This window comes from Nicotiana attenuata, unplaced genomic scaffold (genome assembly GCF_001879085.1).
Source record: "Nicotiana attenuata strain UT unplaced genomic scaffold, NIATTr2, whole genome shotgun sequence".
Taxonomy (NCBI): domain Eukaryota; kingdom Viridiplantae; phylum Streptophyta; class Magnoliopsida; order Solanales; family Solanaceae; genus Nicotiana; species Nicotiana attenuata.
Window position 1 is genome coordinate 37,101 of NW_017671373.1, and position 71,201 is coordinate 108,301.

General features: G+C 40.1%; 4 protein-coding genes and 1 long non-coding RNA gene across 8 annotated transcripts; 2 read left to right on the forward strand and 3 right to left on the reverse strand.

Annotated features, from left to right (window-relative positions):
- Positions 1–9,845: 9,845 nt before the first annotated feature.
- LOC109207873 lies at positions 9,846–11,926 on the reverse strand. Its single transcript, XR_002065070.1, has 2 exons — positions 11,848–11,926; positions 9,846–10,290 (listed from the first exon to the last, which is right to left on the reverse strand). It is a non-coding gene; the product is annotated as an uncharacterized LOC109207873 (long non-coding RNA).
- On the forward strand, positions 10,186–15,454 carry LOC109207872 (protein LONGIFOLIA 1-like). The gene is made up of 6 exons (XM_019370874.1): positions 10,186–10,277; positions 10,425–10,640; positions 11,738–11,784; positions 11,870–13,627; positions 13,708–13,858; positions 14,567–15,454. The coding sequence occupies exons 2-6, from the start codon at positions 10,484–10,486 to the stop codon at positions 15,337–15,339; spliced, it is 2,886 nt and encodes a 961-aa protein (XP_019226419.1). The 5' UTR covers positions 10,186–10,277; positions 10,425–10,483; the 3' UTR covers positions 15,340–15,454.
- A 20,838-nt stretch (positions 15,455–36,292) lies between these two features.
- Positions 36,293–41,439, reverse strand: LOC109207874 (O-glucosyltransferase rumi homolog). Its single transcript, XM_019370876.1, has 7 exons — positions 40,832–41,439; positions 40,476–40,745; positions 38,396–39,063; positions 38,112–38,304; positions 37,655–37,719; positions 37,318–37,528; positions 36,293–36,831 (listed from the first exon to the last, which is right to left on the reverse strand). The coding sequence occupies exons 2-7, from the start codon at positions 40,581–40,583 to the stop codon at positions 36,469–36,471; spliced, it is 1,608 nt and encodes a 535-aa protein (XP_019226421.1). The 5' UTR covers positions 40,584–40,745; positions 40,832–41,439; the 3' UTR covers positions 36,293–36,468.
- A 2,948-nt stretch (positions 41,440–44,387) lies between these two features.
- LOC109207875 (O-glucosyltransferase rumi-like) lies at positions 44,388–48,055 on the reverse strand. Of its 2 annotated transcripts, none has more exons than XM_019370877.1 (7): positions 47,836–48,055; positions 47,202–47,410; positions 46,049–46,569; positions 45,752–45,944; positions 45,459–45,523; positions 45,072–45,282; positions 44,388–44,990 (listed from the first exon to the last, which is right to left on the reverse strand). In XM_019370877.1, exons 2-7 carry the CDS (start codon positions 47,367–47,369, stop codon positions 44,637–44,639), a joined length of 1,512 nt encoding a protein of 503 aa, XP_019226422.1. In that variant the 5' UTR covers positions 47,370–47,410; positions 47,836–48,055; the 3' UTR covers positions 44,388–44,636. The 2 variants fall into 2 exon arrangements, with proteins under 2 accessions (XP_019226422.1, XP_019226423.1); XM_019370878.1 differs by lacking the exon at positions 47,836–48,055 and adding an exon at positions 47,504–47,788.
- A 2,709-nt stretch (positions 48,056–50,764) lies between these two features.
- Positions 50,765–52,909, forward strand: LOC109207867 (heavy metal-associated isoprenylated plant protein 31). Of its 3 annotated transcripts, none has more exons than XM_019370870.1 (3): positions 50,765–51,037; positions 51,137–51,215; positions 52,434–52,909. In XM_019370870.1, exons 2-3 carry the CDS (start codon positions 51,137–51,139, stop codon positions 52,763–52,765), a joined length of 411 nt encoding a protein of 136 aa, XP_019226415.1. In that variant the 5' UTR covers positions 50,765–51,037; the 3' UTR covers positions 52,766–52,909. The 3 variants fall into 3 exon arrangements, with proteins under 3 accessions (XP_019226415.1, XP_019226414.1, XP_019226413.1); XM_019370869.1 differs by having other exon boundaries at positions 50,769–51,041; XM_019370868.1 differs by lacking the exon at positions 50,765–51,037 and having other exon boundaries at positions 51,128–51,215.
- The last annotated feature ends 18,292 nt before the right edge of the window (positions 52,910–71,201 follow it).

The following is a 71,201-nucleotide window of genomic DNA, read 5'->3' on the forward strand; positions in this document are numbered from 1 at the left end:
TAGATCAATATTGGAAGGTATACAATGTAATTTCAAGAAGGGAAGAGTATCACAAGAAAAATATACATACAACTGATTGGTGAGAAAGCAAGAGTCCCATGAAAACACATGATTTTTGAAAATTCAGCTCGACCTAAAGCAAGATTTATACTATGGCTGCAACTACAGGGCAGGTTGCTTACTACTGACAGGATAGCCAAATAGGGAATTGAAATAAATACTCAGTGTGTAATGTGTTAAAGTGATGATAGACTATAATTACGTATTTTAATCGATTATTATACTCTAATTTATTGCACTTTAGTTGAGTTTGCGCTTTAATCGCTAGTGTTTTACACTAAGTGTGTATTTTATGCCTTGTATGAGTGATTCCGAGCTATGTAGATGTTATAGAATGAATTCAAGTGATTTGGAGCTTTGAAGTCTGAGTAAAATCCCAAGGAATTAATCCGGGATCGTATTCCGGGATCAACGGGTGATAGAGCAACGAAATGAAGAATCGAGTAGGCATATTACACACCGTCTAGTAAAATACACATAACTTTTTGCTAAGAACTCCATTTGGGCTCCACTATATGTGGTTGAAAAGCTAACTCAAAGGTCTACAACTTTCATGTTTTATGTTTGTCCAAATTGCAAACGGAACAGGGTGAAAAAGGCTCGAAATAGTAGACTTGCCAAATACCGTGCCCGGACCGCGACCGCGGACGTCCAGGCCTGGAAACTTGTCCTTTTTCGCGTAGGAGAAGGTATAATTGTTTTGGCCCGACCCTAATTGGTATATATACATCGAAAAATAGTATTTTGAGGAGGTTGGACATACTTTTAACACATATTCGACCTAAGGAGGCAGAGACACAATAGGAGCAAGGCGGGGAATCCTTCTACGAGTTTTTCCTTCCTCTTCCTATTTTTTTTCATTGTTGGTTATGACTTTTAGTATTGTAGTTTTACATACTATTATGAATATCGAATTTGTTATCTAGGGTTTTGATGGAACCTTTTGTAGGATAAATCTTGTTATATTTTTATATAATTGAGCCGTTGGATTTCTCTACTTGTTCAACTACGTGTTTATTGTTGTTGATTGAATGGACATCGATTGACTGTGCCTATTTATTATATGTTGCTCGAGAGAGTACATATTTAGGTAGTTGTTGAACAACGTCACTCCTAACGTATGTGAGAAATCAATACATTGGGTTTAAAGGTAGGTTTAGAAATAACAAAGCCTTGACGTGGTCATAGTGAGCGGTTAGATGAAGCCAACCAGCGTAGTTCGAGAGAATATGTCTAGTAAATTGTTGTAGTTGCTCGAGAGAGAATTACGACACCTAAAGTGCTCGCGATCAGTAGAGAATACATTGGCAAAATTTTAGGGAACATAGCTAGAAGGATTCCGACAATTGGGGAAATCATAACTCTAGACCACCTTAATTTTAGTCTCCAACCCTTTGTCTCGTTAGTTGATAATTTTAGTGCTTTGTAGTATTTGCTAGTTAATTAGTTAGAAATATAAATCTCAATCTTTATAATTTAGAAAATTGTTCGAACTTGACTTCTTAGTGATATTAAACAGATATAGCTAAGCCTTAGTTCTCTGTAGGATTCGACTCCGGACTTTTAGACCGTATTATATTTGCAGTGACCGCTTATCCTTTTTAGGACTAGAGTTGGGTGTGATCCAATTTTGACGCCGTTGCCGGGGATTTGAGAAACAATGACATCTTAGAATTAAGGGAATTTAGACGTAGATAGTTCTACTATTGATCCTCATACATATTGTGAAGGAAACCACCCGTATAAAAATTATCAAAATATTTCCGAGAGCGAGTTATGTGCACCAACTCAATCTTATTTGTGGAATGTGTGTAATGTTTGTGGTGGTAAAAATTATCACTTTCATGGTTGTGCTTATATTTCTTATCTTTTCCCCAACCCCTTACTATAATGGTTCTACCTTTTCTTATGAAGTTAATAGGAATAAAGAACCTGGGGATGCGGACCTGAAGCAGATCAAGGATATGCTAAAGTGCCTTCTGGAACAAAATAATGAGAAACGATTGCAGATAAAAAGGCAAGAGGCAACTATTCGCAACTTGGAGGCTCAAGTGAGTCAAGTGGTTGAAGCTTTTAATGCTCAGCAAGCCAATTTTGGGGATAGGAGCCAAGAAGAGCGTGAATTTGAGGTGCTACTTGAGGAGTTCAGAGTAGAACATCAACAACCTAACCAACTACAATTTGAGGATGTCGATGTTGAAGATGTGAGACTAGAGTCAGCCAAGGACATTGGGGATATAAATTTTGTTGACTCTAGTATCATTGATGTTGAGGATGCTGAAAGTCCTGAAATTCATGTGTGTGAGCGCATTGGTCCTCACTCCAAACATTTTTCTACATTGTTCTTGGATGACGATATGAAAATAAAGTCATCCGAGCCGATTGAGAAATCAAGGAATGAGGAACAAGGTGCCTACATTCTGGAATATTTCTTGCCAGAAAGACAGGACTACATACTTCATCGAAAAGCCAAGAAGTGTAGAATAGTACAATGGTTGCTTGGGCCAATTAGATTTGTTCCTCCACCCCTGGAGCATAGTCGAAAACTTGATTCCAAATTGGGGGTTCAATTCATAAGCTCAAGGTGGAGGCAGAAAGTGATTCACGTCGTGCCGCAACGTTAAATCAAGTGCTTGTTGGGAGGCAACCCAGCTTTACTGCTTTCTATTATTTTTTAATTATATTATTTTTGTAGTGTCAATTTTTAATTTTTCAGGAGCATGAAAAGCAAAGCTATTGGATGGATGCAACAGCAAATCAGATGGTTAGAACTAAGTGTGTGGTACCCGCACGGAGGACCAAGCATGGGAGAAGTCTGAGTACCCCATGAGCTGCTAGTGCTTCGGCCTTTGGCCTACCAGAGAGTCTCTTTCACCCTTTTATTAGTTATGGGGTGCATTGAGGACAATGCACAATTTTAAGTGTGGGGTGAGGAGATTGTCTGGGTGACTTTCTATGCTATTTTAGTTGTGTTAGTTTAATTGAATATTTTTTTAAAAAAAAAACGAAAAAGAAAGTTTGGACTTTTCCCGACGATGGATCTATTAGACAATTTTCTTAAGGGATTTAAGTCTAAAGAAAAAGACAAAAAAATTTCTATTGTTAGGTAGTGTAGCAATTACCCCTTGATTTTTCTTTGTGTCGCGGTTCTTTTCCAAGGATTTTATTTGAACCGGGTGTAGTTAGTTTTTTTAGGAGTAGGAGCTAGTGTGAGATGAATTGAATTGCAGCGATATCTCTTAACTTTGTTATGCCTTGAGAATAGCAAGTACTCGGGTTGTGACGCTTAGGCTCAGTTTTTGACTCTTGTATAAGTACATTAAATTGTATGATCTTAACTTTGCTTAACTGCTTTGATTAGAGTGTCTTGACGAAACCAATCATGAGTGAGTTATGTGCCATGTGTATGTGACGTTTGGGTGTTATTCTGTGCATTGCATTTGATGCCTAGAACTTGCCCCGTGTGCTTGCAAAGCGAAATAGTAGTTTTGTTCAGTCTTGAAAGTGATATAACCGTTTCTTTGTTGAGCCAGATATGTATATTTTACCCGTCTAATTGTTATGTATCGTAGTTAACCCCTTTGAGCCTGTAATCATGTTTCTTTGGCAACCACATTATAAGCCTTACCCATTTGTTTGAATTAACCATCTATTTGAACCATTGTAACCTCTCATGAGCACTTGAATTATTTATGAACTATGTAAAAGTTAAAGTGTGGGGTGGCTGGTTTGGCTTTTGAGTGGAACTAATGAAATATGAGAAAGGTGCACTATTTTGAACAAGTAAGAGCCACTTGAATTGGAGAAAAAAAATAGTTGTATTACTGTGGAAAAAAAAGTATTCCTTGATAAGTGGTGACTCTTGATGTAATTGTGCTTAAAGAAGTATGAAGTAATACATTGAGGTGAAGGTGAAGTTTGGTTTGACATAAGTATGGGGTTCGAATGTTAAAGTATATGTATTAAAGTGCTTAGGGAGGTGTAGTCACTCTTATATCTAAATATATCCTACTCGTCCCGCAGCCTACATTACAAACAAATAAAGTCCTATTTGATCCTAAACTGAATGAGCTCGATTAGTAGAGTAGTACAATACGGGCAAGCCTATGGTGCGTCTTTTGTGGCATATGAATGTTATTTCTGAGAGCGAGTGAATTCTTTCTATCTTGAGTTCCCAAGTGTTCTTTAATTTTATTGTGTGGAACTACTCTCGTTTGTTGTGTAAGGGCACTTGATTCATGAAGGAAAGGTAATATCAGTGACCTCTATGTTAGAGTAAGTGAGTGAGTTGTGAATAATGTGTGGTACTTGTAAGTCGAATCTTGAGGTGAAGATGTTACGCTTTTGTGCTTAGTCTATTTTAAATATTCTTGGTGTGATGAGTTAGGAGAATTGTTTAAAAAGGTCGTGTCTATATAAAGTGTAGTTTGATTGCTCGAGGACGAGCAATGGTTTAAGTGTGGGGTGTTGATTATAGACTATACTTACGTATTTTAGTCAATTATTACACTCTAATTTACTGCACTTTAATTGAGTTTGCGCTTTAATCGCTAGTGTTTTGCACTAAGTGTGTGTTTTATGCCTTGTAGGAGTGATTCCGAGATATGTAGATATTATGGAATGAATTCAAGTGCTTTGAAACTTTGAAGTCTGAATAAAATCCCAAGGAATTAAAGCGGGATCATATTCGGGGATCAACGGATGATAGAGCAACGAAACGAAGAATCGAGTAGGCATATTGCGCACTGTCTAGTAACATGCACATAACTTTTCGCTCATAACTCCATTTGGGCTCCACAATATATGGTTGGAAAGCTAACTCAAAGGGCTAAAACTTTCCTGTTTTACGTTTTCTCAAATTCCAAACGGAACAGGGTGAAAAATGCGTGAAACAGTAGAATTGCCAAATACCGCGCCCGGACCGCGACCGTGGACGTCCAGGCCTGGAAACTTGTCCTTTTTCGCGTAGGAGAAAGTATAATTGTTTGGGACCGAACCTACTTGGTATATACACATGGAAAAATGGTATTTTGAGGAGGTTGGACATACTTTTGACATAGATTCGACTTAAGGAGGCAAAGACACAATAGGAGCAAGGCAGGAAATTCTTCTATGAGTTTTTTCTTCCTCTTCCTATTTTTTTTCATTGTTGGTTATGACTTTTAGTATTGTAGTTTTACATACTATTATGAATAGCTAATTTGTTATCTAGGGTTTTGATGGAACCTTTTGTAGGATAAATTCTTGTTATGTTTTTATATAATTGAGCCATTGAATTTCTCTACTTGTTCAACTACGTATTTATTGTTGTTGATTGAATGGCCATCGATTGACTGTGCCCATTTATTATGTGTTGCTCGAGAGAGAGTACATATTTAGGTAGTTGTTGAACAACGTCACTCCTAATGTATGTGAGAAATTAATACATTGGGTTTAAAGGTAGGTTTAGAAATAACAAAGCCTTGACGTGGTCATAGTGAGCGGTTAGATGAAGCCAACTAGCGTAGTTCGAGAGAATATGTCTAGTAAATTATTGTAGTTTCTCGAGAGAGAATTAAGACAGCTAAAGTGCTCGCGATCAGTAGAGAATACATTGACAAAATTGTAGGGAACATAGCTAGAAGGATTCCGATAATTTGGAAAATCATAACTCTAGACCTCCTTAATTTTAGTCACCAACTCTTTCTCTTGTTAGTTGATAATTTTACCGCTTTGTAGTATTTGCTAGTTAATTAGTTAGAAATATAGATCTCAATCTTTATAATTTAGAAAATTGTTCAAACTTGTCTTCTTAGTGATATTAAACAGATATAGCTAAGCCTTAGTTCTCTGTGGGATTCGACTCCGGACTTTTAGACCGGATTATATTTGCAGCGACTGCTTATCCTTTTTAGGATTAGAGTTGGGTGTGATCACAAAGCTTAGAGGAATCACATGAACATCTCTTTCTAGACTGTGAATTTGCCAAAGAAGTATGGCACAAATTGAATCAATGGGCACAAGGAAGACCAATGAACGCAAGGGGATGGCAGCAACATCAATTGGAGATTATTAGTAGAGCAAATGAGAGAACTCAAGCTGCACAGATCTTCAAGATGATATACACAGAATTTGTTCATAGTATTTGGATAGAAAGAAATATGAGAATATTTGAAAAAATGTATAAAAACAGTGAATCATTAGCTAGAGATATTGCTTGTGTTTGTAGTGTGAGAGCTCCAACAAAAATTAGGGAAATAGTTCATGCATTTCGATTCTAGAAAGCAATAGTAGTAGAACTATTACATGGATAGCTAACTATGCTAGTTAGCTACGGTTTTGTAAAGTTTCTTGGTACTGAATAAAATATTTAGTTACCAAAAAAAAAAAATTAACTCCAGATCTAAGTGTAATGAATAAAAGAATGTGACATAGCAAAGCTTGTAGCTCGATTCAAGATTATTAAAAGACATCAAGCATGATAATAAACTTACATCTTTAGAGTATCGTCCCGAAATGTACGAGCAAAGAAGGAAAAGGAGGAATGCCATTGATGACTATGAGATCTAAATTTATTGATTTGACAATCATAATTACAGAGGTTTATCTTCCCTATCTAAACCTTTTCATGGTTTTCTTCTGTTGTTCTCCTTCTGGGAGAGAAAAAGCCCCCCTCTCTTGTCTTCTCCTCTCCTATATATATATATTGTCAGTATTTTCCTTTTGTCCATTGGTCCTTAACCAGAGGGCCTTCATTCCTTTGACTGTACTTCACGTCGTCTCCCTCGACTACCATGACATTTTCTTCGCCATACAGGTTTCTTGAAGGCACGATCTCGGCGGTGACCGAGGTATTCGTCGTTATTACATCTAGTAGGTACGACCACGGCTTAGTTAACCTCTTACCATTCCTGTTAACACTAATCCACGTGTGGTCAGATTTTGACCCATACACGGTGGAGGATCCACACGGGCACGTGTGGGTGTTTAAACACCCATTAACTTTGATCATATTTGGTAAATTTGCATTGATAATTATAAAAATATTTTGATAAATATAGAGTGAGCACCCACAACGAAACTTATTTTTTTTCTTCTATTTTTTCAACGAGCATCCATAACTTTAAAATCTTGAATTTGTCACTACTGTCTTAGGAAGAGAACAGCGGTGACAAAGGCACAGAAGCATTTAAATATTGAAGTACGAAAGAGGGAAGCAAAACTCGACAAGGATTAAATGTGTTGGAAAGGCATATGACAATTCTACAAATTTGCAGTACAGACACCAGCTAGCCAAGTAAAGATTAGAGAAAATAGTAGCTATGGAATTGAAACCTTGTAGTACGTAGCCGACTACTGACTAGTATAGTATATATGACTATAGTACCAGACCCATCTAACCTTTTGGATTTTTCTGTAACGCGTTTATAACAGGTAATAAATACTTACTACTAACAGTACATTAAATTAGATACCAAGTTAGTAAATTCTGGTGTAAGTTTAACGCTCTTGTCTGTCTTTGAAATTTCAATAAGAACAAGATCACTAACTGCAACTCTAGTTTTAGTGGTCAAAGCAAAAAGAGCAATCCCAAGACCCAGCTGTTTGGACAAGCAGTACATAGAAAATTGAAATTTGGTGTTTTTTATGTGTTATAACGTTGAATGAGAACAGCTTCAAGAGCTGGAGAGAATAGCTGCAACTCTAATTATGGCGGTCAATGTACTAAAAAGAGTGATTTAAAACAGTACCAATTTGACAAGTAGTACTGTTTGGACACTGTGCCTTACTTGAACAAACGCACATGTGCATAGGATAAACTCACAAAGATAAAAAATTTAATTAGACATCATAATGAGAAAAGATTAAAAAATGTCAAAATTTAGGTATACCGAGGTAAATTACTTTTTTCATTTGGAATTTATGTTAGAATTTTGCCCTGAATTTCTAATTTATTAGGACTCTCTTTCTTGAAAGAATGAAAAAGACTCCTAAAAGGATTAAATCTCCTAATATGTCTTTCCTTTTCTTGGAAGACAAGTTTTGCACATCCATAAATTAAGGATCTCTGCTTCTCACAAAAGCACAAAAAAAATCCACAATGTAGTCATTAAAGAGTTTTGTTTAAACGGAGATTTTTCTCTCGACAGTTTTTCTTTTTCTATATTAGTTTATCATATGTAGATCAATTGACCAAACTATTATAAACTATTATGCTTAGTTTAGTATATTTTTCTTTTGTCTTCTGATTTATCGTCCACCAAGCTTTGTATTGTTAGTTTCCGCATGCACCATGTTATTTCGATCCCAACAATTTACTACTAGAAAAAAATGCATAGCTAAAATTTATGGGGTTAATTCGATTTCTTTCTTCATTTCATCGAGTTGAAAATACAATCAATGTTTTTTATCGAATAATAAACTTATGTCTATAGTCAAGAACAAGAAAAGGACTATGAAAAGAAAATAAACCAAGCATTGACTGCACTCAATAGTCAATATTCCGCTTTGATCCGTTCCCTCCCCCACCATATGCCAAAGCAAAATATTAATTGGTCTTTGTTGGGTTCTTTATAATAGGCGCCAATTTACTAAAGCAAAAAGAAAAAAAGAAGCGCCATTTACAGTTTTGAATTGAGATCGTAAAAGCTGGTGGGCTGCGTATAAACTGGTTATCAGCATAATACAATAGCTTTAGAAATTTTTAATGATGATACGTCATTCGATCATTTAAAAGTTACTGTACGTAATTTTTAAATTCCAGTGTGGATGAGTAACTCCGAAAAGATGATAAATAACCTACAATAACCAGTTAAACTATACTAAACGTGTGAAGCTTATTTCAGCAGGCCTAAAAGTTGTTAATCTTCAAAATTAATTTGACATGAAAACTTTTACATCGGTAAAATTTACCTCAGCAATAGGAAGTAGAAACCACTGACACATGAGCTTAGATATAGTAGTTCTGGTAAATGGGGTAAAAGAAAATTGAAGAGAAATGCATACTATGAAAAGGAACAAGGAAACCATTATTGCGAAACTTCGTACAAAGATGAACATCCATATCAAAGCCCTTTGTCCATTAATTTGCCACTCGATTGAATGTCTGGAAACAATGCACCCTTTTCCTCTTGTTCTTTTATTTTTTATTTTTTTAATTATTTTTAACAACGGATATTGAATTTAGTTCGTATGCTCCTCGACTATTTTTACGGTCACTTAATAGCAGGAATATCTTGAGACAAACAAGTGAGTGCCAAATAAAAACATGACAAACATATTTAGGCAGAGCCAGCCTGTGAAAACTCAAGCCACAATTTGAACAACAAATATATTTAAGACTATTAAATGAAAAACCCAACAAAAATTTGAAAGCATTATCTGCCAATGCCATATGGCAGCATCATGATTATGATCATGTTCCTAGAGTTGGAGGGCAATAAGGTCAAATTGAGTAAGATTGAACAGAAGGACTTTAACTTCAGGGAGGCATTGCCAGTACATAAATCCACTTCCTTTGCATTTTATCTGACAAACTCCACATGCCCATGTATGTATTACAATTTACAACTGGTAGTGACTTGAAAAAGATAGATTCAGTCTACTTAACCACCCCCCACCCCACCCCCAAATCCTCCATCAGAGTCCCACCTCTCTACTCATTATTTTGTCCACATGAAAGTGTGTAGAAAATGACCCACCTCTCCCCACACAAAGACCAACCAACCCGCCCCCTTCATATCCACATAACCCCTTTCTCTCTATATATTTATGTGCGATTTGTATTTATATCGAATCAATAAATATAAAATATATATTCTCACTTTAATTTGTGAAGTAATATGATTTGATGTAAACACAGAGTGTGATTTAGTAGTTATCTCTTTTCTCCCACTTTGCCCGCCATCTTCTCTGTCATTCAAAGCCAGCTACGAGCTGCCTCTATAGTTTATATATATACTGCACATGCCACATTCTTTACTAACATTTTTACAACTTTCACACACTCCTCTTTCTATATGAGCAGGACATAGTCTTTCTTAGGCAAGAAACATTCTACCATTTTGTTCTGTGCAAAAACATCTCTTCTTGGGTCTGGAGATTTCTCCAGTTAACTGCTACTCTGCAGCTGCATTTATTCTCAATTTAAACTCTTACATTTTTTCTGTCTACACTGCTCCAAGTTCTCATTGTGCCTGAAAAAGCTTCCTTTTTCACCCAAGTTTACTGCAGCACTGGTGAGTCTTTCACCTGTAAAATGTAATGAATGAATGCATGCAAGAAAATGACTTATCATTATCTTAACTACCACAAACAACATTTTTTGTTAATTTGCTGAATTATGGAAGTTTTTTTTTTTAACATCCTCTGCTTCTTGTTTATAGGAAGTGCACAAGGCCTTATGATTTGTCCCATTTTTGGGCTTTGAGAAAGCAACAAAAAAATGTCAGCAAGAATGCTATCTTCTATAACAGAGGACCACCAAAAGGATCTACAGAAGCAAATTGGATGCATGAATGGTTTATTTCAGCTGTTCGATCGACACCATTTTCTCACTGGCAGACGTCTCCATGGTCAAAATCACAAAAGGCTACTCACAGGTACTTTTCCCTCACTAATCTGCAATCTTGCAAGTGAATAAATCAATACCTGAAAGCTTCTGAATTATGTCAATTTTGTTCGGTTCTCCTTCTAAGCTCCTTGTGCTGTTGTGCAGAACTGTCTTTGTCAAATTATATTTCATGTGACTAAGATTATTTCCTGAATATTCCTAGTTACAAAGAATTGTGATCTGTAGTAGTTGTGAAATTTCTGATTCTGTAAATTTATTTTCTAACAAATGAATAATTTGTCCAATCCTATCATTTTTCATGGGTCGAGGGAATAATATCTTAGGAAAAAATGTAAATATGTAAACAGGGTAAAATTTGAGGACCTGGCTCCGAGAAGAGATGTAAGGCAATAGCAATCCACTAATTATGGATAACTAGGAATAATAGAGGGAAAAACAAAGTAAATTTCCATTTCCAAGATAGTATATTTCATTGGTTTGAAAAGGCTGCAAGTATAAGAAGTTACTCAAGGAATCAATAAAGTAATACAAGGTGTTCCTTTGAAGTTTCAAAAAACAAAAGTTTTGTGAACTCAGTTTTGCAAAGAAAATGCTTGTACACTTTCTTTTTGCAAAATAAAGTAGATAAAATAAATTAATTCAAGATTTCCAGATTCAGTTTTTCAAGTCTTCAGAAAACAACTCAAACAAATACTTCTTTCAAAAACTAAAAAACTAAATTTGCAAATTTCAAGTTTTGGAAAACTTCAAATAAACGTCACCTTAACGTTCAGAATCGACTGCTTAACCTAAGCAATTACCTTATTGCTTACAACAAGTACCAGCATTCTGGTTCTTTTGGCCCTCTTGTATACTTTTATAGACTTAAAATAATCTCTTGTTTACTAATCCGCATACAGATATACTACACTTCAGTCAAATAGTCGAGCATACAAAAACTTGGATTTTCTTCTGCTGAAGCATAATACTATACTTGTGCGCTTTCACTAGCTTAAATCTCCTGAATCACCAAAAATCTTTCCCGCATACACTGTTAATCTTGATAAAACTCTCATAAATCATACATTTAGACCCTTTAGTTAAACTAAATTAGAAAATCTCACTGTTGGTTGATGTGTCCTGAAGGTGCCACGGATAGGATGGAGCCCAAATGTACAATGCAACCACCTAAGGTAAGATTTTGAACTAAGTATTTCTTCAAGACATCACAAAACTAACACACAAAACAAACTTACCCAGTGTGATTGGTAACTGCAGGAAAAGACTCAAAGGGAGGTGGCCAGCAGGAGCAAAGTTGCGCTCTCAAGTGAGTCTTCCAAAGCCTCCTCAAAACTAGAACAAAGTAAAAGTTCACAACAAGAGCAACCTTCTTGCAGTCAAAGTAAAATGCCAGAAACTCCTTCAAAAATCCAGCCATACGAACAGCCAAGTTCTTCATCTCATTCTGGCCGACAATCTCCTGATTTCCGGGATGTTGTTAAGGACTCCATGCACAGGGAAGCCCGTAGTTTATCTGTAAAAACCATCACCAAAGTGGAAGGTAGAGTCCATGTGATGAAGCACATAGATTCTCCGAGGCCATTTCAGCAGTCAAACTGTGTGAAGCCATCTGATGGAACAAGGCAAGTAACTGCTAAGTTTCGTGAAGCACCTTGCAACTCAAAAGAAGATAAAGTTGGTCTCCTAAGGCATGGACCAAAAGATCATCCGCGTTTCTCTTACGATGAAAGAGAATCAAGAGAAGCTATGCATCCTTCGATAAGGCTAAAGGATCTTCCCAGACTGTCACTGGACAGTAGAGAACAGTCCTTCAGGAGCTCTGCCTCTGAATCCAGATCAAATTTTCTTTTAGGAGATCATAAAAGATCTTCCAGTGTTGTAGCAAAGCTGATGGGATTGGAAGCTTTTCCAAATTCCATTCCCTCAAATGAAACCGAGACAGTGATGCCTAAGTCTTTCCCTGCCAATGATTCTGTTTCCGTATCAACGAAAACAGCTGAAAAGAGCAAGAATAATCAAGTCACACGGTCACCACAGATTAATGATAAGGATTGCAGCTCCCCACGAATGAAATCTACCAATTCAATCATGAGAGCCGCGTCAACTTCAAGGCTTCCACTAGAACCTGCTCCCTGGAGGCAACAAGAGGCCAACAGAACCTTCCACAAGTCATCTGCAATAAACACAGATGTGGAACTTTCGGTCAAGACTCCAAAGTTATCTTCCTCTGTCTATGGCGAAATGGAGAAAAGGATAACTGAACTTGAGTTTAGAAAATCTGGAAAGGATCTCAGAGCTCTGAAACAGATTCTTGAAGCAATGCAGAAGACAAAAGCAAGGTTAGAGGTCCAAACAGAAGAGCAGGCGGACTCTGACGCGAACTTGGAAATTGTGCAGAAAAGGCAGCAATGCGACCTGCTATCTCCAACCATAAAGGGAACTCGCCCACCAAAAAGGTCAGAATCTTTAAATATGACTCTGAAACAATCCAGGGAGGATACAGCTGACAAGAAAACTTGGAAAGACGTGACACCTAGAGCGGACAATGTCAGAGATTCTGGTTGGCGGCTTCCTTCCTTGGACAAGAAGACAAAAGAAGGAAGATCAAGGGCAGTGCAAAACCCAACATTACGACAACAAAAAGAAGGAAGCTATCCTGCATTAGGAAGGAATTCTGGAACTGTAAGTCCAAGACCACAACAGAAGAAGAAGCAATCTTGTCCAACCACTACATCACAAGAATTCAGCAGGGTCAGAAGGCAATCGATTAAGCAAACCACAGAACCAGGCTCTTCAAAAAGGAGACTGCAAGCAAAACCCAACAATCTGCTCCGAGTTGATGAGGAATTGAGTGAAATCAGCAGTGGCACAAGAAATTTCAGCGAGCAAGGTGATGCAACTTCTGTGCAATCAGAAAGCAACAACAGTTTGAGCTCACATGCAGAGGGAGAAGTCACAAGCAGAAATCTTTCCTTTAAGGTTAATGCTAAAAGATTAGAGGATGCCAAAGACAAAGTAAGTGACTTATTTACATGTATATATCTATTTATCCAACGCATGTCCAATTACTGACTTTCACTTTTTCTTGGATGCAGAGTGACATGGTGAGGTTCAATGAAGACAGATCAATGGCTGAACTTGCAATTGCTACAATTGAACAACCAAGTCCTGTCTCCGTGCTTGATGCCACATTCTATGAAGAAGATTCACCGTCTCCTGTGAAGAAGAAAACAACTGCATTTAGAGGTATGGGCACCATTAGTTCTGTAAAACATCTGCCTTCGATGCCAATTACAAAGAATCATGACTGTCCAGAAATAAACACTAAGAGGAGAACAAAAAGCATGGTCCCCAAGAGTAATACAACACACTCGGAACAAAAGGGAAAAAGGGAAATCTAACAAAGTGCTTTGTTGAAAAATGAAAATGTGAATGCTCAAAACAAATAACTTCATTAGCTAGTCTGAAATGTTTCTTTCTCTAACATGCAACCAATAATTAGTTCACAAAAAGCATGTTAATAGCTCTGATTTACTTCCATAATTTGGCTAAGGTTTCTAACACCCCTAAGAATTTCTAGGCTTTTCCTAAATTCAAAATGAAAAAGGTACACCTAAAAGAGTTATCTAGGTGTTCAAATGCTTACACAGAGTAAATATCTCATGAAATAGAAAAGGAATGTGAGATTCAAATCAGAAGAGGATAATTACATGATGCACACAACTCAAGTTACAATAAGATCCTACGACGAGGGTAATCTACATGTTTATCTGCATTTTCACTATGTTAAAGAATAAAAGAAGCTGGACCAAATAGACATATACTGATATACATATAAAATTGTTGTACCTAAAGCATGGAAGAGATGGGCCAACCACAGAATTATGTTACAATTATTGGTGTACAAGCAGGATTTGACTAAATAATCATTTTTTGTCCTTTCCACTTGAACAGTTGAGGATGCTGCAGATGATTTATGGTACCTAGATTACCAGGATCATTCACTGTACGGCACGAGGATAGATCATGGCACCAAGACCAACCACAAGAGATTCGACCGTATTAAGGACCTGGTTAACCAGCTCAGGCTACTGGATTCCGACCACGAAGCAAATATGGACCGACTTGAATCCTTGAGCCAGAATCATAATCCTGATCACAGATACATCACTAAGATACTACTGGCATCTGGCCTTCTAAAGGACGTGGACTCTGTATCCACGGCCATTCAGCTTCAATCCGGCCATCTGATCGATCCGAAGCTGTTTCATATCCTGGAACAGACTGAGGAACACAACATGCCAGAATATGGACACAGTAAAAAGAGTGCTCGGATAAAGTTCAATCAGAAAATGCACAGAAAGAATGTCTTTGACACAGTCGATGAGATCCTTGTCCGCAAACTAGCTTCAGAAAGCTGTTTATTGCAGAGACGAGATCGTTTAAGTGGACAGCAGCTTCTGAAGGAATTGACGTCAGACATAGACCACCTCAATGCTAAGAAGATTAGCATGGACTCTGAAGATGATGAATTGATAAGTATTCTAAACGCAGATATGAGGCATCAGTCAGAAGATTGGACAAATTGTCAAAGTGAGATTCCAGCATTGATTTTGGATGTCGAGCGCTTAATATATAAAGACCTTATTACAGAAATAATTAGTGATGAAGCCAGAGAGCAGCAGATAAGACCAAGAAGGCATTGTAGACAGCTATTTACTAAGTAAATTTTCAAGCATGTACATTTTTCTTTCTTCATAATGTAGAAGTATGTACATTTTTCTCCTCTGTTTCATGTACAAAATGCAATATTTGAATTATGAGATGCTAGCTTAAATTACTTATCAGCTTCTCAATTCAAAATTGAATAAAGGCAAAGGGAAGCAGAAATATTTGCTGTTTTATTTGCAGAAAGTGATTCTTCAAGTTTGCTTGGGTTCCTATTTTTTCTAATAGGTTGCTTCGGTTCTTAATGGACCAAATATATATGCAATTTGACCTTGAATATGTAATCTATACTTTCAAACCGAAAAGCCCAAATAAAGAATAAGAAAGAATGAGCACTTACGAGTACTTTCCAGTTTTTTTCTACTTCTATTTGCTTATATAAGCTGTGTAATAATCCCTTCGGGATGACCCGGTTGGTTTGGAGGGCAATCATTAGTACAGATGACCTGGAATCGATCCACCTTATGGGTCGAGCCGTCACACAGGGCTTGGCTAGTGCAGTTTACATCCAGGATGGTTTGCCCCCTATTACACAGCGGGGGTTTATTCAATGCCCACATAGTGCTAACCAAAGAGTGCCTCAGCGGAAGGGCAGAGGCTGTAGCGGGCGGGTTTACCTGGAAGTTTCCAAAAAAAAATATCTGTGTACTTGCGTTAACTTTGATCTACTACTCCACTTACTTTCTAATTTTATACACAGTAAAACCTCATCTGCATTGTAACTGCATAAATTCAGACGTCTAAGTTTGAAATTTCGAGGGAAATAGGAATCCTTTAATCCCTGCCCAGAAGTTTAGCTCTTCCTCTCTGCAGATTATGGCATTGAAACTTCGAATTCGCCCCTCTTTTCTGGGTAATGATCACTGAATCGATCATATGTTAAATCATAGTTGGACAATTTTCATGAATATATAGAGCGATTTAATGCAACTTCAAATTAAATTTAAAGGACAATTTAGGCTTTACATCTCGTTTTTTTTTTGGGCCTCACGGTTGAAACCACTATATTTTGTAAAAATTGGACGGTCGCCCCATTTAACCTATACCCATTTTTTTTAAACTTTTAACTTGTACCGACTTTTTAAACAACTTCAGCTCCATTTCTCCTCCCCTTCTCCTCCTTCATTTTCTTTTTTCTTCTTCTACAATCTGATTCCATCGAATCCATACCTATAACGGTGGGTCCGCCCTTAGTTTTTACTTCTTAAACTCATCAAAGCCTCTGTTATTTTATGACCACTTGAATTTACGTGTTGTTAGAATTGGGTACCAAACAACGTAATTCCACATGCTTCAACTATCAAATTGACGTAGATTTCAGCAGGTAATGAAGTCGTACCAGGACCATTAGCAAACTTCGTATTAGGAGCGTTGCAAAATCTCGACTATGCACTGAAAGCCAACAACAACAGCAGGAAATCTGATTGCATCTTGATAGTGGGATTCCCCAGTTACAAAGACAAGAACTTCAGCTCTAGAGCTGAAGTTTTTGTGTTGTAACTTGGAAACTTTAGCTCTAGAGCTGAAGTTTTTGTGTTGTAACTGGGAAACTTCAGCTCTAGAGCTAAACTTCAGGCCCGGCTACTAGAATGCTGAAGTTTTGCGTGATTGCCTTTGCTACTTCGGCCCCGTGTGCTGAAGTTATGTGAAAAAAGCGGGTACGCTTGCAATTTTTTTTGCAAAGCGGACACAAGTTAAAATGTGGCACAAAAAGCGGGTATAGATGCAAATGCCCCCTATATTTTGTAAATATTGCACAGGGCGCCCTATTTGGTCGCCCCAATTTAACCTATACCCATTTTTTTAAAGCTTTTAACTTGTACCCACTTTTTAAACAACTTCAGCCCCTTTTCTCCTCCTCCTTCTCCCAGTAATCTCCATATCACTGGTTTTCACGAATTGAACCTCAGTGGTTTTCATTACTTGAGCATTCTATATAAACATTTGTTCATAATGAACGTACTTTGTTACTGAAAAGTACTGTTATTATTAAATACAAAAGTTGTTCTTTTTTTATTTTTCCTTTTGGTGATGGTTTAATGACTGAATGATGTGATGCTAACAAGCATTCATCTTTATATTTTGGAATACCAAATAAATGGATTGTCAGATACGAAACAAAATAGAGCAAATTCAAGCAGAACCATAGTGCGTCTCCATCGTCGAGATGCTATGGTCAAGCAGAACCATGGTGCGTTCCTCGACGTTTCGATCCAGAATAAATCAATGAAGCCATATCCATACTTAGAATATGGAATTTGAAAGGTCAATCTTCCTCCCCCAAAAATGGAAACTTCAGCAGTACATACTAAAGGGTTTTATAAACTTCAGCTCTAGAGCTGAAGTTCGCCAGTTACAAACAAAAACTTCAGCTCTAGAGCTGAAGTTCGACAGTTACAAAACAAAAACTTCGCCAGTTACAAAACAAAAACTTCAGCTCTAGAGCTGAAGTTCGCCAGTTACAAATAAAAACTTCAGCTCTAGAGCTGAAGTTCGCCACTTACAAAACAAAACTTCAGCTCTAGAGCTGAAGTTCGCCAGTTACAAACAAAAACTTCAGCTCTAGAGCTGAAATTCGCTAGTTACAAAACAAAAACTTCAGCTCTAGAGCTGAAGTTCGCCAGTTACAAAATAAAAACTTCAGCTCTAGAGCTGAACTTCAGGGCCAGCTACTAGAATGCTGAAGTTTTGCGTGATTGCCTTTGCTACTTCAGCCCCGTATGCTGAAGTTATGCGAAAAAGCGGGTACGCTTGTAATTTTTTTTGCAAAGCGGGCACAAGTTAAAACGTGATACAAAAAGCGGGTATAGATGCAAATGCTCCCTATATTTTAGTGGTTATTAGCTAGTTGTAGCTATCATTTACTATATTACTTCCTATAGCTATGTTTTCAGATTTTTTAGAGTGTATTCGATGTATTTAAGCTACTATATTCATGAATACAATAGCATTTCTAGGCGTGAAACAGGGGATTACAGCTAGACAGATATTTGTATTCGAGTGTATTCGACTGTATTCATGACGCGAAATATGGGATTACAGCTGGACAGATTATTGTATTCGACGGTATTCACAGCGTGAAACAGGGGAGTACACTATTTTAAACGGAAAGTGAATCAATTAACATAATAGACTCCTAATATAACTCAACAAACTCAATTATAACACACAAATTTTGTATTTCCAGTTATAAAAAAGATTCTCAATCGAAAAATACCCTAAAGATATAGCAATCTTTAGAGAAATTATATAATACATAAATTATATTAATAAAAAAAATATATGAATACATTCATTGAATATAGTGAGACAATGAATACAATGAAATACATAGAATACAGCGGGATACATTGAAATACAATGAAAAAAAAGATAATGAATACAATGAAATACATAGAATACAGCGAGATACATTGAAATACAATGAAAAAAGGCAATGAATACAATGAAATACAGCGAGATACATTGAAATACATTGAAATATATTAACAGAAAATTCAAATTGCTCAGCCCCAAACTCCGTCGTCTTTGTTCAAGAACAACCCTAATGTCGTCTCGTTGAAGCAGCATCAGTATCCAGTTCTCGCTTGCCGTCACCGTTGCCTCCGGTTGCCGACGATTAGCACGTAATTACCGGATTGAAGACTAAGCATGTGATGAAGGGGAGAAGAAGAAACTTAGAAGCCGCTCTAATAGACTGTCTCTATCGACGCCACTGTTCCTGTTACCATAATACCCTCACGTGCGCTTCAAAAAGCCTATTCTTTACAATTGAATTTGAAAGGCGCTTGTGGATTGGGACGAAAAACCCCAGATTGGGCAGGACCCTAGAACGAAGAAGAGAAGAGGACACAACAAAGCACATTGAGTTAATTCAACTTAATAGGCTGTAATTAATCATAAATTACAAATTAAATCATCACACCTGTGCCATATTCAACGTCCACATGAGTATGTTTAGGGTTGTAAGGGTATTTTGGTGGCCTTTTTGGGTTCTTGGCCGTATCAGATATTGAAGCTTTTTGATTTTTGTTCATAGTTGTTGACTTCACTTCTCTCTCCATTCCATTCTTGCTAAAAAAATTCCAAATTGAGAGTCAAAGCTGCCCGTTTCGGTCTGTATTTGGGAGAATTGTGGTTGTATTCATGGAGAAAGATTGGAGTTGAAAGAGAGGGGGTGGAGAAAAATCTGAAAGAATGAGAGAGAGAAATAATACAAGACGTATTTTATGGCTTAAGAATAGGAGGTGACCATAAATAGATATTTAGCTATAAAAATTAAAAGGTAGCTATTGAATATAATTTTTTAAAAAGGCATTTATTTAAAATAAATAAGGTATGAACCTTTGATATAGGAGGTAACTATTCCATGAAATTTTTACCTCCTATAGCAAAGGCTAACACCTTATTTATTTTAAATATACCCTTTTAAAAAATTATCTCCTATAGCTACCTTTTAATTTTTATAGCAAAATATCTATTTATGGCCACTTCCTACCTTTAAGCCATTAAATACGCTGTGTATTATTTTTTTCTCTCCCTCTCTCTTCCCTCTCTCCTCCTTTCTCTTTCCTCTTTCATTTACACATCTTCACCGCCTCCTTCGAAACTACCTAATATTTTGCACTTTAATTTACTCTGATCTGCTTATCGCTGTAAGGAGAAAATAAGTCAATCTCATATTTCTTCCTTCTTTCTTCTTCCCAGAAAGCTAACCTAAGCACAATTTCAAGAATTTCTCCAAAAACTCATTTGAATGGAATTAAGTTTGATAATAGTTTCAAAAGGAAAGTTTTCTAGAGGTTTCTGAAGACATGTTTTATTAAATAATGTTGGTTCTGAGACCAACTCTGAGTTGTTTTCAAACTTATCTGCAAATAGCTCTACCTGGAAGCCCCGATATCTCCATCTATCTGCTCTCCCTCATCAAGCTCATCGCCGGCAATATAGATCCAGTGTGATTGTGTGATTCTGTGATTGTGCTCTTTGGACGCTCTAGACGAGACGACATTAGGGTTATTCTTGAACAAAGACGACGGGAGTTTGGGGCTGAGCAACTTGAAGAGTCTGTTGTATTTCAATGTATCTCGCTTTATTCTATGTATTTCATTGTATTCATTGTTTTTCTTTTTTTCATTGTAATTTCAATGTATCTCGCTGTATTCTATGTATTTCATTGTATTCATTGTCTTTTTTTTTTATTGTATTTCAATGTATCCCGCTGTATTTTATGTATTTCATTGTATTCACTGTCTCGCTATATTCCATGAACGTATTCATATATTTTTTTTAATTACTATAATTTATGTATTAAGAAGTATTATATAATTTCTCTGAAGATTGCTATGTTTTTGGGGTGTTTTTTGGTTGAGAATCTTTTTTATAAATAGAAATATAAAATTTGTGTGTTATAATTGAGTTTGTTGAGTTATATTAGGAGTCTATTATGTTAATTTATTCACTTTCCGTTTCAAAATAGTGTAATCCCCTATTTCACGCTGTGAATACAGTCGAATAAAATAATCTGTCAAGCTATAATCCCATGTTTCACGCCATGAATACAGTCGAATACACTCGAATACAAAAATCTGTCTAGCTGTAATCCCCTGTTTCACGCCTAGAAATGTTACTGTATTCATGAATACAGTAGCTTAAATACATTAAATACCCTCTAAAAAATCTGAAACATAGCTATAGGAAGTAATATAGTAAATGGTAGCTACTACTAGCTAATAACCACTAAAACATAATGGTTTCTGAAAGTTTCTCTTGTCAAATATCTATGATGGAGCTAAGACTAAGGTTAGGACTTAGAGGCGGCTAAATGCCCAAGCGAGTGAAGCAAGGGCTTTAGGCCCCTTAAGTCTGGAGACCCTACCTTTTAGTAATTTAGGTTTATGTAATTTTTTTTTAGAAAATATTGAGTTATAAATTATAATATAAAAAGTACAATATTTTTATGGAAAAGGAAAAAGAACTTTACTTTATTACTTATGTTGAACCGTTAGCATACTTAGGGGATAAAAGTCCTTTTTCACCTCGGAAGTCTGGAACGTTATTTGGGGCGGACTTAAAAAGCCACCAACAGATGCTCGAGTCAATTACTCATATGGTCACTCAACTATCTCAAATTATCTTCTAAAGTCACTTTTCTTTTGTTTGTAACAACAAAGTCACTGAACTATGCCTATTGCACTCAGAAGGTCACTCAACTATATTTTCCAAATTTTAAATTGCCAAATACCTATTTTACCCTCTAAATCATATCTTATTTTATTTATTTTTTTAAACTTTTTAATATTATAATTTTTCCTTTTTAATTTATATTATGGACTTACCTATAGAATAAATAAATATTATTTATAAATTAAAAAAATTAAAAGTATTTAAGCATCTATAATGCTGGAATAACAAAATAATGAGCATAATAAGAAAATTATTAGAATAACTTGTTTGTGACAATAATTTTAGTATTAACAATAAAAATTCAAAAATTTGTTTACACAATTCAGAATGAAAGAAAATAAAGGTTGTAAAATATATATTCCATGCACGTAATATAAAAATATTTTTATAATATACATTATATATTCTTGAAAATTATACTCAATTATATTATATATATTCCATGCACAACTTAACATAGCATATTTTACGCTATACAGATAGTTCTCCTCCTTTCCGGTGACATAACTTTGTGTCGTCGAAAAGTTGGTAGAAACATAATGATATAATTGAGCATAACTTTCAAGAATATATAATGTATATTATAAAAATACCTTTATTTAAATAATTATTTTTATATTACGTGCATGGAATATATATTTTACAACCTTTATTTTTTTTATTCTGAATTGTGTAAATAAATTTTTGAATTTTTATTGTTAATACTAAAATTATTATTACTAACAAATTATTCTAATTAATACTTTTTTACTATGCTCATTATTTTGTTATTCCGGCATTATATATGCTTAAATACTTTTTATTTTTTTATTTATAAATAATATTTATTTATTCTATAGGTAAGTCCATAATATAAATTAAAAAGGGAAAATCATAATATTAAAAAGTTTAAAAATATAAAAAGAAGATGAATGTTTATAATTTAGAGGGTAAAAAAGGTTTTTGGCAATCCAAATTTTAGAAAATCTAGTTGAGTGACCTTCTGAGTGCAATAGGCATAGTTCAGTGATATTGTTGTTACAAACGAAAATACAGTGACTTTAGGAGATAATTCGGGATAGTTGAGTGACCATTTGAGTAATGGACTCCAGATGCTCCTCAGAATCGTCTGATTCAGATACCTGAAAAAATGAACAGATAAAAGGTCGGAAAAGTCGGGATGACCTTTTTCGAGATCAGATGATCCATTATGTGAATCAGTCCCTTTCCTTGTCTTCAAGAGTTCGATTAGTTGATTGAGAAAGCGGATAACCAGAGTCATGCTTTGATAAATGATCGCTATGAGTCAGACTTAATAGAATTTGATCAATCCTATTTTCTGTCGTTAAGGTGGAGAGCCTTCCATGGACGTACTAAAAAAGTATTTGTACCTCTTCCAATGCAAAAAGACTTGTTGGAAATTGCTGCTTGGGTTGGTCCGACCAAGGAAGGCACGAGAATTTTGGGCATTGCAAAGGTGAACTTTTTTGGGATTGATTTTTTTTCATATTTATATTCTTACGACTATAACTACATTCTCACATTATTTTATCTTTTTTACCTTCTTCGTCAAGTTCTAAGAAGTGTTTATGATAAATTTCTTACTCCCTTCTGTCAAAAGCACACGAGTACTCTTGTCATTTTTCGTCGTGGAACAAAATTCGAAGGCAGTAAGATTAGAATTGTTCCACTTTTCTCTGCATATAATGAATATAGAAATTCGTGATTTTTTTTGTTTTTCTTCAAATTTTAAGCATAGAAATCGCGAAGAGTTATTGCGGTATTAACTTATCAATTGAATTAGTCAGTTAGGCTCTATTGTCCTAACCTTTTACTCTTTTTTATATTTAAAATTTGTTATTTTTGATATTTCGGCAACGTCTCAAGAGAGATTCAATGGATTCGTTATTTTAACAATTGAAAAGGAATTGTTATAAGAAATAAATTATAAGAAAATTAAAAAATTTGCAACTTACAAAGCTAGAAAAATAAACTTCAAATAAAAATAATGACACAAGAGTACTTTTTCTTCTAAAGAACATTTAAGGCCTCACATTGTAGTTTAGCTTAAGGCTCCGAATTGGGTTGAGCCACCTCTGGTCTTATACATGTTTGACCCAAAAGTAAGTTAATACTTTTATAGCAAATCAATCAATATAGATGAAGGGGTAAATCGTAGTTGAAGATAATGAACCCTAGGATGATCTTGAATATAGAATCAGATGACAATAGTGTAAACAAGGTTAATGAGAGAAAATGATAAACTCTGAAAGATAAGAGAGAGACAATGTTAGAGAGAGAGAAAAGAGAGAGATTGTATTTCCAGTAGTCCAAAAAAATCCTCCCTCTTTACAAGGCTTGGATCCTCTTTATATAATAGAGGATCCTTGCTCGAATATTAAAAGGCAGAAAACAAAGTACATGTTATGGAGTGGCCGACGTGATCGTGAAGTCGTCCCTCTTGTTGCTCATAGGTCGCCCTTCTAGCCGGACTTCCGTACACTCGGTCGGTCGTGCTGGCATGAAGAACGTGGTTGGTCAAATTCGACCCCATACAGTTAGTCCCTCCGCTCGTCGGGGTCGCAGCGAATGCGTCCTCGATGGGCGGAATCGACACCTCCGTTCCGGGAGAGTTTGACTTTGTCAATGACTTGTGACGTGACAAGCAGGGGACAGTAATCATGATTGTCATATCGTTGAAGCGAAACGCTTTTCCTCGTGTGACGTCAGCGTTCATATGCGTCATCATTGCGCGTATTCTCGAGGCAAGGGGATCAGAAGCTTTTGGCGCCTGGTTTCCCGTGCCGATTCGGCGTATGCTTCTTTGATTCTGGCGCCAACCAGCCCTATAAATAGGAGAAGGGTTTAATTTGATTCAAACTTTGGTCATTCGCAAGAGAATTCCAGACCTTCAATACATATTTTCCCATTCCGGTGCGTTTCCCCTTGATCGAAACCCTTTCTCTTTTTATTCTTTTGTTAGGTTGCGCTTAACTCTTTCCTTCACTGAAAACCATGCATAAACCTTGCCGATCTGACGAGAGGGTCTCGGCGGCTGCCCCTGCGAATGTGCCGCCATCTTCTGATGGTGGAGAAGTGGGGGAAAAAGACGTCAGTCCTCTCACTGTGGAGGCATTATTGCCAAAGCATATATTATCTCGGAGTGATTTTAGTAAAGATTCCCCCATACCGACTCTAGAGTTTTCGGAGTCGTTACAGAACCACTTGGATGATCTCCGCACGAAGTACGGCATACCTACCTATATAGAGATGGTCCCGGCGGGGAGGGATCATGTGGACGTTCATCGGCCAGGATATTGTGCCTTTTATGAATACTCCTTCTCGATCGGTTACAGCCTCCCTCTTTTCCCATTGGCGGAGGAGTTTTGTCGGTTCTATAATGTGTGTCCGGCTCAACTCACGCCGTATACTCTGAAGGTGCTTCGGCTGCTGACTAAGTATGAGGAGTTGGCCGGATGCGAGGTCACGGTCCATCACCTCCTTCAGTTATTCAATGCCTGCTATGTAAGGGGGACCATGGTGCATCTGAGAGGCCGTGGTACGAAAGGGTTGGTGGTCAAAACCGACGACCGAGCGAGTCGTGGGTTCTGGCGCAAATATTTTTTTATTAGGACCGAGCGCATCGTCTCTAATCCTACCGGGTTCCCAGAGAGGTAGAACTCGTAACGTAAGTATTTATAGTTGGTCAGCTTCTGTGTTACTCGTGACTGTTGCCACTCTGACCATTATATTGCAGCAATGGCTCATCCGCCCTGGCCCGTTGCCAACCTTAGGAGTTGGGTTATGGGCTTGCTTCCTTACGCGGAAGAAACCCGCCCTTGGCCTGCCTTCATACAGCGTTACGGCCCCAAAGTCTCTTCAGGTAGATTTTCGATTTTTGCTTTGTAAATTCTGCAACTTTGCTTACTTATTTTTATGGCGACAGGTCGAGGCGCTTCTAGGAAGAGGGCGCCGGTCCCCGCTCCCCATCGATTTGACGTTGCCTCGGCCGCACATGATATACTGGTTGAGTCTGTCCGAGAGGATCCTTCTCCAGCCCCTTTACAGGGGGCCACGTCTACGACCATGGTTATGTGGGAGTCGACATCGCTGGTGCCGACTTTGCAACCTGTGGACGGACCCTCTGATGGCGGGGAATCGTCAGACAGAAAACGGAGAAGGCTCGAGAAGGGTAAGGGGGTGGCCACCGAGGCCGAAGGAAGTGATGTGCCCCAGCCGACGTGCAGACCATTCATGGCCGACGCTATTCGGTCTGGGAGATCGGCTCGTCAGAGGGGTGCTGCTCCCAGTGCTGGCTTCGCACCTGCCGTTGAGGGGGGATCATCGACCAACGTCGAAGGACCAGGCGAGGAGATGGAGAGATCCGACTCCGACATCGCTCAGGAGGATGTCGACGAGTTTGTGGGCGACCTCACCCACGTGGAGATGACGTCGGATGGGTCTGACCGCCATATTACGATTCCGGCGGCTTACAACTTGCTGTTAAACACTGAACAGGCTGCTTCGGCCCTTACCCTGCTGTGTGCCGCCTCCGAGAGCAAGACGCTCAGTACCGTGGAGGATGCAGAGCTGTCACGGAAGGTTTCTGGCATGGCCTTGTAGGTAATTCCTTATTCCCTTTGGTCCTTCCGTGTGTTGTAAGACTGATTCGAGGCGTGCTCACTTCTGTCTTTCTCTTTAGACCCTTGTTTTGGAGGTGGAGAGGGGGCTCCGTGAGCAGAAACTGACGGCCCTTTACAAGAAGATGCTAAAAACGTATCGGAGGTATCGCTCTAAGCAGAGAGCGGTGGTTGAACGGGGGCAGTCCCAGTTGGAACGTAGGGGGGCCGAGCTGGAGGAGGCGGATAGCGAGCTGATGAAGGCCGTAGCCCGCAACAGCGAGTTGGAGGAGCTTCTCAGAATGAAAGATGACGAGCTTAAGCTGAGCCGTGGGGTGGCAGCGGAGAACGTCGACCTGCAGCGGAGGGTGGCGGATTTAACCGCCGAGCTCGACGCTAGGATAGCAGAGAATAATGGACTTTCTCAGCCTTCCTCATCTCGTCCTTCGCTTGGTCGGAGTATGCGTCGTAACGCACATGAGATGTGGGTATTTGCGGAGGCCAAGCTCGACGTGTATAGGGAGCTTCATGCCGCGGGCCGGGCGACGGAGGAGGAGGTTCGGGCACGACGAGACGAGGCTCGTGCTGCTCGTGAGGCTTGTGGTAATTACCCCGACTCTCCTGATGGGGAGGGGCCTGCTTCTGAAGACGTCAACCGGTTCGACTCCAGCTCCTGGTACAATGATGTTTACTTCCCAGGGGGTGACGGGCAGTTGTGAACTTGTATAGTGTATATTTTAGGCTTGTATAGTGTGTTGGAGCTCGTCCACGGGGGCGGATGTAAATATATTTTTGTCGCAATATAAATTTTGTTTTTATTGCCTCGTTCATTTGGTGCTTCCCCTTTATTTTTCTTTTGTAATGTTTAACCTCCGTAGAGATTGTTCTTTATCGTTCGTCGAAGGATCGTGCCGTGATTCGAATGAGGTTGGACCGATGTTCGACGACCTTGGCCATAAGGATGTTGCTTCGACTATCGTCGAAGCAGTATCCGTCGAAGTTCGGACGAGGTCGAACCGATGTCGATGGACTTGGCCATTAAGATGTTGCTTCGTCTGTCGTCGAAGCAGTATCTGCCGAAGTTCGAACGAGGTCGATGGCCTTGGCCATTTAAGATGTTGCTTCGTCTGTCGTCGAAGCAGTATCCGTCGAAATTCGAACGAGGTCGAACCGATGTCGATGGCCTTGGCCATTTAAGATGTTGCTTCGTTTGTCGTCGAAGCGGTATCCGTCAAAATTTGAACGAGGTCGAACCGCTGTCGATGGCCTTGGCCATTTAAGATATTGCTTCGTCTGTCGTCGAAGCGGTATCCGTCGAAATTCGAACGAGGTCGAACCGATGTCGATGGCCTTGGCCATTTAAGATGTTGCTTCGTCTGTCGTCGAAGCAGTATCCGTCGAAGTTCGAACGAGGTCGAACCGATGTCGATGGCCTTGGCCATTAAGATGTTGCTTCGACTGTCGTCGAAGCAGTATCCGTCGTGGGATGGAGATTCCCGTTCATTCATTGGAGATTTTTGTTCATTCAATGGAGATTTTTGTACATACAGTGGAGATTTTTGTACATACAGTGGAGATTTCTGTGCATACAATGGAGAATATTGTGCCTATACAGGAGAGTAACTAGTGTAGTCCCTTCACTATATTGGCCCATGGCTCGTGTCGATTGGCCGATATGGTGAATCTGCGCTCCTATTCCACCGGGTATCCCCTTTGCCGCCTCGTTAAAAACCTCCCCGAGAAAGCCCAATTGGGACAAAACTCGGGTCAGGGAAAAAGAGTACGACTCAGGAGATGCTTTTCAGAAGTGGAAGTGTTTGAGGTGGGCGACATTCCAATTGTTTTGGAGTGGTTTTCCTTCCATCGTTTCTAGTTGGAATGCCCCTTTGTTCGCCGCTGCAATGATTTTGTATGGTCCGTCCCAATTGGTTCCCAATTTCCCTTCGTTCGGATCTCTTGATGCCAGTGTTTTGGCTTTGAGGACATAGTCGCCAACTTTGAGTGATCTTACTTTGGCTTTCTTGTTGTAATATCTTTCCGCTTGCTGTTTCTGGGCTGTCATCCTTATATGAGCCATGTCCCTTCGTTCTTCGGATTCGTCCAGATCTTGTAACCTGCTTTCATCGTTATCCGCTCCATTGGTATGGGAATATCTCAGGCTTGGCTTTCCGATCTCGACGGGTATGACTGCATGGTCCCATAGACCAGTGAATACGGTGTTTCTCCCGTGCTGGATTTGGGCGTAGTCCGGTAGGCCCATGATACTTCAGGTAATAATTCGGGCCATAACCCTTTAGCGTCTTCGAGCTTCTTTTTCAATATGTTCAATATTGTTTTGTTGGAAGACTCGGCTTGGCCGTTGGCGGCGGGATGATAAGGGGTGGAGAGTATCCGTTTGATGTGCCATTTCCCGAAGAATTCTATTATTTTTCTACCGATGAACTGGGGTCCATTGTCACAACTGATTTCTTTAGGGATGCCGAAGCGGCATATGATATTTTTCCATATAAAGGCGATGACCTCTTGCTCGCGTATTTGTGCGTACGCACCTGCTTCCACCCATTTAGAAAAATAGTCAGTCAAAACTAGAAGAAAGCATACCTTTCCTCGTCCTGTCGGTAGAGGGCCGATTATGTCCATTCCCCACTTTATGAAGGGCCATGGCGAGGTGACTGAATGAAGGAGTTCCCCTGCCTGGTGTATCATGGGGGCGTACTTTTGGCACTGCTCGCATATTCGAACATAATCGCTGCCTCTTTCTTCATGGTAGGCCAGTANTCAATGACTTGTGACGTGACAAGCAGGGGACAGTAATCATGATTGTCAGATCGTTGAAGCGAAACGCCTTTCCTCGTGTGACGTCAGCGTTCATATGCGTCATCATTGTGCGTATTCTCGAGGCAAGGGGATCAGAAGCTTTTGGCGCCTGGTTTCCCGTGCCGATTCGACGTCTGCTTCTTCGATTCTGGCGCCAACCAGCCCTATAAATAGGAGAAGGGTTTAACTTGATTCAAACTTTGGTCAAGAGAATTCCAGACCTTCAATACATATTTTCCCATTCCGGTGCATTTCCCCTTGATCGAAACCCTTTCTCTTTTTATTCTTTTGTTGGGTTGCGCTTAATTCTTTCCTTCACTGAAAACCATGCATAAACCTTGCCTTTCTGACGAGAGGGTCCCGGCGGCTTCCCCTGCGAATGTGCCGCCATCTTCTGATGGTGGAGAAGTGGGGGAAGAAGACGTCAGTCCTCTCACTGTGGAGGCATTATTGCCAAAGCATATATTATCTCGGAGTGATTTTAGTAAAGATTCCCCCATACCGACTCCAGAGTTTTCGGAGTCGTTACAGAACCACTTGGATGATCTCCGCACGAAGTACGACAATCCTGCCTATGTAGAGATGGTTCCGGCGGGGAGGGATCACGTGGACGTTCATCGGCCAGGATATTGTGCCTTTTATGAATACTCCTTCTCGATCGGTTACAGACTCCCTCTTTTCCCATTGGCGGAGGAGTTTTGTCGGTTCTGTAATGTGTGTCCGGCTCAACTTACGCCGTATACTCTGAAGGTGCTTCGGCTGCTGACTAAGTACGCGGAGTTGGCCGGATGCGAGGTCACGGTCCATCACCTCTTTCAGTTATTCAATGCCTGCTATCTAAGGGGGACCATGGTGCATCTGAGAGGCCGTGGTACGAAAGGGTTGGTGGTCAAAACCGACGACCGAGCGAGTCGTGGGTTCTGGCGCAAATATTTTTTTATTAGGACCGAGCACATGGTCTCTAATCCTGCCGGGTTCCCAGAGAGGTGGAACTCGAAACGTAAGTATTTATAGTTTGTCAGCTTCTGTGTTACTCGTGACCGTTGCCACTCTGACCTTTATATTGCAGCTATGGCTCACCCACCCCGGCCCGTTGCCAACCTTAGGAGTTGTATGGGCTTGCTTCCTTACGCGGAAGAGACCCGCACTTGGCCTGCCTTCCTGCAGCGTTACGGCCCCAAAGTCTCTTCAGGTAGATTTTCGATTTTTGCTTTGTGAATTCTGCAACTTTGCTTACTTAGTTTTATGGCGACAGGTTGAGGCGCTTCTAGGAAGAGAGCGCCGATCCCCGCTCCCCATCGATTTGACGTTGCCTCGACCGCACATGATATACTGGTTGAGTCTATCCGAGAGGCTCCTTCTCCAGCTCCTTTACGGGGGGCCACGTCTACGACCATGGTTATGTGGGAGTCGACATCGCTGGTGCCGACTCTGCAACCTGTGGACGGACCCTCTGATGGCAGGGAATCATCAGACAGAAAACGGAGAAGGCTTGAGAAGGGCAAGGGGGTGGCCACCGAGGCCGAAGGAGGTGATGTGCCATTTCCCGAAGAATTCTGTTGTTTTTCTACCGATGAACTGGGGCCCATTGTCACAGCTGATTTCTTTAGGGACGCCGAAGCGGCATATGATATTTTTCCATATAAAGGTGATGACCTCTTGCTCGCGTATTTGTGCGTACGCACCTGCTTCCACCCATTTAGAAAAATAGTCAGTCAAAACTAGAAGAAAACGTACCTTTCCTCATCCTGTCGGTAGGGGGCCGATTATGTCCATTCCCCACTTTATGAAGAGCCATGGCGAGGTGACCGAATGGAGGAGCTCCCCTGCCTGGTGTATCATGGGGGCGTACTTTTGGCACTGCTCGCATCTTCGAACATAATCTGCTGCCTCTTTCTTCATGGTAGGCCAATAATAGCCGGCGCGGATGAGGCATCAAACAAGGGCGCAGTTCCCTGTATGGGCGCCACAATGGCCTTCGTGAACTTCCCCTAATACTTGCCTCGTCTGGTGCGGTCCGAGGCACTTGGTAAGGGGACCTCCAAATGTTCTTTTGTAGAGATCGTGATTGATCAGGCTGTATCGGGCAGCTTGTACCCGGAGTTTCTTGGCTTCTTTTTTGTCGCGTGGGAGTGTTCCGTCCTGCAGGTAGGATACAAACTGGTTGCGCCAGTCCCAAGTCAAGTTTAAAGAGAATACCTCGACATGGTCGACGGCCGAATGGAGGAGAGTGACCACATTTTCTTTGTTGATATTTCTGGTGGCTGCGGCTAGTTTAGCTAGGCTATCTGCCTCAACGTTTTGTGCCCTGGGGATTTGTTCGAAGCGACATTCGTCGAACTCATGCATCAGCTTGCGGATCTCTGACTGATATTTTTGTAGCCGTTGCTCTTTGATTTGGTAAGTCCCGGTGACTTGATTTACGACTAGTTGAGAGTCGCAGTGGAGGATGAGTCGACGGGCCCCGTATTTAATGGATAATTTCATGCCTGCAATCACAGCCTCATACTAGACCTCGTTCTTAGTCATCTCGGGGCATCGTATGGACTAGCGAATTACTTCGCCCGTGGGGACCTCGAGGACGAGTCCCAGTCCCGATCCCGAGGCATTCGCAGCGCCGTCAGTGTAGAGGGTCCAGAGGTCAGTGCGAGCAGAGGCGCGGAGGGCCTCTTGTTCCACCTCTGGCAGTATCCCTGCACTGAAATCGGCGACAAAGTCGGCGAGTACCTGTGACTTGATGGCGGTTCTTGGGTGGTAGGTTATGTCATGCTCGCTGAGCTCTATGGCCCATTTGGCGAGCCTACCCGAGAGCTCGGGTTTGTGTAGGATGCCTCTTAGGGGGAAGGTTGTTATTACCTTTATGGGATGGCATTGAAAATAAGGTCTGAGCTTTCGTGAAGCTACGACCAGTGCCAGAGCCAGTTTTTCGAGGTGGGGGTACCTCGTTTCGGCATCTACTAATGTTTTATTGATATAATAAATAGGGGATTGCGTACCTTTGTTTTCGCGGACCAAGACGGCGCTGACAGCGACTTCGGACACTGCTAGATACACAAGTAGGCACTCGCCGGGGTCTGCTTTGACGAGCAGTGGTGGCGAAGATAGATATGCTTTCAATTTCTTCAGTGCCTCGATGCATTCTTCGTTCCATTGTAGTCCATAATCTTTCTTCAGCACACTGAAGAATTTGTGGCATCTGTCCGAGAACCATGAGATAAACCTCGATAAGGCGGCTATTCGCCCGGTTAGTTTCTACACCTGTTTCTTGCTGTGCAGAACCTCGGGTATTGTGTCTATAGACTTAATCTGGTCTGGGTTGACTTCGATGCCTCGTTGCGATACGAGAAAGCCTAGAAATTTCCCCGAGGCTACGCCGAAGGCGCATTTTTCTGGGTTCAACTTCATCCCATACTGCCTCAGTATCTCGAAGGCTTGCTTTAAATGGTCGATATGGTCTTCCTTCTTAACCGACTTTACTAACATGTCGTCGATATAGACCTCCATTGTCTTACCGAGCTGTTCCTTGAACATCTTGGTGACCAACCTTTGGTACGTTGCACCCGCATTTTTCAGTCCGAAGGGCATCACCTTGTAGCAGTACGTCCCTTGATGGGTGATGAAAGTTGTCTTTTCTTGGTCCTCTTCGGCCATTAAGATTTGGTTATAGCCAGAGTAGGCGTCCAAGAAACTTAGCAGCTCGTGCCCCGCTGTTGCATCGATCAGCTGGTCGATACGGGGCAACGGGAAGGAGTCTTTTGGGCATGCCTTGTTCAGGTCGGTGAAGTCTACGCACATTCTCCATTTCCCATTTTTCTTTTTAACCATGACCACGTTGGCGACCCATTGGGGGTACTTTGATTCCCTGATGGAACCGTTGGCTAGTAGTTTATCTACCTCTTCACTGACCGCCTCGTTGATTGCGGTGTTGAATTTCCTTTTTACCTGCTTTACGGGCGGATAAAGTGGGTCGACGTTCAGCTTGTGAGTGGTGATGTCTTTCGGGATCCCCGGCATATCTGAATGAGAGAAGGCAAATAAATCTGCATGGTTAGTTAAGAATTCGTGGTACTTACCTGGGTCGGAGAGGTTGTGTCCGATGTAGGCTTTCTTTGAACTGTCGGTACCGTCCAGTTGGACAGGGTCGAGGTTCTCGACTGTCGCCTTGCAGGCTTCTACGACATCTGGGTCCCTAATAACCTCTGTCGTCGGGTTGATTTTGGTTCCCGACATGGCTAATTGCTATGCTTCCGCGCTTGCTCCCTTCAGCTGTTTGGTATGTGTGCAGTCTTAGGGCAATTCAATAACATTCTTGGGCGGTATGTGGCTCACCTCAAATGCTGAATATTCCCCATGGGTGGGAAATTTGATTACTTGATAGAGGCTCGAGGGGATGGCCCGCATGGCGTGTATCCATGGACGTCCATGATGACGTTGTAGGTCGTTTCCTGGTTCATGATGTGGAACGTGGTTTCCAGCGTGACTCCCCCCGCCAGGACTGGCAGTGATATCTCTCCGGAGGTTCGCTCTACTGCATTGTTAAAACCCGTTAGTGTTATGCAACGCGGTATTATCTTATCTTCGAGCCTCATTTGCATGAGGACTCTTGGGTGGATAATACACGCGCCGCTTCCGTCGTCTACCATGATTCTTTTCACATCGGTATTAGCAATGCGTAAAGTTATAACTAAAGCATCATAATGAGGGAAAGACAAACTGTCGGCATCAGACTTATGGAAGGTGATACCATCTTCGAAGTCATCATACCGTTCGTGAGCGATCGTGCGTTTCAACTTGTGTGTGGTGGTGAACTTTACATGGTTGATTGCCGAGTTGTCGCCGCCGCCGACGATCATCTGTATGGTGCGCGCTGGAGAAGGTGGTTTTGGTGGTCCTTGGGATTGGTCGCGTCCTCTGGAGAAATTAGTCTGTCCTTTATCGCTGAGTAGCTCCTTCAGGTATCCCTGGTTCAGCATTCTGACCACCTCCTGCCGTAGACCTATGCAATCTTCGGTTTTGTGTCCTCTTTCCTGATGGAATTCGCATAGGACGTTCGACCTTCTTGCACTAGGGTCTGATTTCATTTTTTGTGGCCACCACACCTTCGTGCCCAGCTTTTCTAGTGCGTACACTATTTTTGAAGGGGAGACACAAAAGTTATGAGTGGATAATAATGGGGGCATACCTCTTTCATTTCGAAGCGGGGCGGCATGTCGCTGCACGACATCTAGATGTCTTGGAGGAGGCGGGTTAGGAGTTCTGACGTAGGGCTGGTGCCTTTCTCTATTGAAGCGTGGGAGTGGTTCCCGTCGCCCGTTGTTGTGTCGGTCCCTCCTTAGTTCTGATTGTACGGATGTTAGTCGTTGGGTTGGGCCGTTAAGGTCGTCTTCATCTGCTCTGACTTCGGCGCAGTAGGCATTGTGAATCTCTTCCCACGTGGTGGGGGGATACTTCATGAGCCGATTGAGCAGCTTTTTGGTCGCTTTGGATCCGTCTCTGTACAGCCCGTTTTGGAAAGCTGCCAACACCATTCCTTCTGATACGTTTGGCAGTCCCAATTCTTACCCTGTTGAATCGCGCCAGGAAGTCCCTGAGTCCTTCGCCCGTTATTTGCCTGATGGCGAAGATATCGTTGACCCTAGCTTCGGCTTTCTTTCCTCCTGCGTGGGCGGTGGCGAACTTGTCCGCCATCTCTTCGAACGTCGATATCGTTCTGGCCGGTAACTGAGAGTACCATGTGAGTGCTCCTCCCGTCAAAGTCTCCCCAAACTTTTTCAGCAACATAGATGGCACATGTTCTTTCGATAGGTCATTGCCTTTTACGGCGGTCACGTAATGAATCAGGTGATCTTCTGGATCCGTGGTCCCGTCATATATTTTCAAGTATGGTGGCATCTTGAAGGTTTTAGGGATTGGGTGAGGAGCAACTTCCTCATTATATGGTTGCTCGACGAATCTTCCCATATCGCGTTTCGGCAGTAGCTTAGGGGCGCCAGGTATCTTGTCTACCCTCTCCTGGTGCTCCTTCATTTGATCACGAAGTGCTTTATTCTCGTTCTCCATCTCCTCCATTTTCTTAAGGATGGCTGTGAGCGCATCGTTGCTTGTATTGGAATCAGTGTGGGCGTTACCTGTTCGTGCAACGCTGGGCTCTCCGATGGTGGCGGCGATTTCTGCCATCGATGGATCTTTGACATTTCCCTGAGGTGGTTTCTCGAGCATGCTACTTAGAGTGTTCGTCAACCATTCCTCTAGTAGCTTTTTGACTACTGGGGGTGTTTCCTTTGCTGCAGATGTAGAAGTCCCTCTTTCATGCAAAATCATTAGATCTTCGAGTGAGGAGGGTGAGATCTCCCCCTCCGGTATGTTACTTGGTGTTATATTCGCGGTATTCTCTCTACCGGCTTCGTTGAGTGGGCCTATGAGGTTGGTTGAGACGTCTGCTATCATCTTCAACCTTGACTCTTTGTCTGCCATTCGTTAGTTTCTATGAGATCTGAAGAACAACGATGGTTGTTTCTGATATCCTAGATGTGAACTATGATTTCGACTACCGAAATCCCCACAGACGACGCCAAATTGTTTGACCCAAAAGTAAGTTAATACTTTCTAAAAAAATCAATCAATGTAGATGAAGGGGTAAATCGTAGTTGAAGATAATAAACCCTAGGATGTTCTTGAATAAAGAATCAGATGACAATAGTGTAAACAAGGTTAATGAGAGAAAAATGATAAACTCTGATAATGTTAGAGAGAGAAAAAAGAGAGAGATTGTATTTCCAGTAGTCCAAAAATCCTCCCCTTTTACAAGGCTTGGATCCTCTTTATATAATAGAGGATCCTTGCTCGAATATTAAAAGGCAGAAAATAAAGTACATGTTATGGAGTGGCCGACGTGATCGTGAAGTCGTCCCTCTTGTTGCTCATAGGTCGCCCTTCTATCTGGACTTACGCACACTCGGTTGGTCGTGCTGGCTTGAAGAACGTGGTTGGTCAAATTCGACCCCATACATACATATACTTCAATCTTTGCCTTTTCCAATTATTTTCTCAAAGAAGTATATAGGTCATATATTTGGAGTGAAGAATTATTGTGAACAATGTCAAGATAAATCAACAGTGCTATTGGCTTCTAAACAAAATATATAACTCATACACTATAAGAATTTAAGGGAATTTGTCGGTCATCAATTTTTTTTTAATTGAGTTAGCAAAATACGATTAATATTCATTAACTGTAAAAAATTTCACTTTTCATTTAACGACTTCAATTTTACAATTGAAATATATTTTTGATAACATTTTATGTAACATCAAAATTTTGGTACTCATTGATATGAGATTGAAACTAGTATCTAAAAAAAGAAAAGGCTGTAGCTGAGAATTTTACTCCTACATGTATGTTGTCTCAACACCAAGATTTAATGTTCGTGCTCCTTCACAGTGTTGGATGATTAATACAAAAAACTCTTATTAACAAAATATACCCCACTTGTACGTGTAAGCTATGAGTAAGAAAACGTAAACTCTTCACTGTTGTTTGCTTTCTTTCTTCCAGTATTGTTGTTCCCACGATTCAACTTGTTTTATTGAATTTTCTTTTCTATCAAGAATAGAGTGAAGACCTGCAGGACCAAAGGGGGGTGGCATGGTGCAAGGTATCGCGTCCGAGGGACCTTCAACGAGAGATTCTAACATGAACTTCTTTGTCACTCCTTCAGCTGCGCATGCCATTGCCTCTGAACAAAGCTCAACTGCTTTTAGTGGTATAACGGGCTTGTATTTCAAGAGCTTTGCGTACTCGCTCAATAGATGGAACATGTAGTCATACACATAATCCATGTTGAGTTGTTCTTGAATGAAATTGCTTGCTGCCTTACCAATGGCCTGTGCCTATTTTATCAACAAAGTCATCGTTAAACATGATAAGACATTGTTGCTAGAAAATTAACACTGATTCAGCTTGATATTCTATTAAGAGAATAAATATGAGAATTTGCGGTAGAAATAAATCTATAGGTGTTGTCAATACGCTGCTTGAACATTTGATTGCTCAGCTAGACCCCTTGTATCCTCCTATGAAAATTGTTCAATAAACACAAAATTTGATGTATTACTGATATCTAAAAGTATGGTCATTTCGTTTTTAACTGAACCTGAGAAAACTTAAGCTACACGTACTTTCCTCGTTCTTCAAACAAAATTTGGGTGTCGAGAATACAGACAACATTAAAACGGTCTAATGCATCAATCATTTTATTGGCTAATTTAGAGAAGAACACTAATAAGATGATGAAGACGTGATTTTGTAACATCGAAATTTTCAGGTGAATTGGCAGTCAAACTTGAAAATAGAGCTGGGGTCAGATGATAGATTACCTCTTGTTGATGAGTATTGCCCCAGTCAACAGCATGCTTGATAGATCGGCATTTGTCAGTGTCTTTTACGGGCCAGTAATGTTTCAGTGGCATCAAACCTCTGGTGTAGAAATCGTAGTAGTGGGGTTCTACAAGTAATGTAACAGAATCACAGGCCAGAATGTATTTTTCACTCACAGACCACGCAGATCCTTCTATATAAATCTTGTATCTGACATATTGCATGGGGCAGAAAAGAGAAAAATAAGACAACATTTAGGACGATATAAATAACAAACACCGGACATTTGACGGTAAACAAAGCCATAATAGTAAGAAAAGCAATTTGTTTGCGTACCTGTATATGCACTGACTAGCTAAGTCTGATTGCTTGTAACCTTGCTTCTGTTCTTGAATCCAGTCCTACATATGTTTCCAGATTCATCACTAAAATTTCTTTTACATTCTACCTTTAATATATACATTTCCAGATTCATCACTGTAATTAGCGTCACAAGAGCAGGGAATCTGATAGGCCCAAATCCCGGAACTGCAGTGAAGATGACAAACATGTTCCACATACATTCATCGCGCCAATTATATTAATATGGAGAAGTACCTCAAAGATACTTTTATAAGCCTGCAATCGTAACACTTCAATTCACTATTTTTTGGAGGGAGGTGGGAATGGGGAAGAAGAGAGTTTCCTTTTACCCTCTTTCTTTTTGATAGTGGTAGAATATAGGGTAACGGGGTCTTGAAAAGCTGTATTTCTTGACACAAGAATATGATTACAATGTTGCACAACTTTATACCTGAGCGTATACTCGTGCATTCCAGTCCTGCTTTTCTGAAACATTGCACTTGAGCAGATCCATCCTGGTTTCAGCAACAACAGGATTGCCCTTCCAATAGGCATATCGTTCTCTGTCGGTCCATTTCACCTTCTCATTGCCTTTTCTTAAATCCTTCGATAAAATTTCCCAAGGCTTTATATTAATCTCTGGCCTACACAATGTTTTTGAAACAAAAGAAAGTTTCACTAAAACTGTTAAGATTATTATATCAATATGGATGCAAAAAAGTAAAGAGTTTGTACCATCCCCAGAATGACCAATCTGGAAAAACAATATCCAAACTGGTATTGTTACCACAGTATCGGAACAGAGGTGGAGGAGCAGGGGCATTAGGGCGTCGGTAGAATTCAGTACTAATGACTGGCCAGTCAACACAGTCGAACATCAGGTCCAAATCAGGAACTTGACCAGGGTACCTACGTAACATTTGTAAAATACCCCACAATGTGAATTGGTCCCTGCTTTGAAATGACTTCCGATATGTCTCAACATATGCTCTTCCTTTCACTATCACCAACCGAAAATTTGCCGTCCTTCTGGCTCGCATCACCATTTCTTCGGTGATTCCTGTTTCTCTCCAAGGCCATAGGTCATCATAGATCCAGCGGAAGTAATCTGGACATGTAGGCGGAGGAGCTGATGAAGTGGCTTGGTTTTGATCCGTGAATTTTGACGGGTAGTAAGAAGCTGGGCAACTCCTTGTGAGGTTTCCAAGTGTACAATTTAGTTGGACTTCCAGTTTCTTTTGGGGCGGCTTTGAGACTGCTGGTGTTGCATCAGTGTGATTGTGAAATGTTACGAGTTCCAGTTTCTTATGGGGCTCTTTTGAGTTAGCTGGGATTGTATCAGTGTGATTGTGGCGTGTTATGGGGGTTAATATTGACTTTCGTGGAGAATATCCTGCAATGGTCTATAAATTTGGAAGAACAAAACCAATTAGCCTAATAATTTGCAACGATTAGAAGATCACAAAAACGCAATGATTTAGTTTAGGGCATTAATCAAGTTTGACAACGGGTTTTCCATTCAAGAAGAAGATGAATTGGTTCATACTGCAGACAACAAGAAGATATGAATACTGAACGGTATTGATAGACGGTGTCTTCGACATACATACATGGTCGTTGGTGCTTTATACGACAAAGGGTGTACCTATAATCACAATGGTGAAAGAACAAGATGATCAAGAGTAGGTGAAGTTGTTTCACATTGGCACATAATCCCCAGTTTTCGTTACTATAGCAGTTTCCTAATGTAGCATAATAAGTAAATCTGATTTAATCCTGTTCCGGTCTAGCATGAATTACCAGAAATACTATGACTTGACACCAGAAGTTAAAATTAAATTAAAAACTAAAGTTACTTTACTATCCATCCCAGTCTTGCATTGTTATTCTGCCAATCATTTCCTGATTTGGCGGTTGTTTTGGTGCAACTAATGTATTCATTGACTTGGAAAAAATTTCAAAATAATACCATTGAAATTGTATTACATCACTTTATCCAATATTAAAGAAATTAAAATACATCCAGAATTACATATCAAAACTTTTTCAGCTCAAATGTACAGTTCCTAAGAAAGTAAATTAAAATGAAATATACTAAAATAATATAAAGTAAGCGAATAAACAAATTTTGGATTCCACCTCTAAAATATAGAAATTTTATTTAATGACATTCATGTAATTTTAAAGTCAATACAACAGACACTATCAGAAGTAAACGAGAGATAACAAGTAGTAATAATGTGATTTTTTTTTATCAATGTAAATACATAATATATAAATTAATGTATAGGTATTCCATTGCATCTGGTAAAATTAAGAATGTGTCCCGCCGCTAATTTATTTTTATTTTTATTTTCCGACTGTCCCGCCGCTTATTCGCCCAACAGTTTTTATGCACCTTCAATAATGTCCCGCCGCTTTTCGGGTCGGGCTCGAAATATAAAGGTCAAAAGTATCTCATTGCTATTTGCTGGTGTTAAGTGAACACTCCTATTTGATTACAGGTAAAATATATAAGATCATAATTAAGAAAAACTCTTAACTCCCTAATAGTAATGATTGGCATTGACACTATTAAGTCAAAATATTACTCAAGCTAATATTAATGTAATTTCTTTGGCAGTATCAAGCTAACACAGTAAAAAACAAAAAAGAGAAGAGAATTGTCTTTTTTATTTCTTTTCCGTCGGGGTTCGTTAAGGAGATAAATGAGGGAACGGTTAAATATAGTTAAAAGAATTTATAGAGAGCTGATCCATGTCAAAAAATAAGGAGACAATAACTTTCCAAATTAAGAGTAAATAATGAAACTTACAATTTCAAAGGAAGAGTGCAGCAATCGCATAGAGACGATAACACCGATGAAGAGGAGAACAGAGATGAAGATCGTTGCTGAAGATCTCACCGTTGTCTTGGACGCCATTAATGAACAGCTAGCAGATAATTTCTGTGAAATGTCTACAAAGCCCTAACTTTCCTTCTCTCTTAGCTCAGCTGCAGTAACCCTTAACACTTGTCAACATAAAGATGCAAGTTGTTGCATGCACCGCTATACACTTGTCCACCTAAATATGGAAATATATAGCTGCCAAAATTTTCTTCAGTATTAACTGTCAAAAACACAAACATTACCTTTTGAAAGCAAATCACAAGACTTTAGTGTATACCAACCTAAAACGGCATGCATTTGAATTTGGTTATAAGCTAGGTGAAGTACAAATATAGCACCGAACCCCACCCCTATTGGCCCAGCTGAAAGAGAGTAGTGACCGCAGATGGAGAAATGTATTGACTTTTCTTAAATGGTATAGTGACTAGTCGGTGATACTTAAAAAAGAAGTTCCTGTTTTAATAAATATACATTTGGGTTGAATTACAAGGGAATTTTAAATGGGAAGAGGACGCTATATAACACCTAAAGCGTGAGCTCAGATGAAAAAAGTGGAAAGTGGAAATTTTATGGACAATATGGGAGAATAATGTGAAGTAGCAAGATTTTTCTCTTGTCTGGCGCTCTTTCTGCACTAATATGCTGCAAATTCAGGTAATCCTTAAAAAAAAGAAAGTGGAAGTGGAAATAGACCCGAAGAGGACCTGCGCAAAAAGTTAAAATTGTTGGACAATATGGAGGATTAATGTGAAGTAGAAGGTGGGGGTGGCAAGAATATCCTGATGCCAGCTGGGGCTCTTTCTGAGCTAATATGCTGCTAATTCAGGAGAGACTTGTTCTTTATTTGTCAGTATATAATTAGTAAGCAGAATGGGGTGTGAAATAGTAGTGTTTGAGAATGAGTGTCATTTATGAAGCAAAAAATGAGAATGAGGAGTAATTTCTGGAATTGCTAATAGCTGGTACCAATTACATCTAGCAAAGGTGGCAAAATGTCAATGGGACGTATATTTGAAGTCGATCGTTGCTTTTCTTGAATCATTTGAATAAGGTGCGTGGGGTCAACTAACATGTGAATTAGTCATGGGGAGAGTGAGTTTGACGCTTTCTTCTCTCTTGTCATTTGCCTAACCTACCTACTGTTTATAAATGCGGTACTATTATAAATTCTATCATTAATTATCCAAGTTCACTTTTACTTATCCAATATTTTAAAAATAGATTTTTAATTTTATTTGTCACTTTTAATTTAACAAGAGAAACATTTTTTTTTTTCCTATTATACTCACAATATTAATTACTCAGTTCAAATTATTTTCTCAAATCCATTAAAAATATGCATCAATTAACATGGGTATCATGATAATTAAATTATGTACTTTATTTATTATTTCTTAAAGGTATGTAGAGTCCATAGTCGACAAGTAAAAGTGAACGTAGGGAGTAAATATGTTACAGTTCCGTATGTTGTGTTATTGCAATTTTTTTAGCAATATAAAATTGCTATGTGCAAGATGAGTAGGGGCAGAGTGACGGGGCCAGACGAAATCCCTGTGGAGTTTTAGATGAACGCGTGTCGAGCAGGTTTGGGGTGGCTCACTGGGTTGTTTAATTCATTTTTAAGATAAACATGATGCCCGAGGAATGGAGGTGGAGTATGATGGTTCCGTTGTATAAGAACAAATGTAATATCCAAAATTGCAGCATTATAGGGTATAAAGTTGTTGAGCCACACTATGAAGATTTGGAAGAGGGTGGTAAAAGTCAGGATGAGGAGGAACGTGTCTATTTCCGAGAACCAGTTCGGATTCATGCCGGGGCGCTCGACTACGGAAGCTATTCATCTGGTGAGGAGATTAGTGGAGCAGTATAGGGAGAGGAAAAAGGACTTGACATGGTGTTTATCGACCTTGAAAAAGCGTACGATAAAGTGCCGAGGGAAGTTTTGTGGAGGTGTCTGGAGGTTAGCGCCGTTCCGGTAGCGTACACTAGGGTGATTAAGGATATGTGCGATGGTGCTAAGACTCGGGCGAGGACTGTAGGAGGGGACTCGGAACACTTTCCAATTGTGATGAAGCTGCACCAGGGATCGACTCTTAGCCCGTTTTTATTTTCCTTGACGATGAAAGTGCTGACGCGGCACATACAGGGGGAAGTGCCATGGTGCATGCTATTTGCCGATGATATAGTGTTGATCGACGACCCGTGAAGCGGGGTCAACGCAAGGTTGGAGGTTTGGAGGCTGACCTTGAAGGCTAAAGGTTTCAAGTTGAGCAGGACTAAGACATAATACTTAGAGTGTAAATTCAGTGACGGGACTCATGAGTCACACGTGGATGTGAAGCTTGATACTCAAGTTATCCCTAAGAAAGATAGTTTCAAGTATCTCGGGTCTATTATCCAGGGCAATGGGAAGATTGACGAGAATGTAGTACATCGTATTGGAGCGGGATGGATGAAATAGAGGCTTGCGTCCTGCGTTTGATGTGATAAGAATGTGCCGCCAAGACTTAAAGGTAATTTTTACAAAGTGGTGGTTCGACCAACTATGCTATATGGGACGGAGTGTTGACCAATTAAGAACTCACACGCGCAGAAGATGAAAGTAGCAGAAATAATGATGTTGAGATGGATGAGTGGGTATACCAGGAGAGATAAGATTAGGAATGAAGCAATTCGGGACAAAGTGGGAGTGGCCTCCGTGAATGACAAGATGCGGGAGTCGACACTGAGACGGTTCGGGCACGTAAAGAGGAGAAGTATTGATGCTCATGTCAGGAGGTGTGAGAGGCTGACTATGGCGGGTTTGAGAAGAGGTCGAGGTAGGCCATGGAAGTATCTGGGAGATGTGATTAGACATGATATGGCGCGACTTCAGCTTACTTAGGACATGGCCTTTGATAGGAAGGTATATAGGTCGAAGATTATGGTAGAAGGGTAGTAGGTAGTTGTTAGTTTCTCCTTTTCTTACCAGTTTCTTTAGTAGCACTCAAGTTTCTGTACATGCTTAAGTAGATCGTTACTTTGTCATGTGATTTAGTTCACTTCTGCTATCGTATTTCTTGTTGTTAGTGTTTAGTACTACTATTTTTCCTCTTTCCACCCCCACCCTTTTTTTTTCTTTCTTCTTCCTCTTCTTCTCCTTCTTCTTCTTATTCTCACTCTTTCTAAGCCACTAGGTAGGAGTAAGGTCTGCGTACGCACTATCCTTCCAAACCCCACTGGTGGGAATATGCTGGGTTTGTGTTGTTGTAGCAATATAAAATTGGGGTTTTAAGAATTCCATAGAGAACATTTCCCCGGCCCGCAGTTTACTGAAATGTAATCGTTAAGCTACTTCGTAAATACCGTAGTATACTTACTATTTTGGGGCCTATTCTGTTGTATGTTTTTCATTGATATCAATAATTAAATACATCCTCTAGACCAAATATTAGTAGTTTTCTCAAACTAAACTTACTCTAAGATTTTGACATTCTGTATCTCCAAGCACCGTTGAATGTAGATATTCTCAATGCAAGTTGCAGGATATTAGGCCTGAAAACTCGGGCAACCATTCTCCTATGTGTCAATTACTAGCGCATCCAAGACAAATACTCTTACGACTAACGCAATTAAATATCTTCCAAAGGGGTGTACAAAAAATTTTAAATGACAAATACGTGGACTGAAATAGTATTATGGTTTATACGGGTTGCAAAATACTACTTCAATTATGTTCCTAATTGTTGTGTAATGAATAGTACTCCACATTTACTGTCAAACAAGTGACAATTTTCAACGAAGATACGCTGTTTTAAATATCAATATTCACTTTGACAAAAACTTCTGCCGACGAACGAAAAATCATGTCCAAGTATCAATAAATTAGAAGTTCAGCTGAGTTGAAACCTGTGATCATCAATTACTCTATCTACCACATAGTACATACTCAATTCACATTGCAACTTAGTTTGCTTGCTCGTGATGGTATAGGTAATATTTTTCGGACTGACATGACAATTACCTAATACATTATTGCTACCAAGCAGTTTTAGCACCAATCTAATTTCTTGTCCATCTTCTTGACTACCTAAAGAATTACAACTACGTTTTTTCTTTTTGCTCCTCTTTCTCCAGTTTAAGGACTTGTTCAATGGAACTTTCTTTTCTTTTAATGAAAGAATCAAGAGACAATTGATTAAAGGGTATGGGCATTTTACATGGACTTTCATCAATAGGTCCATTCACCATTGATTCCATCATTAACTTTTTCTCAATACCTTCAGCTGGGCATGCCATTATTTCTGAGCAGAGTTCAGTTGCCTTTTCAGGCACACTGGGCTTATATCTAAGCAGCTTAGCATATTCATTTAAGAGATGAAACATGTAATCATACACATACTCCATCTTCAAATCTTGTTGAATAAAATTGCTTGCAGTTCTACCAATTTTTTGTGCCTGAGAAAAGTCAACAGGACAAAATTAATTGATTATATTATTGATACTACCATTTAGTTGTTGTAAGGGTAATGTTGTTACCTTTTTCTTATTTCTATTGCCCCAATCAACTGCAAACTTAATTGATCCACACTTGTCATTTTCATTTATGGGCCAATAATGGACTTGTGGCATCAAACTTCTCGAGAAGAAATCATAGTAGTGGGGTGTTACAAGCAAAGAAACTGAGTCACAAGCAAGAATATATTTCTCACTAACAGACCATGCAGATCCTTCAATGTATATTTTGTATCTGCATGCATTTGTAAAAACATTATATATAGCATGGGTCACACAAATAAAGAATTAAAATAAAGTAATCAATTATTATTATAAGCTAATGCAATTTGAGAGAGGAAACAGGGGGAAAACCTTCAATTGGCAGATTGGTGTTATAAATGAATGACAGTGAAGTTTGATTGGATTTACCTATGGTGACATTGGTTTCCTAAGTCAGAATTCTTGAATCCTTGCTTTATCTCTTTCTTCCAATCCTGTAAACAGCAGCAAATGTGTCGGTAAATTTTGAAACCTTCAGGAGACAAGAGTTCATCCTTAGTTCTGATGTCGAAAGGGGTAAATACTATTCACACGAACTATTTACACCAAATTATATTAATTTACGCAAAAGTGTATCTAACGGACACATGTCATGTTTACATATATTTGATGTAAATATCGAGTGTGAGTAAATATTTTCAGGGGAGAGCTTGGAAGCTCACCTGGACATAAATGCGAGCATTCCACTCCTGATTTTCGGAGACATTGCACTTAACGAGCTCCATTCTCTTCTCAGCGACTTCTGGATTGCCTTTCCAGTAAGCATATGGTTCCCTATCCTGCCATTTCTGCTTCGTATTCCCTTTTTCAAGATCCTTTAACAAGTCTTGCCATGGCTTTATATTGATTTCAGCCCTACCAAATTGATCAAACTAGCAACTTATATATATATATATATATTATAGCATGCAAAATGTAAAGGATGCATATAAGTTAAGAGTAAAAATATGAATCCTTACCATCCCCAAAAAGACCAATCAGGAAAAACAATATCCAATGTTTCACTATCTCCACAATATCGAAACAAAGGTGGTGGAGCTATTGCATTATCTCCAGCAAAATCACTTGATCTTATGACTGGCCAATCGACACAATCGAACATTAAATCTAGATCAGGAATTTTTCCAGGGTACCTTCGTAACAACTGAAGAATGCCCCATAATGTAAAAACATCTCTAGTTTGAAACCCCTTCTCATATGTTTCTACATAAGCCCTTCCATTCAAAATTACAAGTCTGAAATTGGCAGTCCTGTTGGCCCTTTCGACCATTTCTTTCTTTATTCCTGTTTTCCTCCACGGCTTTAAATCTTCGTGTATCCAATGGAAGTAATGTGGACATTTATGATTGGCTGATGAAGGTTTGTTGTGAATTATTTTGTAATCTGGTGGGTAGTAATTTACTGGGCATGTTCTTGTGAGGTTACCAGATGAACAATTGAGTGGAACTTCTCGTGTCCTACTTTGCAATACTTTGTTTACCTAGAACATATCGAAAGAAAAAAAAATAAAAATTAGCCCCTATTGGGAATGTGATCCAAAAAAGAGTTGGAAACATAATCTCTTGGCTACTTTATTTTACAACAAATTCTTTACGACATATGACATGAAGTGTGAGCTTTGGAACAATGTTAAAATTGTCTCTATTTTGACCTATAGGTTACGGGTTCGAGCCGTGGAAGTAACCACTAATGCTTGCACTAAAGTAGACTGTCTATATCACACCTTTTGAGGTGGGGCCCTTTCCCAGAACCTGCGTGAACGCGAAATGCCTTGTGCACCGGGTATGACATGATCAAGTGGTGTCTAAGTATATACAATTGAAAACATAGAAAAAGCCAAGGGAATTCAACATATAGTATATTAAGATAAATAAAAAAAATTACCTAGCTACATAATGTATTTTTTCGGTAAAGGGATGTCAATTAACACCTCTTGGTATAAGGTGGCTCCGCCACTGAGTTAGGAGTACTAGAATTTTCAGGTTGCTTGGGGTTCTATCAACTCATTTGGGTACAATTTAAGTGCTGAAAATGTTGGAATTTTCTCCATTTACAATTAAAAGACTCAATCAATTAATAGCACATGAATATAATTAAAGAAATTAAACTTACGGCTGAGGTTGTGTCGAGCACCGTCGTCCACAGGTATGAACCTAGTACGAGGAAGAAGACGAAGAAAATAAGAGAATATTTTGCAAAGGGCTTGTTAATGTAATGTGGAAGCCAAAATGAGTCTGTAGATCTTCTGTAATTCCCAACCCTTTGGTATCCAATATCCATGCTTTCTTCTGATACTCTATCCTTCTGTCTACTCAAATTCCCTGATATTAATCAAGAATTCAAGGTTACAGATTAAACGGAAAAAGAAAAATACTTGTCAATACTAAATTGGTCAGATAACATGCATATTTCACCTTAAGAAAAGTTTTTCTCGTGAACTTGCATGGAAATGGCAAGAAAGAAGCTTGAAGCTTGTTCCCCTTCCCCTTTATTTATTTTTCTTACAGCAAAAGTCACCTTTGAATTTAATTTGATTAGTTTGACTTATAAAATCTTGATTGAACCTATTGAACATTTGGGATCATTGTTCGGAATTTAATACTGACTGAAATTTAGTAATTTGTACATAAAAATATATACTGTATGAAAAATGTTGAGTTGGATTGAGCCCTTAACTTTTTTTTTTTTTTTTTAAAAGCAGTGAGTATGAAAGGAAAGAAGAAATAGAAAGGAATGGTTTGTGCACCTGTTTTTTCAGGTTCTGCTTAGTACTGTACAATAATTTATTGCTGGTTCTCCTTTTTTCCCTTTCTTTCTGGTTGCGTATAACAGAGATCTAATACTTGGAGCCATGCAATTGAAAGTGGAGAATGAAAAGCAAGAAGTTTAATTATCTTGAATTAATCTGGTAATTAATTTTGTAGAAAAGGAAAATTACATATGACAAGTCTAATTGTCCGAGTCAATTGAGTGGGCTCCCTCTTAGACCAGAGATTTCAATGGGCAGTAAACCAACTTTAGCTTGAGTTATGGGGCAGCCCATCGTTCTAGGGAATCCTTTTGTCAGGAAAAGCTTAGAAAGTGAGAGGAAATTAAACGACTTTGATCACTTAAATGTACTTTTATAAAGTTGGAGGTATTTTTCAGATAAGAAAGTTTTGAAAGAGAAGTTTACCAAATTTTCAAGTGGTCCGTCAATCACCGGTCCAATGATATTTTTCCCCCCCTTCTTTTGCCAGTGCTACGACGGGCAATGTTGGTCAATTAATTAAATAATACTCCTGTTTCGATGTATGTCAACTTATTTTATTTTTAATTCGTGTTAATTTTTTTTTTATTTAGAAATAATTTATTTTTATGCTATAATTTATAATCACACAAAATATATATGCCTTATTTTACACCACAAGTTCAAAAAACTTTCTCTTTTTTTAAACTCCGTGTTCAATTAAATTGATTCACATAAATTAAAACATAGAGAGTAAGAGTTATTTTTATTTTTACAAATTTGCAGAATTCGAAGACTCAAATTTACAAAAGAATGTCAAATTTAAATCAAATTCGAAGACCCAAAAATCATTCTATTTTAAGGCTTTCAGCAGCATTCTTTGATAAGAGTATTTCTCTTTCATCTTTTTTTTTTTCCTGCAGCGAAAGAAATATAAAAACATTAGTTTGGGGACATTTGATGTAAACCAAGAGTATCAAACTGTACAAAAAACTTAGTTTTCAATCAGTTCCACAGAACACACACATATCGGTAAGTAAATAGCACAACAATATTTTACGTGAAAAATTTTCAGTTCACGGGATTAAAAACGACGACCTACACTTGTAGAATTACAACTTCACTAACCGAGCAACTTTAGATTACAACCTATTATAACCTAGGAATTAAACTCTTAATCCCTCACCTACTTCCAATAACTATATTGCAAGCCTCTTTGTAACAACTCTATTATAAAGCTAACCACTTTGACCAACTCTAGTCAAACACAAACACAAAGTTTATGGTTTACAAAGGCATCCTACGAGATGCTTCTAAATAAGCTGAGTAGGAGTTACAAGTGAATAACATTAACAAACATACAACAATACTAAGGACACCCGATGTACTCAATGTTGGGATTTGGTCCTTCGTTCTATTGTTGCTTTGTTCTTCAATACCTTGGAGTAAAGGAAGGTGGCTTCACGCTTGAGAATAAAATATGTTTTAGGGTTTGCAAGTGTATGTAATCCCTTGCCTCATGTTGGTAATATATAAGTGAGGTCATTAGGATAATGCAAGCAAGTGTCCGGTGCACAACATGCTTCAATAGTGACGTTGTGTGTGCAGTGCAGCAACTATAACAGCTGTAAAGAGTTGACTTGTACTGTGATCGGAGGAACTGATATCCATTTGTTCCCTCTGCCGTCCCCTTAACTAATTTCACTGAAACTTATGCCACACATTTGACTTGTTGTTCTAAGCATAGAGAGGCTTTGTATCGGTTCCCTATCTGGTGCTCATAGGAAGTTTGTTAAATCATCAAAATAAAAATGCACGTTACTTATCACATTTGCATCTCCCTGAAATTATGAAGTATTAAGCTGGAAACCTCGTGTCTTCGAAAATATGCTAATCTTCAATTCAATCATCAGAATTAGCTTTTCAATTCAGGAAGAAATTTTATTTTTTTAAATGGAGAAATGATTATTAACACTTTTATTTTAGTGTTTTACTTCCTTATACATTTGACAATAGCCATTTTGCACTACCGAAAGCTTGTTAAAATATTGTCTCTCTCTTTAGCCTTTACTAATAATATTTGGGACATAAAGTAATAATTACTTGAACGCGTCTTGTGACAAACACAGAGTTTTGAAATTTTGAAATTAATGGCCACGAAAAAACATCAGTACATATTTAATTGTGCTTGATATACTATTGGCAGCCACCGAGCTTACACATTATGAGCATCCTCGCCTTTGTCATGGTACTAAAAGGGCCAGATGAAAATGATTCACTATAATAGTAAAAGATGCAGAAAGACTGTGATTTTTTTTGCGGAAAATCTCTTTCTTCTTTATGTCATTTTCTTGCAGCCTTTTTTTAAGAATATTCTCATCATATATACAGTCCATATATCTTAGTATGAATTTCACTTTCACACAGTTAATCTGCTGATCCCGACTTTGAAAGGCTGATAATCTGGCAGTTCTTACCTCATCGCTCAAATTATTGAGCATAGGCTGTGTTACAAATCGAGTTGATATGTTAATTTGTATTTTTACTTAATTTTCGTACGTATATACAGAATTAAAACCTTAAAATATTAAGTGTAGCACTAGCTAGTGGTTGAAAGAGAAACTTAATGCTTCCAAAAATTAGATCCGCGGCTAAACAGGAAAGAATTACTTGGCAATTCAGTAAAAGAATTGCATTGAAGCATGCAATAACAATTTTGGCAGTTGCTAGAGGTGGTCCAGATGTCAACTTAATTGACAACATGAAATAGTATCTGTCTCGATAACTTTTAATAGAAAATAAAGCTGAAGGAGATTCAGATCTTACTGTGAATAGTGTGTGTTGGGACATAGGGGTGGTGGTGGGGGAAAAGGTGATCATCACGCCAACACAGTCCACGCGTGAAATCTCTCAAATTTCAAAACCCAATGCAAACATTCAGCAATGCTATGCTATGAGGAAGGGAGCAGTAATTAGTACTTCTGTCGAAGCTCTGGCTTCATAAATACAACCTTAGTGTTAGGTGACTTGTAACAATTATAAATCTCTTTACATATAAATATAAAAAGGGGATAGCTACCTCTTTCATCAGAACCTAGTACTTGAAATAAATTTAAGGTGAACCAGAGTTCCGTTGACTGACCATAATTAAGGTCTAGCTACTTCGTATTGAAGACGAGAGCTGCCTCTCTTGAACTAAACAACTTTGTTCCATCAACATGTCTGTAAGTCTCTCTTTCTCTGTTCTGTCTATAACTAAGATTTTGGAATAATGGAATGAGAATGTGAAAATGTGGATGTGTATTTTATTATGTCGCAGATGGTGGAGATAAGAGTTCCAAACTTGGATTGTGAAGGATGTGCTAACAAGCTTAGAAAAGCCCTTTTCAAGCTCAAAGGTCAGTCACAATGGCGACTTCTCTTTCTATATCTATATTAATGGAACAGAGTGTTGGCTAAACTAACTCATAGGTACTTGATATTGTCTTGTTTTGGGCTAAACTCGCATCTTTTTTTCCGAAAGACGAGATCATTACACCTTATACGTAGACTCCTAATCTTTTTAGTGAATTTTAGTTTGTTTGTACACCCAACAAAATAGTAAAATTGAGCGGTAAGGACTATTGAAGTGTCCTCCGTAGAAGTGGAAGAAAAGCAGTAGTACTAGGCATACTAATAAGAAAAAAATGAGAATTTCTTCAACCATGAATGTGAAATTAAATGTTTTATATGGATAAGATTAAGTTGGTTCTATACGAATTAACAAAAGAATAATAATGTTGATATCCCAAAGCAAATGTTCTACTTTCTAACTGTTATAAACGATCAGTAGAATTATTTATTAGGAACAAAAATAAAAATTGCTATAATGGAATAGATAGTGTTGACTGAAGAGTAAGTTGACCCTTGACCCCTGTTCTTTGGACTTTTTACGTGAATTTATTTTGGATTTTTTCTTTCTTTTTTCTATTGTTATTTCATACTTTTGGAACAAGAGAGACCTTAAACAAGCAAAGAAAAAACCTTTGGTGAGATTTGAACTGACATCAAAGAATGTACAGAGAAATTGCAACCATTTAGCTGCACCTTTAATCTTGTTTTGAATGTTTGGAGTTCCAGATAAGCTACAGTCTTAGTGATTCAGGCCTCCCTTAGTATAGCCAAACATATATAGTTGCACTTTTTGACATAGAGATGTGGTCAAGGAGAAAGACTGAAAAACGTCGCAACAACCAAAGAATAACAAATCATAATACACAACACAAAACTGCAATATGTCAAGCAAACGGGGATGGAACAATTATGTCAAGTTCAATTAGCATTGTAGTTTCAAATGAAAACATGACAGGATAGGACATATCACATGCCTATGAGATATTTCCCATATAATTGACTTTATGTTCGAATACATTTGAACAAGTCATATTAGAAACATATAAAGACACTAGGTGATTATTTCTTCCGGTTTGCTTAAGCTTTCATGGGCAGAGTTATCCAACATTTGTGTTGGTCGGAGTAAATAAGTATCCAGCGAAATAGACATGATACGCGTAAGCTAAGCTTTTACACAAACACCATCATCCATAGTTTTCTTATTTCTTGAGATGAAATTTCAGGAGTAGACGATATAGACATTGATATGGAGACACAGAAAGTTACAGTTAGAGGCTACGGATTAGAAGAGAAGAAGGTGCTAAAGGCAATAAAGCGAGCAGGGAAAGCAGCAGAGCCATGGCCATATCCAGTAGGGTACTCACATTTTACTTCATTTTATCAGTACCCAAATCACATCATCAGCCATTACTACGACACATCTCGAAATGTTGCAGCCCCAAGTGTTCATACTTTCTTTCACACTCCTGCAGTTTACTCAGTTGCCGTGGCTTCAGATGAAGCTGTTGCTTCTCTTTTCAGTGATGACAACCCACATGCATGCACTATCATGTGAAAGATTAATCTTCATGCCTGTCGGATTTAATTTGGAGCTAGATCTCCTTATTTTTTGTATTTTCCCTCTGTAACTTGTATACTTATTTCGAGAAGACCAGCACTAGTGCTTATGAGCTTATTGATCTACTGTTCTTTAGCTTTATTGGGCTTAATTATTGTTGTACGTATGAGTTATGTGGTGCGTCGGGTTAAATGGTTTTGTAGGTCTTTACAAACTTGTTTTTATTTTCATAACCCTGTCTTTTTTTTTTAATACATGACGTGAGAGATTTACTTTCACACATAAAAAATTTATCCTTTACTCGTGAGAGATATTAAAAGGACACTTTCTTATAAATTTCAACATTGTAAATAACCATGAAAGCTCAGCTCATATTAATGGAATTTGAACCCTCCACTACTGCGTTTTTAGAGAGTGGGGGATCCATGTGTTATATTGCAGTACACGTGCACCCATGCTATTGGCTAAAAATCGGGATCAAATAGTTTTGTGGGTCTTACAAACTTGTTTCTAGTCTTATGATCTTATCATCTTTTTTACACTGGAAAATTTACTTTTAAACATAAGAGATCGAAAAAGAATACTTTCTTAATTTCAGCATTGTAAATGGCCACGAAGGCTAATTTCCTCCTAAAAACCTTAAAAGTGTATACATATTGTATAGGTCGAAATCTGTCTCAGAATATTTAGGGCAAGTTCGAGGAAAGAGTAAGTCGAGGTCGATCAGGAAGCAGCGAGACTCGTGGTCAAGATACCAACAATGGTCGAGGTCGAGCACCATCGAAAGAGCTGTAACAGCCAATTTTTTAGAATACGACATAAAGAGAATATTCCATCGGATATTATCTATACTTGTACTATTAGGGCTTGTTGGGGGTATGTTCCATATAAATAGGAAAAAAGATAATGAATAGGGGCATCTGATATTCACTTGATAAGAACAGACTTCCGATAAATATTCTCTCTCTTGTAAAGATACAAACACTACCTTTTTATCAAGATTCTTATTCATATTATTCCACACCTTTCCACCAGATCCGAGAATATTTCGAATGTTCTAGGATTTATTTATCACTCATCATTGTCAGGAGGAACAATCATCTAGTTTATCCTTTATTGGGTGAACCACTTCTCCCATTTACTTAAATGTCATTTATTGTTATTTATTGCTAGTTATTTCTCCATCATTGCTCATACCTTTTGGAATATTTAATGAATGCTATTGTCAACACCCCATTAGATCAATCTAACGTTAGCCGCATTTTCGGAGCCTTCATCTAGAGATATTATATTTAACTAGGTTTAATCCATCACTACATAAATATAATCGTTTAACTTAAAGTTACACTTTTTGGTCAAACAATTTGGCGTCGTCTGTGAGAATTTCTTAGTTAAATTTTTAGTTTCCTCTAGCTCTATAACTGACACAGATCGCTAACGTAAAAGAGAGAAAGAAAGCAAGAACAAGATCTCCTTTCTTTGTATGCACAGATCTAATATGGCAGATAACAAAGAAGAAAGGACGAGAATAACGAGTGACCTCCCAACCAACCTCATGAGCGCCATCAATGAGAGCTCTGAAGCAGTGGACGAGGACGCAACGCCCAAAGCCTTCCCCAGGCGAGGTGGGTCACCTCCTCCCCACTCTAGCATCACAAAATCTCTTGGTAAGGGAGCCTCCACGTCCGTGGTGGAAGAGACGCCACCAACAGTAAAAAATCTCCTTGAGGCTTGGCTAACTAACACGCTGACCAACGTCCTCAATAAGCCCGCTCGGGACACGGCTAAAAAAAATGCAAGGACTTGCGTTATACAATCAGCGGACGAGCAGCATGACCAATTTCCTCCTCCTCCTCCAGCGGCAGGTATTACTCACAATGTCGTTAATAGTGCAGGTGACGACATTCTCGCAGCCATCCTGAAAAGGATGGAGGAAATGGAGAATGAGAACAAAGCACTTCTAGACCAAATTAGAGAACACCAAGAAAGGGTCGATAAGAACCCGACGCCCCTAAGCTCTTCCGAAGAGAGATGCCGGTCGGTTCGTCGAGCAACCGTATAGTGATGACGCCGCCCCACATGCCATACCAAAGACCTTTAAAATGCTGCCCTATCTGAAAATATATGGTGGCACAACCGACCCCGAAGACCATGTGACTCATTATGTCACCGCCGTGAAAGGCAATGATCTCGCCAAGGAAAAAGTATCCTCCATTTTGTTAAAAAAAATTTGGCGAGAGCCTCACCGGAGGAGCGTTAACATTGTATTCATAACCGCCTGCACGTTCCATTGAAACTTTCGAAGAAATGGACGACAAGTTCGTAACGGCCCATGCTGGGGCCAAGAAGGCTGAGGCAAGAGTAAATGACATATTTGCTATTAAACAGTCTCCGGGAGAGGGTTTGAGGGACTTCCTCGCCCAGTTCAACCGAGTAAGAATGACCTTGCCGAATGTATCGGAAGGGATGGCGGTCACAGCTTTTCGGAACGGGCAGAGCATAAATGGTTCAAGGGCAACGAGAAAGTTATTAAGTCGGCTTATGAAGTACCCCCCAACTACATGGTATGAAATACAAAACGCATATTATGTCGAGGTCCGAGTAGACGAGGACGACCTCAATGAGCCGACTCATCGATTGACCTTGGCACAAGCCGAATCCAGAATAGATCGAAGAAATGATATCAGAAGGGACCTCGCAGCTCCGCGAACCAACAGGGAACGACATCTACCATATGTCAGAACCGCCATTACGTCCTCCTCCCGCCACAAAGAGGGCCCACCCAGATCAAAGAGAGGGACTCACCGGAACGGGAGAGGTATGCCCCCTTTATTATCCGCCCACAATTTTTGTGTGTCACCTACAGAAATAGTCAATGCCTTGGAGAAGGTTGGACCAAAGGTGAAGTGGCCACAAAAGATGAGGTCAGACCAGAGTACCAAAAAATCGAACGCCCTTTGAGAGTTCTACCAAGAGCAAGGACACAAAATCGAGGATTGCATCGCCGTAATACAAGAGGTCGTAAACATGCTATGACAGAGACAACTCAGAGAGTTGCTGAGCAACCAGGGAAGGACCAACTTTGCCAGAGGACGCGAACAACATCAAGGACCGCTGAAACCTCCCTCGCCAACCCGCACCGTCCACATGATCATCGGCGGTGGGGACGATGCTTCCATCAACATTGTGAAGTTCACCACAAACCACAAGCGCAAGTGGTCAATCACCCACGAATGGTATGATGAACTCGAAGAGAGTATCATCTTCGATAAGTCAGATACCGACGGTTTGGCTTTCCCTCACTATGAAGCCCTTGTTATCACTTTACGAATTTTAGATACCGGTGTGAGATGCATTATGGTAGACTATGGGAGCAGCGCGTGTATTATCCACCCCCGAGTAATTGCACAAATGAAACTCAAAGATAAGATAGTGCCACCGTTGCATCACACTAACAGGTTTTAACAATGCAGTTGAGCGAACATTTGGCGAAATCACACTCCCCATCCTGGCTGGTGGCGTCACTCTAGAAACCACGTTTCATATCATGGACCAAGACACGCGTACAACGGCATAATAGGACGACCATGGATACACACCATGTGAGCCATCCCTTCCAGCCCTTACCAAGTCATCAAATTTCCAACTCTATAGGGAATATTCAGTATACGAGGGGAACAACGCACATCCCGGGAATGCTACGGCATCTCCCTAGACTGCACGGTCACTTAACAAACGAAGGACAAAGAAAAAGAGGCATAGCAATAAACAAGGTCGAGGTCGAAATATGGTGATAGCGAGGACGTCATCAGAATCCCCAATACGGTTGAAGCTGCGGGATCGACCATAGAAGACCTCGACCCCGTTCAATTAGATAGCAATGACCTCAGCGAGAAAGCTTACATCGGCTGCAAACTTCAGGAACTGGGTAGGTTTCGTCGGTTCTTAACTGCTTACGCGGACTTGTTTGCTTTTAGCCATGCAGATATGCCAGGTATCCCAAAGGAAATTTCCACGCACAAACAGAACATCGATCCATTCCACGCACCGGTGAGGCCGGTTAGGCGTAAGTTCAACTCCATAATTAATGATGTAGTACGCGAAGAGGTGGAAAAACTATTGGAAAATGGCTCCGTCAGGGAGTCAAAATACCCCAAATGGATCACCAACGTGGTCATGGTGAAAAAGAAGAATGGGAAATGGCGGATGTGCATAGATTTCACAGATTTGAACAAAGCATGTCCCAAGGATTCATTTCCATTACCCCATATCGACCAACTCATCGACGCAATGGCCGGGCATGAACTACTGAGTTTTTTGGATGCCTACTCGGGCTATAATCAGATCCTCATGGAAGAAGAGGATCAGGAGAAAACCACTTCATCACCTACCAAGGGAAGTACTGCTATTGGGTCATGCCCTTCGGGTTGAAAAACGCAGGGGCAACTTACCAAAGGTTAATAGCGAGGATGTTCAAAGACCAACTTAGCAAAATGATGGAAGTCTATATAGACAACATGCTGGTCAAGTATAAAAGAAAGAAGATCACATCGACCACCTAAGAGAAACCTTTGACATACTTAGGCGGTACAGAATGAATCTGAATCTCGAAAAGTGTGCATTCGGTGTGGCCTCGGGAAAATTTCTAGGTTTCCTGGTGTCGCAGCGAGGGATCGAGGTCAACCGTGATCAAATCAGATCCATCGAAGGGATAACAGAACACCTGAACACCAAAAAATAGGTTCAGAGGTTAACTGGCCGTATCGCCGCCCTTTCAAGATTCATTTCACGATCATCAGATAGGTGTCACAGCTTCTTCGGTGTACTCAAGAAGGATAACGGCCTCCAATGGACTTCTGAGTGCGTCCAAGACCTGAAAGAACTAAAAGCATATTTGTCATCGCACCCCTTACTTTCAAAACCAGAGCCGGGGAACGTCTCCTCATCTACCTCGTCGTATCCGAAATAGCTGTGAGCGCAGTCCTGGTCCAAGAAAATAAAGGTACGTAGTCTCCCATCTACTACATCAGCAAAACACTAGTCGATGCCGAGACGAGATACCCTTACCTCTAAAAACTAGCTCTGGCCTTAGTCGTAGCTTCACGAAAGCTTAGACCATATTTCCAATACCACCCCGTCTCGGTGTCACAACTTTCCCTCTAAGAAGCATTTTGCATAAACTCGAGCTATCGGGCAGGTTGGCCAAATGGGCCATCGAATTGAGCGAGCACGATATCACATATCAGCCCCGAACAACGATAAAGTCAATAGTCTTTGCAGACTTCGTCGCCGACTTTAGCATAAAAATAATGCCCGAAGTCGAAAGAGAAGCCATCCACGCTTCTCCCCAAACACAAGACTTCTGGGTCCTGTAGACTGACGGTGTGTCCAATGCATCAGGATCCGGACTGGGATTCATATCGAAGTCCGAACCGGCAAAGTGATTCGCCAGTCCATAAGGTGCCTGGACATGACTTACAACGAGGCTGAGTATGAGGCCATAATTGCAGGGTTAATACTAGCACTCAAATACAGGGCGCAACAGTTAAGACTACGCTGTGATTCTCAACTCGTTGTCAACCAAATCACATGGACTTTCCAAATCAAGGAACAAAGGTTACAAAAGTACCAGACCGAAATCTGCAAGTTACTTCCCGAGTTCGATGAATGTCAACTCGACCAGATCCCCCGAGCACAGAATACCGAGGTGGACGGCCTCGCCAAATTAGCCACAGCCACCAAAAACATTGCAACCGGAGACAGAAGTGTAATCCACCTTCTCAACTCATCGATAAACCAAATCGAGGTAAGATACATAAACCTGACTTGGGACTGGCGCAACCGTATTGTCACATATTTGCAGGATGGTGTGCTCCCAGGTGATAAAAAAGAGGCCAAGAAACTAAGATTGCAAGCAGCCAGGTATAGCATTATCCACAACGACATGTATAAGAGAACGTACGGTGCCCCCTGGAGAAATGTTTGGGCCTAAATCAGACGTGGCGCGTTCTTGAAGAGGTCCACGAAGGCCATTGCGGATCTCATACCGGCAATCGGGCTTTGATCAGATGCCTCATACGGGCAGGGTATTACTGGCCCACCATGAAAAAAGAGGCTGCAGACTTTGTGAAAAAATGCGAGCAATGTCAAAAGTATGCCTCAATGATTCACCAAGCAGGCAAACACCTCCACTCAGTCACTTCCCCTTGGCCGTTCATCAAATGGGGAATGAACATCGTAGTCCCCCTCCCGGTAGGATGAGGTAACGTACGATTCCTATTAGTTTTGGCTAACTATTTCTCTAAATGGGTAGAAGCAGGAGCATTCGCCAAAATACGTGAACAGGAAGTGATCACCTTTATATGGAAAAACATCGTATGCCGATTCGGCCTCCCCAAAGAGATCAGCTGCGACAACGGACCCGAATTTACAGGAAAGAAGGTCACTGAGTTTTTTGAAAAATGGCATTTCAAAAGAATACTCTCAACACCATATCATCCAGCGGGCAACAGACAAGCGAAGTCCTCCAACAAGTCGATACTAAACATCATGAAGAAAAAACTTGAAGACGCCAAAGGGTTGTGGCCGAAAATATTACCATAAGTACTTTGGGCCTACCGAACAACACCGAAGACGAGCACACGAAAGACGCCTTACTCATTAGTCTATGGGACTGATGCAGTAATACTGGTCGAAGTCGGCGATCCTAGCCTAAGATACTCCCACGAGAGCGGACCAAGGAATGGTGAAAGCAGAAGGCAAGACCTCGACGAAGTCGAAGAATGAAGAGATATGGCCTGCGTAAGGATGATCTCCCAAAAACAACAAGCAGAACGCTATTATAACAAAAAGGCAAAGGTCAGGCCACTCAAAGTCGGGGACTACATGCTTAAAGATAAAACACAAGCAAGAAAAGACCCACAGGAAGGTAAACTGGGAACAAATTGGGACGGCCCGTACAAAATCACGGCAAAAGCAAACAATGGGTCATTCCAACTAGAAACGACGGAGGGAAAGCTATTACCAAACAACTAGAATATTACCTACCTCAAGTACTTCAACTTTTAAGAGATAAAGCGTCCCCCAAGTCGTACTCTTTTTTCCCTCACTTGAGTTTTGTCCCAGTTGGGTTTTCTCAAGGAGGTTTTTAACGAGGCGAAGAAGGGGATACTTCAGGTCAAAGTGTGCACAGACGGAGGCACATTATGACTAGTTCATTGCTCGACCTCTTAAGACTTCTCTAGGTCGACCAATAAAGGGACTAGATAGACTAGGATTGGGGCTTGAACGCCAGCCAATGCCCGAAAAAATATTTAAATTTCTCCAAGTGTATGAACAAAGAACAACTGCATGAAGTTTATTTCTATTTCTCCAAACATACAACCAAGGCAACGTTGCCTTAAAATTTAACGTCGACAAATGCCGCACCTAGAGGCATATCTAACTAAACATATGTTATATTTGACCTTGTTCGAATTAGCACCTAACTAGCTTCGGCCATAACTAAACATAGGTCATATTCGACCTCGTTCGAATTAACACCTAATTGGCCCTCGGTTATAACTAAATATAGGTTATATTTGACCTCGTTCGAATTAACACCTAACTGGACCTCGACCATAACTAAACATAGGTTATATTCGACCTAGTTTGAATTAACACCTAACTGGACCTCGACCATAACTAAACATATGTTATATTCGACCTCGTTCGAATTAACACCTAACTGGCCCTCGGCCATGATTAAATGTATGATATGTTCGACCTCGTTCGAACTAACGTGTACTGGCGCTCGGCCATAATTAAATATATGATATGTTCGACCTCATTCGAACTAACATCTACTGGCCCTCGGCCATAATTAAACATATGATATGTTCGACCTCGTTTGAATTAACGTCTACTGGCCCTCGGGCGGAATTAAACATATGATATGTTCGACCTCGTTCGAAATAACATCTACTGACCCTCGGCCATAATTAAACATATGATATGTTAGACCTCGTTCAAACTAACATCCACTGGCCCTCGGCTATAATTAAATATATGATATGTTCAACCTCGATCGGACTAACATCTACTGGCCCTCGGCCATAATCAAACTTAGGTTTTGTTTCGACTTCATTCGAACTAACACCTGCTAATCCTCGGCCGTAATTAAACTTAGGATATGTTCAACCTTATTCGATCTAAGTGATTACGACTATGAAAATCAAGGCAACCAAGCGACAAAATCAAAAAACATACAAGCACGAACAGAAGAAAGAGAATCAGGTACAAATAACAAAGTTGGCATTTCATATTTAGAATATTTTTACAAAGGCTTGTAAAGACGCCTACAAAAAAAACGCACAAGTTTGTAGCAAAATAAAAGAAGGAAATCATCTCAACCGATAATAGTCAGATTTTAAGTACTTTCTTTTCAAAAGTGCTCTCTTCTCTCTCATGAAAAACCCTAAACTTGACGCCTAAACCTAGCTTCTCCATGTCCGCACCGGCCACTGGCCAACCTCTAACGGAGGTTGGTCAGTCGTTAAACAACCCTAAACCACTCCCACAAACATCAGCTAACCCTAATCCAATCCAAACATATGCTAATTTACTCCAGCCACAATCACTAAATGCTCCCATGCACGTAATCTCCATAAACCTAAAACTAGTAGAGTTCCTTCATGGCGAACCAATGGTGAAGTGGAAGAAAGCTGAGGTAAACAGTCGATTGTACAACAAGGACTTCATCTAGCCTTTCTGGGAAAGTTTTCGTATGGCAAACCTATGATCCAAGAGTTGAGGAAGGCAATACCAATCCAGTGTGAACTTAAAGGATCATGCTCGATAGGTTTAATAGAAGATACGCATGTTTTGATTAAATTATCATTGATGGAGGATTATATTCACTTCTTGTCCAAGTCAGCATTTTATTTGAAGGCACAAGGGGAGTTTGGCAGATGAGATGCACTAGATGGAGTCCATGGTGGTCTCTAGATGTTGAAACACCAATTGCAATTGCTTGGATCTCTTTTTAGGACCTCCCACCAAATTTCTTTGGTAAGGACTTTGTGTTCTCATTAGCTAATGCAGTAGGCAGACCATTACATGTTGATTTAGCTACACAAAATGACACAAGACCTAGTTGTGCTAAGGTCAAGGTGGAAGTTAATTTACTTGCTACATTGCCACAAAGAATCAAGATTATCAAGGAAGCGGATGAAAATGGACCTGAGGAATCTAAATGGATCAAGATAAAGTATGATTACATGCCAAAGTACTGCAAGACATGCAAGAAACAAGGTCACAATGAAGGTGAATGTTGGGTAATTCATCCAGAGTTGCATAAGAAATTTAATGAGGAGGGTGATGATCAAGGTAAGGAGAAGGCAGAGGTGGTACGTAGTGATGCAATTGGGACTAATGCTAATACTTCTAAGGTGTCGTCCAGTGTAAAAGTGTTGGGGAAACCTATCCCCAATCTAGCAAAACAAGAATGGATACAAAGAAGGAATAATAGATACCAAAGAGACAAAAGTGGTCATATTATTGAAGCTCCTAGTGAAAAAGACGGTGACAAATTGAAAGGGAAGGCTAAGGAAGATGGAGTCTCAAATAAGAATGCTTTTGATATTCTGGAGGTTGATGAATCAGGCAACACAATTTTGAGAATCACTAAAGGCAAGGGAGAAGAAAATAACAATGAGAAAAGGCAAGATCAAGGTAAAGATCAATCAAAAAAAGGGAAGGAGAAGGAGAAGTTGAAGAATTTCGAAAATCCCAATCCTATTAGCAGTGGGAGTAGGGCATCTGGAAAGGTAGGAATCATAAAACCTAAGGGAGAAGGGATTAATCAATTACAAGACCTAGTACGTGTGAAGAAAGAAGCAGTGGAAAAGGTTCTTGAAAAGGAAAAGAGTGGGAATCAATCTCCTACTTCTACTGGGAAAGGAACCAAGGCAGCTATGAAAGGAGTTGGAGATGGAATTACTAATATTGTCGATGGATCAGTTCCTAGCCATACTACCAACGGGGATAATGAAGATATGGGGAGGGAAAGAACAGTGGATTGGGTGGCAAGGAGGTTCAACGCATCTCGGTAGGACATTCATGTCACAACTAATTACTCATGTCAAGAAATCCCTACGCAAACAGTTGTTGATAGCTCACAATGTTTTCCAAATTTTGAGACCTTAACTGATGCAAGGAAGACTTGAGGTGATGAAGTTGAGGAAGTGGAGAACACAAATGCAGAGGATTTGAATGACAAAAACAATGTCCAAGATGGAAATTTGCAAGTTCAAAAAGAAGGGGGACCTGAAACCCTAGCTACAGTAAACCCTAACCCTGCTATGCAACCTAAACCATCAACTGGAGGTTATAGAGGATCATCAAAGGAAGCTAGAAAACAAGATGGATCAGCTCAATCATCTCCGAGCAAGAAGAAAGGCAATCGAACAGTAAACCCTAGCAAAACTAAGGAGGTTTTGGCCTTTGATGATGGTGTTCCGGTGTATGCAGTGGAGAAGGGACCTAATGAGGATGATAATATGAAGGTTAGGGATGATACAATGGGGTCAGACCAACAGACAGGCTATGGGAAGGAAGGTGATCTCAATGGAACAGTGATTTCTGGGTAGACTGCTACAGTAAATCCTAGGCTAGGCAGTGTTCATGAGATACAATTCAAATTGATGAAGGCTGTTGTTTCTTCTATGGAGCACAGCAAAGGAAATGAACAGGCTAAGTATAAATTTGAGCAAGCTATTGTACCAAGATCAGCTGGGGAATTAGAGGCAGTCCCTATTGCTAGTGAACCTGGCACGGATCAAATCATGCAGTTGCAACTTAATGTACATTTGAAGACCCCTCTGCAGCATTTACATGATATAATTACACACAATGTAGCACCAGTGGAGGAAGACATATTGAGACAAAATTCATTGGAGGAAGAAGAAGATGATGAATCAACTACAACCAATTTCAAACAAGTGGCAAGGGAAGCAGACTTATCACCTACAGCTAGTGCAAAAGGGAGGTAAGAAGACTGAGAAGAATCAGAATAAAGAACCACTTCCACCTTTAAGAGTAATGCCCAGGAGGGGTGCATCTCAATCTAAATGATAATGATGAAAACACTTATTTGGAACATAAGGTCTGTGAATACACAGCAGGCCTTTCCTAGAGTGATCAACATGCAAAGGGAACATAATTTTTTTGTAATTGCATTGATGGAACCTTTTCAAAAGAAGGATTCATTAACATGTATAGAAGGAGGTTGAATATGGATACTTCCTACTCAAATATTAATGGGCAAATATGGTTGTTCTTTGATGCAATAGTGGAATGGGAACTAGTGGAGGATACTGAACAACAAGTGACTGTGAAAGTGTTTCACCATGACTTGGGGAAGCACATGATGATGGCATTTGTTTATGCAAAATGTTCAGCATTAGAGAAGTTGGAATTATGGGATCATCTGTATTATTTAGCAAGTGATATGAAGTTGCCATAGTTGGTAGGAGGGGATTTCAATGTGGTATTACATGAAGATGAGAAGATAGGGGGATTACCACCAGTACACCCTCCTGAGTATGAGGACTTTGCCTTTTGTATCAATTCACGTGGATTGTTTGATCAAGGGTAGAAAGAAAGTCCTTTTACATGGTGGAATGGCAGACCTAATGCAGCATGTATATTCAAGAGGTTGGATAGAATTTTGGTGAATTTGCCTTTCCAGAAACGGTTGCCAACCATTAAAGTGGAGCACCTTATTAGAACTGGATCAGATCATGCACCTTTGCTCATGACATGTGGGGAGCAGCCTGCCAACTTTGTCAAGTCATTCAGGTTCTTGAATTTTTGGGCTAAACATGCTACATTTCTGGATGTGGTGAGGCAGAATTGGGAAGCTGATTTCATAGGAGATCCTTTTTTGATGTTCAAGAAGAAGCTCAAGAAGGTGAAGGCAGCTCTTTCAAAATAGAGTAGGGAAATATTTGGTGATATCTTCAAGCAGTTGGCTATCTTAGAAGACATTGTTAGAGTAAAGGAGATGTTGTTTGAAGAGGAACCTACTATAGAGAATAAAATTATTCTTCAAAAAGCTCAATCAGAATTGAAGAAATATTTGAGCATTGAAAAGCAATATCGGAAGCAAAAAGCTGGGATGACATGGTTTGCAGAGGGTGATAGGAATACAAGTTTTTTCCACAATCATGTCAATGGCAAGAGGAAGAAGTTGCAACTGAAAAGGATTCAGACTGGAAATGGGGTGTGGATTGAAGATCAAGAGCAATTGGCTACAACTGCAGTGGATTTCTATCAAAGGCAGTTCACCAATGAAGGTGATACTACTGATTTCTCATTGCTTAACAATATACCTTCCATGGTCACTATGGAGCAGAATTTGGAGCTTAGTAGAATGCCAACACTTGAAGAAGTTAGGGCATCAGTTTTTGAGCTTAGTGGGGAGAGTGCTAGTGGTCCGGATGGATTTACTGGCCTATTCTATCAAATATGCTGGGATGTGATTGGTGTTGACATACACAACATGGTACTACACTTCTATGGAGGAGCTGCATTGCCTAAACTCATCACTCACACCAATTTAGTTTTGCTGCCAAAGAAACCTAGAGTGGAGACCTTTTCCAACCTAAGACCTATTAGTTTGAGTAACTTCATCAACAAGGTCTTGTCTAGAGTGTTCCATGATAGATTGGAGAAATTTCTGTCTACCTTAATATCTCCAAATCAATCCGGATTTGTGAAGGGGAGGAGTATATTTGAGAACATATTACTCACTCAAGAGATTGTGACTGATATAAGATTGAGAGGCAAGCCAGCAAATGTGGTTATTAAACTAGACATGTCTAAGGCCTATGACAGGGTCTCATGGAAATATCTGATACATGTTCTAAGGAAGACGGGATTCTCAGAACACTTCATCAACATGGTATGGAATTTGGTGTCAAATAATTGGTATTCAGTATTGGTGAATGGGCAGTCCTCATGGTTCTTCAAGTCTACAAGGGGTGTGAAGCAATGAGAACCACTATCTCCAACCTTGTTCATACTATCAGCTGAGGTTCTATCTAGATCATTGAACAAGCTTTTTGAAGATAAATCTTTTGTTAGATTTGGGATGCCTAAGTGGTCTGATCCTCTGAATCACTTAGCTTATGCTGATGATAGCATAATTTTTGCTTCTGCTCATCCTCTATCATTGAGCAAGATTATGGCAGTGTTGGAAAACTATGAGAAGGTATCGGGTCAAATGTTTAATAAAGCTAAGAGCTCCTACTATATGTACTCTAAAGTAGCACATGGGTTATTTCAGGCAGTAGGGAACATTACTGGATTTGCAAGAGGTAAATTTCCCTTTACATAACTTGTTTGTCCTATCTTCTACACTAGAAGAGGAAGGAGTACTATGATGATCTTATCAAGAAGGTGAAGGCTAAATTGCATTCATGGAAAGGGAAGTTGCTTTCATTTGGTGGAAAATCAATAGTCATCTCTAGTGTGTTGCAAAGAATGCCAGTACATATGTTATCAGTTCTTGATCCACCTAAAAACATCCTGGAACATCTTCACAAGCTCTTTGCTAGATTCTTTTGGAGTACAAAGGAGGAAAGTAGGAGCAGACATTGGTCTACTTGGCAGAATCTTTGTCTTCCCCAAGAGGAGGGGGGGTCTAGGTTTTAGGTCCCTTCATAATGTCTCAAAGGCATTGTTTGCTAAGCTATGGTGGAGATTTAGGACTATAAAGTCTTTGTGGTCCAACTTTATGTGGGACAAGTATTGCAAGAAGGAGATACCCACAGTTGTACAATTTAGAAGGGGGTCTCATATTTGGAAACAAATGTTGAATGCTAGGGAAGATGTTGAACATAAGATTCTATGGGAGATGAAGAGTGGAACAACAAACATATGGCATGAAAAATGGACTGAATTTGGAGCTCTATATCATGTACTACCTGAAGATTTTCCAATAATGAGGACCTTCAAGAAGTGGCAGAATTGAGGCAAGGAGAAGCATGGAATTATCAGTTGCTTGATCAAAGTTTCACTGAAGACATTGTTGATCATATTAGGTCCAATGTGCATTATGAGGGCAGTGAGGAATACTGGGATAGGCCATACTGGATGCCAACTTCTTCAGGAAAATCCAGTGTTTGCAGTCTTTGGCAATACTAAGTCATAGGGCTGATCCTAATCGGGAGTTCAAGTTAATATGGATAAAAGAATTGCCTTTCAAGATATCATTCTTTTTGTAGAGATTGTGGAGGAAGAAAATAGCTACTGATGATATGTGGAGGAGGCAAGGGTAGATGGTGATGTCTAGATATTGGTGTTGCCAGCAACCTCAAGAGGAGACTATGGAGCACATATTTGTAACTAGTCCTACTGCCTCAAAGGTTTGGGAATTGTTCATGGGAGCTGCTGGAATTATCGTGCCTTTGATACAGTTGAAACAAGTTATAAGGCATTGGTGGAATGCACAATGTTGTCCAAAGTTGAAGCCATTGTTCCAGGCAGTACTAGCTATCATCACCTGTGAGCTATGGAAGAGAAGAAATGCAGGCAAACATGTAGGGCCAATGTCCACAAATAGAGTGATTCATGAAGTAAATAGGACATTGCATCAATTGGCAAGGGTGAGATATGTCTAGATGTCTAATACTCCTCTGCTACGACCAGATATGATCCAGTTCTTTGAAGGTTATAAGCCTATACTGATGACAAGAAGAGTAACATGGCAGCTGCCTTTTCATGGTTGGTATAAGTGCAATACTGATGGAGCATCAAAGGGCAACCCTGATCCTAGTTCCCTAGGCTTTTGTGTCAGGAATGATGAAGGTGATTTGGTGTAGGCTAGGGAAGTAGATCTGGGGGTGACAACAAATGTTGTAGCTGAAGCAAAGGCAATTGTTCAAGGGTTGGAATATTGTGTGGAGCATGATCTTCACCCTCTCATCTTAGAGACTGATTCATTGGTGATGAAGAAGGTGATTGAAGGGGAATGGGATCCTCCATGGGCAATTGCACAAGATGTGAAGAGAATTAAGGAGATGAGGGACAACATCAATGTGATCTTTCACCATGTGTTCGGAGAAGGCAACTCAGTTGCAGATTTTATAGCCAACATTGTTTTTTCTTTTGTAGGTACATCTAAGTTTCACTCATTCTCTGAAATGCCATGTGCGGGGAGGAGATTGATCAATCTTGACAAGTCACAAACTCCTAATCTTAGGATTAGGATGGCTAAGAGTAGAGCTCCAAATTAATGGCCACAAAAGGTTTGATCCTGCACTTGCCTGCTTGGCACAATTGTTTGTCCAAATTCTTTATACCAGTAAGGTACATTCCAGTGGTATTAGCATAGTTACATGCTCATTCTGGAGGTTCTCTATTGGTGTATAGATTTGTAGCTATAAGTAGACCAAGGATAGTGCAGTTCATAGCATTTCTGGTTCATACAAATGTTATTCAAGGAAATAAAAACATAGATTGGATTGTTAGCAATGATCTATATGGTTGCAATGGTGCTGAATATCATCTGATTATATGGCTTTTGCATCACAAAAGATGGGATCCAAATACTACATTAGGTGGGACGTTCATCCATATGCTTATGTGTGCTGCTAGGACATTATCCAGTGGTATTGGTATTTTATACCCAACCTGGAGAGGTTCTGGTAGTGCACATGAGTCCTTCATTCTCCAAAGTTGTTCTGAAATGATAGGGTGCTGCTGGCTAATGTTGATACATGATATAGGTATGGGCAGTAGGAATTTTGATCACATATGCATTGCCCTACAAAAGCTTTTACTAGGGTTTCTGGAGGGTGTAGGGTTTTAGAACAGTGTGCATGGTAAGGTTGGGATATTATTCAATGGTATTGACATGTATTCATGTCCAATCTGGAGGTGTTACAGCAGTACTAGCACACAGTATAAGTTTCATAGAACTACACCCTCTACTGTATATTGCTGGAGTATATTACTCCTCACAGGTTCCACCTTGCACTTTGATGCTGCTAATTCACACATGGAAAGCAGTATGGATGCATACACTGATCAGCTTCATGGAGGTTTGGACAATTCCAGTTGAAGATGTTGTTTAGAGATTCACATTTGCCTTGTCCTATGGAACGCAAAACTTGGCGCTTGGTGAGAGCTTTGGAGGTGCTACATTGAGGTTTTGCACTTGGCTAGTGGATACACACATCTTCAGAGGGGAGTTGGCTTGGACAGAAGTTGTAATAGTTAGAATTTTATATTTTAGTAGCATTAGTTTTAGCTTACCATTTTTTAGATTTGATTGGACAAATTGTAAACTCTGGATCTTTGTTTTTCTTTATTTATATATATATATTAGCCAATAGGCAGCCTGCTTAGTGGTATATTTGCTAAAACAAAAAGAAGGAAAAAGAAAAACTATTGGTCGCCACCAGGATCATCACTGCCATCGGCTTAACCAGCTGAGCCATCTCCATCTTGCCCTTCACCATCAGCACCGCCCTCAGGGTACGCATCCTCGTACCAGGCGTCCTCTTCAATTTGGTCCACACCCGCGTCCCCCTCATCGTCACCGGCCTCCTATATAGTAGGATCATAACCACAAGCGACCCGAGCTTCACGTGCCTTAACATGAGCATCTTTGAAGATAGCATTTGAAACGGTTCCTGCCCTCATCAGATCTCTAAATATATCCAGCTAGGCCTCTACGTGAATCCACTCCTCGTACAACTCTTGAGGAACATCAGGAGAATTAAAAGTGCAGGAAGAGGATGGTCGATCAAGCAATTGGGCCTTCTCGGCCTCAAGAGCGGTGACTCGGTCACAAAGGCCAGAAGGCTCTTTCTCCTATTCTCCAATCCGCTTATCAAGCTTCTCTTCTTTAAGCCTGCCGTCTCCAAGGCACTCTCTCACTCGGAACGAAGAATACGGATCACGACCACCAAAGCCTCCGCCTTTCTCATAGCCGCCGACCGAGAAAGCTCCGCCTTCTCGAGATCCTCTACCTTCTCGAAAACCTCACCACTTAGAGCATCCGCTTTGAATTGGCATTCCTCAAGCTCGGCGCGTAGTGAGACCACCTGGTCTTGGAGATCTCTGCACTGGACTTCGACCCCTTTGCTGACTTCGAGCTCTTCTTCTTTGTTTCTTAACGTCCCCTCAAGGATATTGCATTTCTTGATGACCTTCACCAGCTCGTCATCTTTTTTCTTCAGCTCGTCCCGAAGGGTTTTCAAATTGCCTTCATTGCCAAAACGTCTACGGATCTCCCGATACTTGCCAAGGTACTCGAAGTATTGCGTTGAACCCTCATGAAGATAGCCTTACACCTCTCCTCCCTTCGGGCACTTTCGATTTCCAAGATCACGATCTGTAATCACAAAAAGAAGAGGGTCAAACACAAGAACGTCTCTGCTGATAGAGGCGAAGCAATAAGACAAAGACCAAAAACCTAAATAAAGTAGGCAAGAAAAAGAAGCCCTGAAAAATTTTCCCTGAGAGCGTGTCCGGCTATGCTCCTCAATAAGGTGGCACCATCCAGCTCCGCAAGGGTTACACCCTCCATGTCGGAACAAAGCGGACCAAGGGGAAGGCCCACGTTCTCTGTGTTTTTCAATAAATCACGGTCCATGGGGATCGCGATGGTCCGCGTGGACCCCTCCAGCCTCACTTTGAGCTGAGTAAATCCCTCTTCTATCATCTTCATCTCTGCAGTGTCAAGATCTGAGCCCGTCTCAAAGCTATCCTCGGACACGCCTTTATCTCTAGCATCAGTTGGTCGCGAGGTCGATGGTTCATCCTGCCGCAGAGTATCAGAAACCCTAGCAGATTGCCCTTCGGCTTCCATCATTGCAGAATGAAGAGTTACGCCCTCTGCGGGCTCAGCAGATATCGGGACCTCAAGTACCGACTCGAAGTCTTCTTCGAGTATTATGGTCGCTGTCTCGTGGAGGGTAAAATCATCCCCCGTAGAATCTACAGCCCGGACAACCCCATCACCAACATTTGCGGACCTTCTCTTGCGAGGCACACAATTCCCATTGCTCGGTGGCGATTCCTCCTCCTCGTCTACAAGACAGAATAAAGGGGCAGCCGGAAGCTCCGCAGTTGAAATGTTTGCAAGCGGAGAAGAAACCAATGCTAAGTCAGCGGTAGATGGCACCGAAGAGCGAACAGGCCTAGCCCCATCCGTAAGGGGGATAGACTCCGAAGAGGAGGCATTTTTCCTCTTACGGAATGTAGGAGGGGGAGCTTTCGGCCTCCTCGTAGATCCTCGGACTGGAAAGGAAAGAGTCAAGAAAAGGTTATCACTACAGCCATAAGTAGACTATAAAGAAAGGTGGCTAAGAGGCCAAAACAAAGAAATTCACCGGTTAGGGAGGGAGCAGGCCCGAACTTCTTAAAAAAGCCGGCCGACCCA

What these genes read in the sequence shown, in the direction of transcription:
- LOC109207872 (XM_019370874.1), top strand. Translation starts at nt 10,484, where the DNA reads ATGTCAGCAAGAATGCTATCTTCTATAACAGAGGACCACCAAAAGGAT. An exon ending in TAGAGGATGCCAAAGACAAA is followed by an intron (nt 13,628 to 13,707) that starts GTAAGTGACTTA and finishes TCTTGGATGCAG; the next exon opens with AGTGACATGGTGAGGTTCAA. An exon ending in GAAAACAACTGCATTTAGAG is followed by an intron (nt 13,859 to 14,566) that starts GTATGGGCACCA and finishes CCACTTGAACAG; the next exon opens with TTGAGGATGCTGCAGATGAT.
- LOC109207874 (XM_019370876.1), bottom strand. Translation starts at nt 40,583, where the DNA reads ATGGCGTCCAAGACAACGGTGAGATCTTCAGCAACGATCTTCATCTCT. An exon ending in TGCACTCTTCCTTTGAAATT is followed by an intron (nt 39,064 to 40,475) that starts GTAAGTTTCATT and finishes CCAAATTTATAG; the next exon opens with ACCATTGCAGGATATTCTCC. An exon ending in GCTAGTCAGTGCATATACAG is followed by an intron (nt 37,529 to 37,654) that starts GTACGCAAACAA and finishes GCAATATGTCAG; the next exon opens with ATACAAGATTTATATAGAAG.
- LOC109207875 (XM_019370877.1), bottom strand. Translation starts at nt 47,369, where the DNA reads ATGGATATTGGATACCAAAGGGTTGGGAATTACAGAAGATCTACAGAC. An exon ending in GATTGGTCTTTTTGGGGATG is followed by an intron (nt 45,945 to 46,048) that starts GTAAGGATTCAT and finishes TCAATTTGGTAG; the next exon opens with GGCTGAAATCAATATAAAGC. An exon ending in GGAAACCAATGTCACCATAG is followed by an intron (nt 45,283 to 45,458) that starts GTAAATCCAATC and finishes AAATGCATGCAG; the next exon opens with ATACAAAATATACATTGAAG.
- LOC109207867 (XM_019370868.1), top strand. Translation starts at nt 51,128, where the DNA reads ATGTCGCAGATGGTGGAGATAAGAGTTCCAAACTTGGATTGTGAAGGA. An exon ending in AGCCCTTTTCAAGCTCAAAG is followed by an intron (nt 51,216 to 52,433) that starts GTCAGTCACAAT and finishes ATGAAATTTCAG; the next exon opens with GAGTAGACGATATAGACATT.